Raw genomic sequence first — 72,089 nt, 5'->3', positions numbered from 1 at the left:
AAACAGAAACGGAAATACCTGGAAAAACTCAGCAGGTCTGGCAGTATCGGTGGAGAAGAGCACAGTTGACGTTTCGAGTCCTCATGACCCTTCAACAGAACTATGTAAAAATAGGAAAGGGGTGAAATATAAGCTGGTTTGGGGTGGCGGGGAGGCGGGGGGTGGGGGGGGGGGGTGCGGGTGGTCGTTGGGACAAGAATCCGGTGATAGGTGGAATAACCAAAAGATGTCACAGACAAAAGAACAAGAGGTGTTGAAGGTGGTGATATTATCTGAAGGAATGTGCTAATTTAAGGTAGAAAGCAGGACAAACAAGGTACAGATAGCCCTAGTCGGGGTGGGGTGGTCTCTCTGAGACGGAAATACTGCAGACTTCTAGTCTGGAGAATGGTGCAGGTTTCTGAAGTCAGGAATTTTTCGGATTCGTGTTTTACAAACCGAACACAAGAACACACTGCTCCCCTACCTGGCAACCAACGCACACACCCCCACCTCCCGGCATGTCTGTGTGTCCCAGTTCCTGATTGTAAATGCATTATTTTGGTGTATATTGCATTTTATCCTTTTTATATCAACATGTTTTATTTCACTTTTCTCTGCATCTTTCATGTGTCTATTCATTTCTCCAGTGACACTCGGTCTTCCTGAATCATTTTACTGTCCTTCTCATTGTCTATTAACATTTCTCACTTTCTAAACATCTGAAATATTTCCAAGTACTTGTGTTTGATTAAGCCAAAGGCAGTAAAACATCTAAGAAGAGCAGTGGGGCCAACACCGAGCCTTGGATCCCTCTTGGACACTTCTTCATCACCTGAAAAAAAAACAACCATTCGCCACTGCTCTCTGTTTTCTGTCGTGAAACCAATTTCAATGCCTGGCTGTTATCAGCCTTTAATCCCATGTGTTTCATTTCTGGTTACAAGTCTGTTCTGTGGCGGATTTTGCAAGGCCAGGAAAATTGGCAATGTCTGTCAGGTGTAAGCTTGCATCATCAAATGTAACCAAACTTAATGATTTAATTCAGCCTACACAGTCTGTATTGGTTCTCTTGAAGGTCCAAAATCGTCCCATTCTCTGGCTCCCTCCCGATCCCTGTATCTTTCTCCCTTCAAAGATTTGTCAATTTTACGTTAAATTGGTTCAGAATCAATATCCACAATCCTATCAGCCAGTGGATTCCAAATCCAACGTACTCCCTAAGGTAAAACGATTTCCCTCCCAATAACTTTTTATATCAATCACCTTGAATCTGTGCCCTTTGGTAATCGAACTCTCAGCGACTGAAACTTAATGTCTCCATTTAAATTATTTCACCACTCATAATTCTAAATAGCTCCGTCCAATTTCCTACTAATATCCTGTGCTCTATGGAGAACAATCCCAGCTTCTCCACATTATCCACGCACCGATAAAACCATTCATATTGGGGATAATTCTAGTAAAACTCATCTGTGCTCCCTCAAGATTTCCAAATCCTTCCTGAAATGTGTAACCCAGCATTGCACACAAAACGCCAGTCGGAATCAAATTGGGCCTTGATTCAGGTTTCCATGACTTCCTGTATTTGGTACTCTGTGTCTCACTTATAAAGCCCAGAATTCCACATACTTCACTAGCACAATTATTATCCAGCCTGTCAACTTCCGAGTTTTGTTCACTATTACCGCAGGTCTCTCTGTTCTTGCACCCTCCATTGATATTCACAATTTAACTTGTTTTGTATCTCCATGTTCATCCGCCTAACATGACATATCTAAAACATCGTTCATTCAAATTAAATATTGGGTAGGCTGGATATTTGTTTTAAATCCGCACCCCAAACCCTGTCCCCCAACTCCATCCCTCTCCTGGTAACTGTTTCAGGCTGAACCAGACTATTCCAAAATTGGTGCCATACATTCACACTATCACTAAAATGGCCTATTTCCACTTCTGTAACATCGCCCGACTGTTTTTCATTAAATAAATACAGCACTGAAGTGGTTAAAGCATTCCTCCTCAGGAAACTTCAATAGAGAACAGGATCTAAGGAGAAATTATTCCCAATGTCTCCTCTATCCGTAACACATCTATCACGCCTGGCTCCTGTCCACCCATGTTCCCCCATCACTACTCACTTCACCTATCACCACGGTTTACCCCGATACCCCATCACTGCTGGTTAGCACCATCACCTCTGTCGCGCCTGTCATTTCTGCCTCGCCTCTCTGCGACAAGTGCTTGTTATTTACTCTTTGTTTCATGCCAATGTATCAAAGAAATATCTCATTAGTTCTTTCATGTCAATTTATCACAATACATCACAGGGTTCTGGAGCACCTCTCAATAATTTTTGATCAAGCTGGTAACGTTGGCCCCAGCCTGATGTAAAATGCCATTGTGTATTTCCCTTCCTGACAGTTAACACATTCACGATTGTGATCCACAAGTGCAAAAGTTGTTGTCTCTCCAAATGTCTCACTTGTTAACTAATGGTCATGTCAGTGGCTGATCTACTGGTCGTTATATTCGGCCTGATATTGAGACATTCCGACTGTTTATTGAGAACAGTTTTATTTCCTGAAGTCCATCCCCCTGTGTAACATCCATTCCATCCCGTTTTCTGCAGCCGCTGACTGTTCTGTTTTAACCTTCACCTTTGACCAATTTGTGGCCGTTTGTTGCAAGAAGCTGAAAGGTAAATATGCCAATTAGAAAACAACAGCTTTAATGCTGGGAACTGTGGCTGTGATGAAATATTTAAAGAACTAATTCTGGTCTATTCTGTTAACGGGTGGGTATCAGCTATTGAACACCCCTTAGTTTTGTGGGGTAACAATTTAAGTTCTGGAATCTCCACGTTGGACCACAGTCGAATGCCTCCACAACATTCAAACCCCGGGTGTGCCATTGACCTGATACTGCTGCTCAAGGTTTTCACTGTCAGACACATTTTAGTAACCAAGACAGCCCACATGACACGGCGGGCTCACAGCAGTGGCGAGAGTTGCAGAGATGGAGAGTCTAAGGAAGTCAATAAATTTTACTGTTTCTTATGTTGGGAAATTTCTTCCTGTTATGGGCAATGTTAATTGTTTATTCTAAATGGGGGAGGATGAAAATTTTGGAGTATTATTCTGTGCTTCTGCATTCTTTTTGTTCAGGATATGGCCTTCATGCAGAACCTGCTACGTTCCTGCACAGGCACTGCAGTGTATGCAATGACCCCCTACTAAGGTTAGAGACCAAGAATGTGCTGAAATATGCGTTTACTATAATTCTTCAATTCATTAAGTGATATGAAGAACTTAATTACAGACTTCCCAGGCTTCTCTCGTTTTAACTGATATTTGCAGCTGGCGTACAGACTTTCACTTGGGGAACTGAGTCAGTCAGAATTTCCTGACAATTCTCATTTAATTTCATATTTCCAGCGGGATTAGCGGGTGGGTGTGAAGGGAAAGAAAGCCACCACCGACACCTTTCCCGTCCAGTTGACTGGTTCCATCCGACCACCACCATGTAACATTATGACAGCATCAACCTTGTTCACCGTGAAAAAAAAAGCACATGACAAGATGGAGAGAGACAGAGGGAAGAGGCAGACAAGGAGAGACAGAAACACAGGCGGAGAGAGAGTCAGCGAGAACAAGAGACAGAGGGAGAGAGGCAGGTATAGACGTACATTTATTAAGAGAGTCAAGTAGAGGTAGAGAGATTGAAAGAAAGAAGGGAACGAAAGAAAGAGAGAGAGGAATTGGCATAAGAGGAAACACATGGGGGAATGGAGAGATCATGAATTGGAATTGTGATAGACACAGACACAGGCAGAGAGAGACAGAGCGAGAGAGGGAGGGGGAGAGAGAGACAGGGGTGAAGGGAGAGAGAGAGAGAGATACAAAGACAGAGGGATTGTCAGAGAGAGGGAGAGGCAGAGAAAGAGAGATAAAGAGTTGCCGAGAAAGTTAAAAAGATGGGAAGAGTGAGAGAGAGGGACTCCGAATGACAGAGAGAGAGGTAAAGAGGCAGAGGGAAAATAGACAGAATGAGTTAGATGGAGAGAGGGAGAGAGAGACAGAGAGAGGGGGGAAACAATGGAGGGAGAGAGAAAGGGAGAGAAAGAATAAAGTGACATAATGATATGGAGTGAGAGAGAGATGGGAGGGAGACAGAGAGAGAGAAAGGGAGAGATACAGAGAGAGATGGGGAAACAGACACAGAGAAGCGAGGCACATACATAGAGATAGAGCAGAGAGGGGAGGAGAGACAGAGAGAGAGAGAGAGAGAGAGAGAGAGAGAGAGAGAGAGACAGCGAGAGAGAGTGAGAGAGAGAGGGAGAGAGAGATACAAATAGTCACAGGGCAGAGTTTTCCGTGCCCGTTGCTGTCGGGTGTGACATTAGGCCTGAGGTGACAAAATGGCAGGAAGGTCAAAAATCACTTTCACGCCGCTATGAAAACAAGTTTCAATCACTCGCTGCGTGAGTCAATGCCAGGCCGCCTTTCCCACTGCCAGGTGCCTGGGAATTCATTTTAATGTCCCTGCAAATCATTATAAACCATGCTCATCAGATTCATCCCAGAACGCGCGACCATCCAGGCAATCGCACCGACGTGTTTCACAACTGAACATAAGTGACGAGCCCCTGAGATCTCAACTGTGCTGGAGAATTTGAGTTTTGGTCGTCTACCTTATTTGGAGTAGAACTTGAGGCCATCAGCGCCAGACTTAGTAGGCAGCACCATCTCACTTTTAGCGGGGTGGGGCAGGGGGAGGGGGGGGGGGGTGGGGGGGGAGTGGGGGGGGGGCGGTGGGGGTGGGGGGCGGGGTGTGGGGAGGTGTTGTGGGGGTGCGCTTACAGGCTGGTCACTGCCTACAATACAAGTGTAAAGAAGGAAGTCATTTCAACGGCTGCAGCGCTAGGGCTTGCTTGGCGAAGGGGGAGAAGTGACCTCAGGCAAGGGAAGAGGCTGCAGGGCGAGGTCAGTGCTGGGGGAGGAGCCTATCAAAAGTGATGTATGAAGGAAAATGCTGGTTCTTGTACGTGGACTTAAGATGGTCAGGGCTGAGCAGGCATTCTCCAGATTAGTTAATGCCTGATGGAGATTTGAGGGTGTGTGGATCATTGTGAGTGGTGATGTCAACTCAATGGCTATGAGTGAGGTGCCAGTGAATGTGAAATGGCCTTGCGAGTGTTTAAAAATAAAATAATAAGATGGCTGCCTTACTCTAGCGGCACGGATGAGATTGCACGCCCTCCTTCTGCAGTGGGTGGCCAAAGGCTCCCGTGAATCATTCGCACTGACCAGCACCGTCACCCCTCACATGCTGGAGATGAGATTTCTGCTCCTCCTGAGGCCAGAGTGGGTTGGAGGGCATCAGGTTGGGCCACCGAAAGGCATTCCAGTAACGGCCCACTGAACTCTTCTTGGTTTTCAGGACCATGTCTTCAGTGGTGGGATCCTGGTCTGCAGGCACTGAGAACAGGATGCGCAGCTGCATTTTATGTATGGCACCCGGAGGGAGCAAGCGGTGTGCTAACTGCACGGCGGAACATTCAGAGGCCACCCAGAGGCGAGAGGGCATGATCCCTCTGTCTGAGGACCATATGGTGTGAAAAGCTGCCACTATGGCCGCGGGGGGATGGGGGGTGGATAAAGCTTCTTTCTTCCCACACAGTACTGCACTTAGCGCAATCCTGTGCTGATTCTGCTCACAGGGGAGAAGTGGGAGAGCGAAATTGGTAGCGACACAGAGAGAGAGAGACAGAGGGGGGAGCGTGAGAGCAAACGAGAGAGGGAGATCGAAACAGAGAGAGATAGAGAGAGACAGATTGAAAGTGAAAAAAAGAAACACAGCGATATTGAGAGAGACAGGCTGGGATAAGAGTCAGACTAAGGAACTTGCAAAGAGAGCATTAGGCAGAGGGAGGGCCATATATTGCGGGAAATAGAGAATGAGTGAAGCTGCCGCACACACATGCACACATATCCACAGATGCAAACACATACACAAAGGAAGTGAGAGAGAGACCATAGGAAACGGGAGCAGAAATTAGACCATTCAGACAATCGAGTCTGCTCCGCCATTCAATCATGGCTGATAAGTTTCTCAATCCCATTCTCCCGCCTTCTCCCCGTAACGTTTGATCCCCTTACCAATCAAGAACTTATCTATTTCGGTCTTAAATACACTCCTGGCCTCCACAGCCTTCTGTGGCAATGAATTCCATAGATTCACCACTTTCTGGCTAAAGAAGTTTATCCTCATCTCTGTTCTGAAAGGTCTTCCCTTTACTCTGAGGCTGTGCCATCGGGTCCTAGCCTCTACTACTAATGGAAACATCTTCCCCACGTCCACTCTATCCTGGCCTTTCAGTAATCTGTAAGTTTCAATCAGATCCCCCCTCATCCTTCCAAACTCCATCGAGTACACACCCTGAGTCCTCAAACGTTCCTCATATGTTAAGCCTTTCATTCCTGGGATGATTCATGTGAACATCCTCTGGACCCTCTCCAGGGCCAGAATACCCTTCCTGAGAAACGGGGCCCAACATTGCTCACAAAATTCTAAATGTGGTCTGACCAGAGTCTTATAAATCCTCAGCAGCACATCCCTGCTTGTATATTCTAATCCTCTCGAAATAAATGCCAACATTGTATTTACCTTCCTATCTACCGACTCAACCTGCAAGTTACCCTTAAGAGAATCATGACTAGGGCTCCCAGGCCCATTTGCACTCCAGATTTCTGAATTCTCTACCCATTTAGAAAATAGTCTATGCCTCCATTCTTCCTACCAAAATGCATGCCCTCACACTTCCCCACGTTGTATTCCATCTGCTACTTCGTTGCCCATTCTCCAAACCTGGCCAAATCCTTCTGCAGCCTCCTCGCCTCCTCAATACTACCTGTCCCTCCACCTATCTTTGAATCATCTGTAAACTTAGCCAGAATGCCCTCAGTTCCTTCATCTAGATCATTAATGTATTACCTGATAAGTTGTGGTCTCATCACTGACCCTTGCGGAACTCCATTAGTTACCGTCCGCCATTTTGAAAAGGACGCCCTTACCCCCAGTCTCTGCCTCCTGCTAGACAGCCAATATTCTTTCCATGCTAGTACCTTGCCTCTAACACCATGGGATCTTATCTTACTGAGCAGCCTCCTGTGTGGCACTTTGTCAAAGGCCTTCTGGATGTCCTAGTAGATAACATCCATTGGCTCTCCTTTGTCTAACCTGCTCGTTACCTCCTCAACGATTTCTAACAGATTTGTCAGGCATGAACTCTCCTTGATGAAACCATGCTGACTTTGCCCTTTTTAACATGCACTTCCATGCACTTACCGAAGTCAGGCTAATAGGCCTGTAATTTCCCGTTTTTTTGCCTCAATCCCTTCTTAAACAGGGGTGGGGGGGAGTTTACATTAACGATTTTCCAGTCCTCTGGGACCCTCCCAGACTCCAGTTATTCCTGAAAGAAGACCAGTAACGCCTCCACTATCTCTTCTGCTGTCTCCTTTGAACTCAGGTTGTAATCTATCAGGTCCAGTTGATTTATCCAACTTCAGACCTTTCAGTTTTCCTAGCTCCTTCTCCTTGGTAATTTTCACCATACTCACCTCTGCCCTCCGACTCTATTAAATTTTGGGGATGTTATTCGTGTCTTCCACCGTGAAGACTCACATAAAGTACCTATTCAGTTCCTCCGCCATTTCTTTGTTCCCCATTACTACTTCTCCAGTGTCATTTTCCAGCGGCCCTATGACCACTTTTGCCTTTCTCTTACCCTTTATACACCTAAAAAAAACTCTTGCAATCTTCTTTTATATTACTGGCTAGTTTACGATCATATTTAATCTTATCTCTCGTTATTTCTTTTTTAGTTGTCCTCTGTTGATCTTTGTAGGCTTCTCAATGCACTGGCTTCCCAATGCTCTTCGCCGCATTGAATGCTGTCTCTTTAGCTTTTATGCTGTCCCTGAGTTCCCTTGTCAGCTGTGGTTGCCTCGTCCTCCCTTTAGTATGCTTCTTCTTCCTGGGGATGAATTTTTGCTGTGTCTCCAAAATTACTCCCAGAAACTCCTGCCATTGCTGTTCCACTGTCTTTCCTGCTAGGCTCATGTCCCAATTAATTCTGGGCCCCACCACAAGCTGCTCCAAAAAAGCCATCTCGTAAACATTCCACACTTTCTTTTCTTCGGATCCTCTACGAACCTCATTTTCCCAGTCTACCAGCATATTGAAATCCTCCAAGAACAATGTAACCTTGCCTTTCTAACGTGCCTTTTCTATCTCCTCGTGTATCTTTTGCCCCACATCCTGACTACTGTTTGGAGGCCTGTACATAACTCCCATTATGTTTTTTTTTTAACTTTCCGGTTCCTCAACTCTACCCACACAGATTCTGCATCCTCTGACCCTACGTCGTTTCTTGCTATCAATTTAATTTCATTTCTTAATCACAAAGCAACCCCTCCTCCTCTGCAAACCTGCCTATCTTTTGAATAGGATGTATATCCTTGGATATTTAGCTCCCAGTGCTGATCCCCTTGCAGCCATGTCTCCGTGATGCCCACCACATCATACCTGCCAATTACAATCTGCGCCAAAAGCTCATTTACCTTATTTCATATACTGCGTGCATTCAGATACAACAGATTCAGATACAACACCTTCAGTCCTGCATTTTCCTTCCCCCTTCTCATTGTCATCCCTTTATCTGATGCGCTTGAATTTCGATTCCTAGCCCTTTCCAAACTTAAGATAGAGAGAAAGAGAAGGGCAGATAGCCAAAGAGATAGCGGGAGAAAGTCAATAATAGAGAGAGATTAAAATACAGTGGGTGGGTTAGAGAGAGTAAGAGATAGTGATAGAATGGCAGAGAGGGGGAGAGACAGGGAGAGACAGAAGGCGTGTAAAGCGTGAAACAGAGAGGGAGGTGGAAAGAAAGGAGAGGAATAGAGAGATTGCAAAAAGAGTGAGAGGGAGGGAGATACGTAGAGAAAGTGCGAGACGTCGACACACACACACACACAAACACACATACACAAGCAGAGAAAGAGAGGGGAGAGAATGAGACAAAGAAAGGGAGAGGCAGACATATAGGTAGATTGTGAATGAGGCGGGGAGAAAGAGAGACACAAACAGAAAGATAGAAAGAGGGTGACAGAGAGTGAGAGGCAGAGGAAGGCGACAGTGAGATGGGGAGAGACAGGGAGAGAAACAGAGAAAGCGATAGTGATGCGGATGCAGAGAAATCTAGACACACACACAGAGAGAGAGAGAGAGATAGAGGTAGAAAGAGAGCCAGAGAGAAAGAGCGAAAGTGAGATGTGGAGACAGAGATGCAGAAAGACAGAGAGAGAGGGAGGGAGAAACACATACACACACATAAACATACAGAAAGAGTGAGAATGGGAGGGAGAGAGAAACCAAGAGAGGCAGAGGGAGACAGACTGAGGGAGAAACGATCACACAAAGAGAGAATGAGAGAAAATGAGGGAGAGGGTGGGGGGAGGGAGTGATGGGCAAAGACAGAAAGGGACATATAGTTAGAGGGTGGGCAGAGGCATTGGCACACAGAGGCGGAGAAAGAGAGAGACAGATATAGAATGATAGATAAATGTAGAGAGTGAGGGAGAGATGGGCAGAAATGCAGACAGAGGAATAGGCAGAGGGAAAATAAGCAGAGAGAAAGAGATTGCGAGAGAGAGAGGGAGAAGGAGAGGGACAGGGTTGTGGAGCGAGGCAGTGAATAAGGAGGTGGAAAGGGACTGAGAGAGGGATGCAGAGTCATAAGGAGTAACTTAGACTAAGAGTCACAGCGAGAGAGACACCCAGACAGGGAGGAAGAGAGAGAAAGGGAGAGATAAAAAGAAAGGCAGGCAGAGAGAATGAAAGAGCGATAGAGGGAGAAGAAGATAGAGAATGTGGGTGTGACAAAGAGATATAAATAGAGAGTAAGAGATATTGAAAAAGAGAAGGGGGGGAAAAGAGAGAGAGAGAGGAGGAGAGAGAGAGTTTGACACAAAGAGTGAGAGAGAGACAGGGAAAGAGAGAGAGAGAGAGAATGAGGAAGAATAACAGAGAGACAGAGTGAGAGATAAAAGGAGAGAGAGAGGGAGAGAAACAGAGAGGGACAGAGATAAACAGAGAGAAAGATACAAAGGGAATTTTAGATTGTGAGAGGCAGAGTCAGGGAGAGAGAAACACGTAAACAAAGCGATAACCACACAAAGAACGAGAGAGGGATGAAGTGAGAGAACGGTCGAAAGGGAGAAAAAGAGTGAATTGCTGGGAAGTAAAGAGAGGGTGAGGCAGAGAGAGAAAGAGAGCGAAAGAGAGAGAGAGTGACAGAGGGACAGGCAGAGAGAATGGGAAAGTGAAAGAGGGAGAAGAAGGGAAACTGAGTGTATGACATCGGGTGAGAGAGAGAGAGAGAGAGAAAGAAAGAGAGAAAGATAAAAAAGAGAGAGGGGCAAAGATAGAAACAGAGTTAGGCACACAATGTGAAACAGAGGCCGAGAGAGAAAGAGACAGAGGAAAAGTGAGAGGTCGACGCAGAGAGAGAGAGTTGGAGAGTGAAGAGGTGGAGAGAAAATGAGGGAGAGAGTGAGAGAGAGAAAGAAAGGGAAGGAGATATTGAGAGATAACACACAGGGAGAGGCAAAGAAGAAGGGACAAAGAGAGAGAGAGAGAGAAAAGAGAGAGAGGCAAAGAGACAGAGACAGAGTTAGGCACACAGTGCGAGACAGAGGCTGGGAGAGAATGAGACAGAGAGACAACGTGAGAGATAGGCGCAGAGAGAGATTTGGAGAGTGGGATAGATAGAGAATAGTGAGAAATAGCGAGAGAGAGAAAGAAAGGGAAGGAGAGAACGAAATAAAATTCGACAGGGATGGGCAGAGAAGAACACGCACAAAGAGAGAGAGAGATAGACTGAATTAGACAAATGGAAGGTTATCAAACCAAAAGAGAAAGAAAACGAGTGTGAAAGAGGGAAACAGAATAGAGGGACAAAGAGAGAGATAGACTGAGAAGGAGGGTGAGAGAGTAATGCGGAGAGAGGCAGGGTTTAGATACGCAGAGGGAGATGTAGAGAGAAAGAAAGGGAGAGGGAGGCATAGAGATAGAAACGAGGAAGGGAAAGAGATAGCGAGAGCAATAGAGCAAGAAGGAACGAATGTGAGCTAGAGACACAGAGAGAGGCACAGAGAGATAGAGATAGAGCCAGGCAGACTTACAAACAGAGAGAGTGCGCGAGAATAAGGGAGAGACACAGAGAGACGGAGTGCCACAGAGAAAGAGGGAGAGAGGGAGATGGCAGAGGTACAAACAGATAGAGATCGTTACATAAGTCGGTAGACAGGCGGAGAGGCAGACAGATGGATAGATAGACAGATGGATAGATAGATAGATGGATACTTAGGTAGATGGATAGATAGAAAGATGGATAGGTAGACAGATGGATAGACAGATAGATAGACAGACAGATAGATAGATAGACCGGAAGGCAGACAGACAGACGCACACACACACACACAGATAGACAGACATATAGGTAGATAGACAGACAGGCAGGTAGAGGGAGAATGACGGAGAAGGAGAGCAAGAGACGCGGAAAGGCAGGCAGATACAAAAACACAGATTGAAAGAAAGAGAGGAACTTGAGAGAGAGATAGAGACCCACAGACACACAAACACACACTCACAGAGAGAGAGAGAGAGAGAGAGAGAGAGGTGTAGACATATTGAAAAAGGACATTTTAGATGGTGAGAGGCAGGGGCGCAGAGAGAGAAACATTTACACACACAAACGTAGACACCCACACAGAAAGAGAGAGAGAGAAAGATAGTGCGATCAAAATGGAGAAAACGAGAGAGAGTTGCTGGGAGAGAAAGAGAGGGTGAGGCAGATAGAGAGAGAGAGCGAGAGACAGGCAGAGAGAATGAGAGATTGAAAGAGGCAGAAGGAGAAAGACAGAGTGTGTGACATAGGCCGAGAGAGAAAGAGCTAGATAGAGGGAGAGAGAGAGAGAGAGTGAGAGAAAGAGAATAGATAAAGAGGGGGAAACGCCAGAGTGAGGGAGACACAGGGAGAAGTAGGGGGTGCGATTGAGAGACACAGTGATGGGGACACAGAGAGAGAGAGAAAGAGTGAGAAAGAGAGAGAGAGATAAAGAGAGAGAGATTGAAAAAGAGGGAGGGGAATAGAAAAGAGAGAAAGACAAAGAGAGAGGCACAGTTAGAGATAAAGCAAGAGAGAGAGGCAGACAGAGAGAGGCAGAGAGAAAATGAGACAGACAGACAGAGTGAGAGATAGATGCAGAGAGAGAGAAAGAGAGAGAGCGATATAGCAGGAGAGTGATGCAGAAATAAGCATGCAGAGGGAGAGATAGAGAGAAGGAGAGGGAGGTAGAGAAGGTAAGAGAGTAAAGTGGAAGAGAAAGTGACAGCGAGCGCCACAAAGCGACAAGGAAAGAGTGAAAGATAGAGACACAGAGCGTGTGACAGAGAGGGAGAGCGAGCGAGAGAGAGACAGACAGGCAGACAAAAGTGTGTGAGAGGTGGAGAGAAATAGAGAGGGCGAGAGAAATAGAGAGGGCGAGGGGTGGAGACAGAAATACAAAAAGACATAGAAAGACAGGTAGGCAGGCAGACAGACAGACAGATAGATAGCTAAATGGATAGAGAATGAGAGATAGATCGATAGACAGATAGATAGACAGATGGATGGATGGATGGATAGATAGACAGACAGACAGACAGATAGACAGAAAGAAAGTTAGATAGACAGATAGATAGATACACAGACAGACAGGCAGACAGAAAGGCAGATGGAGGGAGAGGGACTGATAAGGGAAGCAGGAGAAGCGGAAAAACACACAGAGATACACACACAGATTGAGAGACAGAAAAACGTGAGGGAGAGTGATAGAGACCCACTGACACAAACACACACACCACACACACATACAGACACACACACACATAAAGACACACGCGCACACAGACACACACATATACTCACACACAGAACAAGTGGAGAGATGGGGAGAAAGAGATAAAGGAAAGTATAGTGTGAGAGGTAGAGGACAGAAAGAGAGAGGCACGTACAAATAAACATGTCGGCACACACACCATAAAAGTGGGAGAGGGCAGAGAGAGAGAGGGCGATCGAAAGGGAGCAACAGAGAGCGTTGCTCAGAGAGAGAGAGTGAAACAGAGAGAATGAGAGAGTGAAAGACGGAGAAGGAGAGAGGCAGAGTGCATGACATAGGGCGAGAAAGTGAAAAAGAGAGAAAGTGAGTGAGAGTGAGAGAATAGAGAGAGTGGAAGAAGCGCACTGAGAGAGGGGGACAGAGGGAGGAGGAGAGATTGAAAGTTGGTGACACAGCAACAGAGGGCGAGAGATGGAGAGAGAGAGAGAGAGAGAGAGAGAGATAGATAGAGGGAGAGATAGAGAGAGAGAGGCAGATATAGCACAGTGAGAGAGAGAGACTGAGAAAGAATGAGGCAGAGAGGCAACATGAGCGCCAGCCGCAGAGAGAGAGTTGGAGTGAGAGAGAGAGATAGCGAGAGAAAGTGAGAAAGAAAGTGAGAGAGAGAAAGAAAGGGAATGAGAGAGCGAGAGACAAACAGGCAGAGGCAGAGAAGAAGAGGTGGGCAGAGAGAGAGAGACACTGAATTAGACAAAGGAAAGTGTAGCAATAGAGAAAGAGCAATGATGCAAAAGTGGAAGAGGGGAAGAGAACAGAGAGACACAGAGTGAGGTAGACTGAGAAGGAGCACGAGAGAGTGAGGCAGATAGAGACAGAAAGATATAAGCACCGAGAGAAAGAGCAGGAGAGAGAGAGAAAAGAGGAACAGAAAGAGATAGCGACATAGAATGGGAGGGAAAGAGTGAGAGAGAAACACAGTGAAAGTGAGTCGGGCACAGACAGAGAGAGGGGGGTAGAGTCAAGCAAACTGAGAGAGTGTGCTAGAGGGGGAGAGAGACAGAGAACGATAGAGTGGCAGAAAGAGAGAGAGGGAGAGAGTGAGAGAGAGAGAAGGCAGTGATACAAATGGACAGAGATGGGTAGATAAATAGATAGACAGACGAACAAATAGACAGACAGACAGATAGACAGACAGACAGATAGACAGACAGACAGACAGACAGACAGACAGACAGACAGACAGACAGACAGACAGACAGACAGACAGACAGACAGACAGACAGACAGACAGACAGATAGATAGATAGATAGATAGATAGATAGATAGATAGATAGATAGATAGATAGATAGATAGATAGATAGATAGATAGATAGATAGATAGATAGATAGATAGATAGATAGATAGACAGGCAGGTAATGGGAGAAGGACTGGCAAGGATAGCAAGAGAGGTGGAAAGACAGACAGAGATACATGCACAGTTTGAAAGAGACAGATAAAAGTGAGGAAGAGAGATAGATATCCACGGACACACATACACACACTCAGAGAGAGAGAGAGTGAAAGAGAGGGAGAAAGAGATGGATAGAAAGGGAAAAATATAAATTTCAATTGTGAGATGGAGAAGATACAGATGGAGAAGCCCGTGCACATACAATCGTTGATAACCACACAGAAAGAGAGATAGAGAGGGTTGAGAGAGAGTGGGCGATCAAAGGGGAGAAAAAAAGAGAATTGCTTGGAGCGAAAGAGAGAGTGAGGCAGAGAGAGAGAGAGAGAGAGAGAGAGAGGCAGACAGATTGTCAGAATGAATGAGTGATTGAAAGAGGGAAAAGGAGGGAAGCAGATTATGTGTCATAGGGCGAGAGAGAGAGAGAGAGAGAGAGAGAGAAAGGGGGGGAATAGAGATAGTGGAAGAAAGAGAATTGAGAGACAAGCGGGAATGAACCATGTGAGGGGGACAGAGGGAGACGGAGGGAGTGAGATTTAGTGACGCAGCCAGAGAGAGAAAGAGAGAGGGGGGGAGAGAGTGAGGGATAGAGAGAGAGAGAGAGCGAGAGAGAGGAGAAACATTGAAAGAGAGAGAGGGAGAGAGAAAGGAGAGAGAGAGAGACAAAGAGAGACACGGAGTTAGAAATAAAGTGTGAGAGTGAGACAGAGAGAGAGAGACAGAGAGAGAATGAGACAGAGGGACATAGTGAGAGATAGGCACAGAGAGAGAGAAGAGAGAGAGAGAGAGAGAGGGGTGGAGGGGAAAATACTAATGGTATTTTAGTGGGTGAGAGACAGAGGCAGAGAGAGAGAGAAACACGTACACATACACACACAAAGACATTGACACAGAAAGAGAGAGAGGGCTGAGAGAGAGAGGGCAACCGAAAGGGAGAAAAATAGAGTTTTTCTGGGAGAGAAAGACAGGGTGAGGCGGAGAGAGGGAGAGATAGATAGAGGCAGGTAGAGCAAATCAGAGAATAAAAGAGGAAGAAGGAGGAAGGCAGACTGTTTGACAGTGTGCGAGTGAAAGAGAAAGAGAGAGAGAGAGGAAGAGAATAGAGAGAGAGGCGGAAACGTACCGAGGAAAGGAGACAGAGAGAGAAGGACAGCTGAGATTTTGAGACACAGTCAAAGAGAAACGGAGAGAAAGAGAGAGAGAGACATTGAAAAAGAGAGAGTGCGACAGAATAAGAGAAAGGCAAAGAGAGAGAGAGTTAGAGACTGTGTGGTGAGGAGGTAGAGAGAGACAGAGAGAATCAGACCAAGCGATAGAGTGAGAGACAGGCGGAGTGAAAGAGAGAGAGAGAGAGATGAGAGAGAGGAAGAGAGTTGGAGAGAAAAAGAGAAAACAAATTTTAGAGTGCGAAAAGCAGAGACAGAGGCAGAGAAACACGTGCACACACAGACACTCACAGACTGACACAGAAAAGAGAGCGAGGGCTGAGAGAGGGAAGGCGATCGAATGGGAGAAAAAAAGAGAATTTCTGGGAAAGAGAGGGTGAGGCAGAGAGAGAGAGAGAGAGAGACATTGAAAAAGGGAGAGGGGGACAGAAAAGAGAGAGAGAGGCAAAGAGAGATACAGAGTAAGATGTTAAGTGTGAGGGTGAGGTAGGGAGAGAGAGGGAGAGGGAGAATGAGACAGAGAGATAGAGTGAGAGATAGATGGAGGCAGAGAGAGATAGGTAGATGAGGGAGAGGGTTGGAGAGAAAGAGATGAAGGGAATTTTACAGTCTGTGTTGCAGAGACAGAGGCAGAGAAACACGCGCACACACAGACACACGTGGACAGTGACACAGAAAAGAGTGAGAGGGCTGAGAGAGGAAGATCGAATGGGAGAGAAAGAGTGAATTTCCGGGAGAGAAAGAGAGTGTGAGGCAGAGAGAGAGAGACAGGTAGAGATAGTGAGAGAAAGATAATTGAGGGAGAGGCAGGAATGCAGCGAGTGAGGGAGACAGAGGGAGATGGAGGGAGTGAGATTTAGAGACACCGCGAGAGAGATGGAGAGAGTGTGTGTGTGTGTGTGTGTGTTGTGGGGGTGGGGGGGGGAGGTGGTTGGAGTAGAGAGTGAGAGAGAGAGGCAAAGAGAGAGACAGTGCTAGACACAAAGTGTGAGGGGGAGAGGGAGACAGAGACAGAATGAAACAGAGAGACAGAGTGAGAGAAAGGCTGAGAGAGAGAGGAGAGAAAGAGAGATAAATGGAGAGAAAGAGAAAAAGGGAATTTTACGGTGTGAGAGGCAGAGACAAAGAGACGGAAACAACTACACACACACACGTAGATACTGGCACAGAAAGAGAGCGAGGGCTGATAGAGAGGGCGATGGAAAGGAAGAAAAAGAGAGTTTCTGGGAGAGAAAGGGAGGGTTAGGCATAGATAGAGAGAGAGAGAGAGAGAGGCAGATAAAATGAGAGAATGAAAGAGGAAGAAGGAGGGAGGCAGACTGTTTGACACTGTGCGAGAGAAAGAGAAAGAGAGAGAATTGAGAAAAAGGCGGAAATGCACCTAGAGAGGGAGACAAAGGGAGGAAGAGATATGAGATATTGAGACACAGCGAGAGAATCAGAGAGAGAGATGGACGGAAAGAATGAGAAAGAGGGCGAGAGAAAGAGATAGAGAGACATTGAAAAAGAAAGTGGGGGACAGATTAGAGAGAGAGAGGCAAAGAGAGAGACAGAGTTAGACAGAAAGGGTGAGACAAAGGTAGGGAAAGGGAGAGAGAGACAGAGAATGAGAAAGAGAGATAAAGTGAGAGACAGATGGAGGGAAAGAGAAACAGAGAGCGATAGAGGAGAGACAGGGAGAGAGGTGAAGAGAAATAGATAAAGGGAATTTTACAGTTTCAGAGACAGAGACAGAGAAACACTCACACACACACATGTCGTCACCCACACAGAAAGAGAGAGAGAGAGGGCTGAGAGAGACGGGGCGATCGAAACGGAGAAAAGAAGGAGAGTTCCTAGGAGAGAAAGAGGTTTAGGCAGAGAGAGAGAGAGAGGGAGAGATGCAGAAAAAGTAATAGAGTGAAATAGGGAAGTGAAAGAGAGTGTCTTAAATCGGGCGAGAGAGAAAGAGAAAGGGCGGGGTGATAGGGAGGAGGATAGAGTGAGAATTAGATAAACAGCGAGAGTGACACAGGGAGAGAGCGAAGGAGAGAGACAGATAGGCACTGAAAAAAGAGAAGGGGAAAGAAAAGACAGAGAGAAGCAAAGAGAGTGGCAGAGTGAGACACGGTGTTAGAAAGAGACAGGGATAGATAGAGAGAGGGAGAGAGGGAGCGAAAGTGAGAGAGAGAAAGAAAGGGAAATAGAGAGGGGCAGATAAGCAGAGGCAGAGTAGGAGAGGCAGAGAGATAGAGACAGGCAATGAAACAGACAAATGGAAGTTTAGCAAGCGATAAAGAGAGAGAAACAGAAAGTGAAAGTAACAAAGAGAACAGAGAGACAAAGGGAGAGAGACTGAGAAGGAGGGCGAGGGAGGGTGGCGAAGAGAGATTGGAACGCAGAGGGAGAGATGGAGAGAAAGATGGGGATAGAAAGACAGATAGCAGAAAGAGGAAGAGGAAGAGACAGCAGCAGCGATACAACGAGAAGGGAAGTGTGAGAGATAGAGACAGAGCGAGAGAGGCATAGAGAGATAGAGTTAGATAAACCGAGAAAATATGCGAGAGAGAGGTGGAGGGAGGCAGAGAGTGATAGAGTGTCAGAGAGCGACAAAAACACAGAGATAGATAGATAGATAAATAGATACATAGATAGATACATACATAGAAAGAAAGAAAGATAGATAGATATATAGACAGACTGACAGACAGGCAGATCGGAGAGGGACAGAGAAGGAGATCGAGAGAGGAAGAAATACAGACATACATACACTTATACAGATTGAAAGAGCATGAGAAACGCGAGAGAGAGAGAGACACCCACCAACACACACACATACATATGCGCACCAACGGACACACACACATTCACAAAAAGAGAGAGAGAGGGAAGAGAAAGATGAAGAGAGAGGAAGAGAATCAGGGAGGGAGACCGAGAAAGATGGAGAGAGAAGCAAAGAGAGTCAGAGAGAGAAGGAAAGAGGCAGAGAGAGTGAGAGATGGAAACAGATGGATTGAGAGAGAAAGAGAGAGAGAGAGTGAATGGGAGAGAAAGTGAGAGTGGGAAAGTGAGAGGGAGAGAAACAGACAAAGGGAGAGCGAGAGCCAGATGGAGATAAACAGAGCGGAAGAACAAGAGAATGGGGGAGACAGTGAGCGAAAAAAAAGCAGAGAGAGAGAGAGATAAAGAGTGCAAGAGTGACATAGGGGAAAAGAGAGAAACACAGAAGGAGTGAGAGAGAGAAACGGGCAGAGAAAAAGAGACACAAATAGATGGGAAGAGAGAGAGAGATCGTGAGATAGATACGCATTTGATTGAGGTGTGGACTGAATTTTTGGGAGATTTTAAATATTTCCTGATAATTTAATTGTTTGAATTTAGTCGTAAATTGACACCCTAAACCCACTGTAATCGCATAACTGAATGTCAATTGTAAAACAGGGCGGCTAAATCCCAGGGTGTAATAGAACAGCGTGGAAAGAGGAACTCTAACATTTTTTTATTTAATCAAAAAATGGTAACAGTCAAGTGACGGATATCACTGAAACAATAGGGAATCTAGAAATTGGACTGATGGTGTTTGAGTAGACAGCATATTATCCGGGTGAATACAGCTCCTGTTTGTTTAATGGTTAATTAATTTGATAAGTAAAGTCCAGTCTTTGGAACCTCGCAGCTCCATTTAAAAACAAACATATTGTTTCACTCAGCTCAATGTCATAATCTCTTTGTTCATTTTGTAAAACATGATTTGAACGATGTTGCAATTTCAACGTCCCTGAGGTGATCCCACAGGGTATTAATTAAAGGCTTTGGTAGTGTGTCACCTCAGCGTTTAAGACACAGAGATTACCAGCAGCACAAAGGGGCGCATCACTTCTCACTGAATCGACGGAACCAATTTTTGTGGCTGAGAAAATATTCTACCCAATCCTTGCTGTTATAGGTGTTCCTGGTGAGTGACCATAACCACTGAACTTGTGCAGATCTGTTTGTGAGCTTCTCTCTCATTTTAAACTGTGACTGAAAATATTACATGCTGATCTGGTGGTCACTGTTAAGATACTCCAAATCAGCGATATAATTTGCTGAATACAAATGTCTGGAAATGTCTCTGCGGCTTTATTTAATTTTGTCAAATGATAATAAGCCTTTGTTTGTAACTCACAGGCACCCTGATTAATTAAGTCTTAATATTCTTTGGAAACGTTAAATTAGACCTCAGTGAAGGGAAAGTCTCTGAAGGAAGGTTTAGTGGTAGTCAGAGGAAAATCACCAAGAGTGTGGGTCAGTAAACAGAGTGGAATACATGGCCCCAGTGACCATGTATTACTGTGTCTATCTGCCAGTGTAGAATTGTACTTAGTGTGCATCAGTAACCAAATTGGAATACATGACACCAGTGACCATGTATTACAGGGTCTATCTGTCAATGTAGATTTGCATTGAGTGTGGGTCATTAATCAGGGTGGAATATCTGGCCACAGTCAACACTCATTCACTGACTGCATCTGTTAGTGTCAAATTGTCCTAAGTTTGGGTTAGTAACCAGAGTGGAATATATGACTCCAGTCACCACTCTTTCACTGACATTATCTGTTATTGTCAAATTGTCCCAAGTGTGCATTAGTATCCAGAGAGGAATACTTGGCTCCAGTGACCATATATTTCTGGGTCTAACTGATAATTTCAAATTGTACTAAGTGTGGATGAGTTACCAAAGTGGAATACCTGGCCTCAGTGATCATGTATTATTGGGTCGATCTGTCAGTGTAGAATTGTACTGTGTCTGGGTCATTAATCAGAGTTGAATGCCTGGCCCCAGTCACCACTCTTTCACTGACTTTATCTGAAGGTGTCAAATTGTACTAAATGTTGTTTAGTAACCAGAGTGTAATAGCTGACCCCAGTCAGCATGTATTATTGGGTCTATCTCTCAGTGTAGAATTGTACTGTGTCTGGGTCATTAATCAGAGTGGAATACCTGGCCCCATTCACCACTCTTTCACTGACTGTATCTGATGGTTTCAAAATTTACTAAGTGTTTTTTAGTTACCAGAGTGGAATAGCTGACCTCAGTCAACATTTATTATTGGTTATATCTGGCAGTGCAGAATTGCATTGAGCGTAGATCAGTGTCCAGAGTGGAATACCTGCTTCAAGTTATAATGTATGACTGGGAGCTTTTGTCGGTGTAGAATTGAACTGAGTGCGGGTCAGTAACTGGAATGAAAGAAATCGGTTTGATTTGGAATTCATGTTTTTTTTGATTAGTGATCTTTCCATTCCATGGAGATGTCTCTGTCTTTTGCCATGTGAATAATTTCACAACAGGAAGCGATTTGATGTTGGTTGAAAATATTTGGTAATGAGTGTGTGAAGTTACATGTCTGGATATAGCTCCAGTTTCTATTGAACTGCTCCAGCAGAAATAGATGTCAACCTGTTCCTGATATTGAAGCAATCCGGCAGCACTCTTACAGTGTTCCAATATTCTTGTCGATTGTTTTATAATTCCATAAGACATCGGAGCAGAAGAATGTCATTCCGCCCATAGAGACTCCTCCGCCATTCAGTGAGATCATTGCTGATCTGATAATCATCAACTCCACAATTTTGCCTTTTCCCCAGAACCTTTGATTCTCTGACTGACAAAAATCATTCGAGCTCAGCCATAAATATACTTAACGACCCATCAACTACATCCCTTTACGGGAACTAATTCCACACATACACTACTCTCTGAGAGAATAAATTCCTCCTCATCTCTGTATTAAATTGGTGAACCCTTTCTCTGAAATGATGCCGGCTCGGACTAAACCCTCCCACAAAGGGAACCAACTACTCAGCATCTACCGTCTCAAGGCCCCCAGGAATCCAATATGTTTCAATAAGGTCTCCTCTCATTCTATTAAGCTCCAATACAGTCGCAATCTAATCAATCTGCCCACAGGAAATCGTCCCTCCACATCCGGCATCAGCCTATTGAAACTTCTGTGGGCTGCCTCCACTTCCAGCATATCTTCCGCCAAATAAGGAGACCAAAATTGTTGACAATATTTTAAGTGAGTGCCTTGTACAGTTCTAGCATGACTTCCCCATTTTTATAATCCATTCCCTTTGAAATTAAAGCCATCATTTTATTTCCTTTCCCTATCACCTGCTGAAATTAACATTTTAATATTAATTCACGCGGGCTCCCAAATCCCTCTCTGCTGCAGCTTTCTGCAGTCTTTCTCCATTTACGTAATATTGAGCTCCTCTATTCTTCCTGCCAACGTGCATAGACCCACAGTTTCTGATAATATATGCCATCTGCCAAGTTTTGCCAACTCATTTAACATTTCTATATTCCCCTGTAGGACCTTTGAGTCTTCCTCACCACTTGCCTTCGCACCAATGTCTCTGATAACTGGAAATTTGGCGATAGTACATTCACTTCCATCAAATCACCCATTTATATATATTGCAAATAACTGTCGTCCCAGCACTGATCCCTGTGGCGCTCCACTACTTACAGTATATTATTCTGAAAATACCCCCCTTATCTCAGCTCTCTGTCTTCTATTAGTTAGCAAATCCTCTATCCATGCTAGTGTACTACCCCCAAGATCATGAACTCTTATCTTATTAAGCAGCCGTGTGTCTGGTACCTTATTGAACGCCTTTTTGGAAATACAAGAATATTGCATATCCTGGTCGCCCTTCACCCATTCTGCTTTTTACTTCCTCAAATAATTCTAATAAATTTACCAGGCACGATTTCCCCATCATCACGCCATGCTACCTCTGCTGGATTATATTATGTATTTTAAATGCTCTGCTCTCACAGTCCTTGTAATAGACTTTAACCTTTTCCCAATTGCTCATGTTAAGCTATTTGGCCTGTAGATGCATGAGCTTTTTTCTCCCTCCCTTTTTGAATATGCTTGTAACTTTGGCAGATTTCCAATCTTCTGAGTCTTTTCCAGAACCAAACGATTCTTGGAAGATGACTGTCAGTGCATCCATTATTTCTGCAGACACTTCCTTTAATATCCTAGGATGCAACCCATCAGGGATTTATCGGATTTTAGCTCCATTAGTTTCTTGATCACTTTTTCTCTAGTGATAGTTATTTCTTTATTCCCTTCCCCCGTTTTCCCCCTGATTATTTAGTATTTTAGGAATGGGATTAGTGTTGTCTACCATGAAGGCTGATGCAAAGCATTAATTCCACTCCTCTGCCATTTCCTGTTTCCCCATTCTCATTTTTACAGACTCATTCTCTAAGAGGCATTAGTTCACTTAAGCCTCTCTCTTCATTTTTTTTAATATTTAAAGCAGCTGCTACGTAAAGTTTTTATAAGACCTGTCAGTTATCGCTCAATGTTTATTTTCCCAATCTTTAACGTATTTTTTGTCATCTTTTCTTGGTTTAAAAAAAATCCTAATCCTCTGGCTTACCAAAAAGCTTTGCCACATTGTATGTATTTTTATTTCAACTTGACTCTATCCTCAACTTCTTGGGCAAACTATGGTTGATTATGTCCATCCTACAATCCTAGTTCCTCAAAGGGATATATTGCTGATATGAGTCATGAACTATTTTCTTAAACGTCTGCCATTGTTCATCAACCGTCTTTTCTGTTGAACTCCTTTCCCAGTCTACTCCAGCCAACTCTGCCTTCATTCCTTTGTAATTTTCCGTTGGTAAGTTTAGCACAGTTGTTTCGGACCCATTTTCACTCTCAAACTGAATGCTAAATTATACCATGTTATGGTCATTTTTTTCCTAGGGGACCTTTTACACTTTACCTTTTACATTTATTAAGCTGCCTCATTCCACATTAACAGATCCAAAGTAGACTGATCCCTGATTGGATCCACAGCAAATTGTTCTAGGAAACTCTCTCGGATACACTCTATGATGTGATTTTCCCAAACAACATGGAGTTTCAAGTCGCCCATGATTAATGTACTGCCATGTTTTCATGTCATAACTATCTCCTGACTTATTCTCTTTCCTACGGTATAGCTACTGTTAGGCACCCTGTAGACTACTCCCAGCACCGTCTTCATCCCCTTGTTATTTCTTACCTCTACCCATGTGAATTCTACATCTGCAGATCCAAAATAATTTCTTGCTGTCCAACGTATTCATTCTCGTCGAGAAAAGCTATCCCACCACCATTTTCATCCTGCCTGTCCTTTCGAAAATCACATGTCCCTGAATAATTAGTTATCAGCTTTGATCTCTTGGTAACCACGACTCCGTAATGGCTATAAGATCATTCCCATTAACCTCTATTTTTGCCTTTAATTTATTTATTTGGTTCTTAATACGGCCAGCAATTAAGTAATGAGGCATCAATTTTCACTTTATTGCCATTTCCCCATTTGACTCAATTTGCTGTTGTGTTTTTTTATATTTCTACATTCTGTCCGTTTCTGTCACATTCTGGATATCAATGCCTAAATAGCTGCCCTGCAAAGTTCCCAAAACTTTTTGCTTCTTAAACCTACAAATCCCCTCTCCAGAACTCCCGCTCACCTATTTATCATAAAACACTCGCTAAAGCCCCAGTTATTCAGTTCCCCACGACGCTGGAATCTGCATTTTTAAAGTGAAGCCCTTCCCACGGGAATAGCTCCCTCCTATCCCAGCACTGGCGCCGGTGCCCCTTAAACTGAAACACATTTTTCCCACACCAAACTTTGAGCACAAATTTAAATCCGTGATTTTATTTCTCCTATGGCAGTTTGCCCGTTGTTCAGGTAGTAATCCCAAGATATTTATCTCGGATGTTTTGCTTTTTAATTTAGCTGCGAACTGTTCGAGTTCATTCAGCAGAATTTCGTTTCTAGTTCTGTCAATGTCGCTGGCATCAACGTGGATGGTGACAAGTTGATTTATCCCCTCCACTCCCAGTTCCTCTCCAACCCTGAGGAGATGTTTTGGCACCGGGCAGGCAAGAGACCCTTCGGAACTCATGCAATGAACAATACCATTCGCCCATTATACTGCCCCCTACCACTACTGAATTTCTTAATTCCACCCCAAGCTTGAATGGCTGCCTGTATCACGGTGCTGTGGACAGTTTGCTCATCCTCCCTGCAGTCCCCGCTCTCGTCCACACATCTTCCAAGAACCTAGCCACTGTTGAACAGTTGCAGGGGCCAAGGCCCCTTTAATGCGAACCCCATGGTCCCCATACCTACGTCACCTGCGGTCAGACCCTCCTGTCCCTGAACCCAGAACAAATTTTAATTTCCTGATCTGAGGGGTGAGACCACCTCCTGGAGCAAACTGTCCAGGTAACTTTCCCCTCCCTGATGTGGCGCAATGTCTGCAGCTCGGACACCAGCTCCGTTGCTTGGATCCAAATGTTCTCGAGCTGCAAACTCTTGCTACTGATGTGCTCACACTGGATCATCTTGGTGTCCAACAGGTCAACATGCTGCTGCAGCAACACATTAGCTGTCCTGCCTTCGGTAATGTATATTAATTAATTAATTAACCAAATACATTAGCACTTAAAGAATCTCCCCCTAGAAGCACTTGATTGTTATTATTTTTTTGCACAACAGGACCGAATGTATACTGAAGAATCTATTTTCAGAGGAAAAACACCCGACAGAGTACAAAGCAAACTAAAGACTTCACTTTTATTTTACCGACTACACATACCCACCAAACAGCTGTTCTCGGGCTCTTTTCCCACTCTGCTCTTTCAAGGTATATCGCCTCTCTCTGAAATCTTTAATGATCTCCTTTTAATGGGTGATATAAAAGTAGGTGGGAAGGCAAGTGGTGAAGATGACACAAAGTTTCCACAGAGGGGTAGACATAATTTAAGTGAGTGGGCATGCACTTGGCAGCTGGAAAAGAACGTGGGAAAATGTGAGGTTATGCACGGTGGCACGAAGAATAAAGGAGCTGAATATTTTTTAAATGGGGAAAGACTGCAGGAAGCAGCAACACAGAGGGATTTGGGAGTCTGCCTGCATGAATACCCCAAAAAAACAAACATATAATTTCCGCAGGTAATAGGGAAGGCGACAGGATTGTAGGCATTTATTCAAAGGGAATGGAGCAAACAATTGGGAGTTCTTGCTAAGGCTTTGCACAGCATAAGTTAGGCCATGCCTAGAATACTGTAAACAGTTTTGGCCCGTTATCTAAGGAAGTATATACTGACAATAGTGGCAGCCCAGAGAAGTATCACTAGATTGAGCCCGGATATGGAGGGATTTTCTTCTGTGGAGAGGTTGAGTAGGTTTGACCTGTACTCACTGGAGTCTGGAAGATAAGATGCAGCTTTATTGAAACAAATATGATTATTGGGGAGATTGGTAGGGTAGATGCTGAGAAGTTGATTCCACTTGCGGAGGGTCGGGGAACAGAGGGCATTTTCACAGAGTGTCACCTTTTTAACACAGAGACGAGGAGGAATTTCTTCAATCAGATCGTAGTGAATCGTTGGTTTATTTACTGCTGATGGCGTTGAAGGCTGGGTCATTAGTAATATTCAAGGCAGATTTTTAATCAAAAAGGCAACACAAGGTTCTGGGAAATGTAAGGAAATTCTAGTTGAAGATTATCAGGTCAGCAATGACCTCATTAAATGGCGAACAGATTCGTTGTCCGTATAGCCTACTTCAGCTAATAGGTTTAATGATCTCTTGGTTTTATGCTCTCTACTCTCCCCCTGCTCAGTAATGCTCTGTGGCCACTCTCTCCGTGTGCTCCAATGGTCACTCACTCAACTCACACTGTATCACTGTTAATGTTCCCGCTGTTCCTTTTGCTCTCTCACTGTTATTGGCACCGCTGTTGCTCCCACTATCCCACTTTCAATGCCTGCTCTTTTCCTCTCTCACTCATTGAGTGAGAGGGTCACAGAGTATCCGAGTTATACAGCATAGAAACAGGTCCTAAGGCCCATCATGACCGTGCCAGGCGTCAAGTACCTATCTATTCTAATCCCATTTACCAGCTCTTGGTCCCTAACCCTTTATGCGATGCCGTTTCAAGTCCTCATCTAAATACTTATTAAATGTTGTGAGGGTTCCTGCCTCTACCACCCCCTCAGGCAGGTGTGTTGCAGTTTCCAACATCATTCTGGGTGATTTCTCACCCGCCTCTCAAATCCTGCTAACAGCCTCGCTGCTTCTCTCACAGTTTCTCTCACACTCTCTCGCTCCTAATGGCCCACTGCTCTCTCACTCTCTCAGTGCTAATGGCCCCTTTGCTCCTCTCTCACTCTCTCACTGTTATTGGCTCCGCTATTACTCTCTCACTGCTAACGGCCCCGCTTCTCCTATCTCACTCTTCGCCAGTACAATGGCACCCCTCGAATGGCCAGACTCCCTTAATTTCTGCAGCTACATCGTCCTTCTCCACAGTCATCACAGATGAAAAGTAAGCGTTTATAACCTCAGCTATGTCCTTCGGTTGCAGCACAAACTTCCACTTTGTTCCCTAATGGGTCCTACTTTTTCCCTCGTTATCCTCATGCCCTGAAAATAATTATAAAATGCCTTGGGGTTTTCCACTACCTTTCCCTCCAGTGTTTGGTAATGTCACCTGTTCGCTCGCCTAACTACTTGATAACTATCAAACGCACTTCTTATACTTCTCCAGGGCTTCCCCGCTGTTTTAAACCCCTGTATCTACCATCAGTCACTTTTCTTTTTCCTTATCCAATCCTCTATATCCCTTGGCTACCAGTATCCCCTGGAATAATATGTCCTGCCCCTCACCTCTACTGGAACATGTTGGCCCTGAACTCTCACTATTTCCTTTCTGAATGACTCCCACAGGCCTGTTGTAGACTTTTCTACAATTAGCTGCTGCCAGTCCACTTTGGCCACATCCTGTCATAAAATATTGAAGTCGGCCTTCCCCAATTTCAGCACTTTTTGTTACAAGCCATCTTTGTCATTTTCAATAACTACATTAAAACCGCAAGAACTATGGTGTCTCTCTACGAAATGCTTTCCCCCACTGACATAGATACCACTTTTCTGGCTTCATTCCCTAAGATTAGGTCCAGTGCCGCCCCTTCTCTCGTAGGGCTTTAGCGTTGGCTCAAAAACCTCTCTTTCAAGCACTTTAAGAATTCCACCACATCGAAGCCTCTCACACTAAGACTCTCCAAGTTTACATTGGTGAATTTAAATTCCCTACTCTTGATACCCTTGTACACATCTCTGAGATTTTCCTACATATCCGCTCCTCAAGCCCCCCTGACTCTTTGGAGGCATTTAGTGCACCCCCAGTAAAGTGATTGCCTCCTCTAATTAAGTTCTCTACAAATGGCCTCATTTGAGGCACCTTCTATAATACCATTACTCCTTAAGGCTTTAATTTACTTCTTTGTCAAGCGTGCAATGCCAGCATCCCTTTTAACCCCCCACCACCAAGTCGCCATCAGCCCCCTGTCATGCCTGAACATTCTATACCCTGGAACATTGAGCTGCCAGTCCTGCCCTGCCATCAACCATGTCTCTGTGATACCAACAATATCATATTCCCATGTGTTAATCAGCATCCTCAATTCATCTGCCCTACTTTTAAGATTCCTTTCATTACAATGGCAGCGAACCAGCCTTGCATTATTCCCCTGTGCCTTAAAAGGTCTACGTTTGCTCTACCTTCCAGACTCACTTAGTTCCACTTCTATATTAGGCTGTGCAACACCCGGTACTCCACCTTCACTCATTATTACATAAAAATACTGAATTAGTTTTACCCTCCCCCCACAACCCCACCCCAACATAACTAGCAAACCTCCCCACAAAGATGTTGCTCCTGTGCCAGTTAACGTGCAACCTGTCTGACGTGTACAGGTGCCAACTTCGCCAGAAACATACCCTGATCAAGGAACCAGAAGGCCTCCCCATAGCAACATTTCTTGAGCCACGCATTCATCTTCTCTATCCCCATATTCCTATACTCACTTTCACGTGACAAGCGGGCCAGCCAGAGGTTGCAACCTTTGAGGTCCTGCTTTTTAATCTGCTGCTAAGGTCCCTACGTTCATTTTGCAGGACCTCATCACTCTTTCTACCTAAGTCGTTTGAACCAATGTGAACTATGACCTCTGAGTTTTCCGTCCCTCTTCAGAATGCCCTGCAACTGTTCTGTGATATCCTTGACCCTGCTACCAGGGAAGCAACACACCATTCTGGAGTCATGCTTATAGCTGCAGAAGCTCCTGTCTGCATCCCTCACTATTTAGTCTCCTTCCACTATTGCTCTTGCACTCTTACTCCTCCCCACTTGTGCATCCAATACACCCACAGTGCCTGGAATGTGGCTCTGGTTGCACTCTCCAGAGGAACATTCACCCTTACCCTTTTCCAACACAAAAAAATAGGATCTCCTCATTACCTGCCTGGTGCTTTCAACATTACATACCTGTGGCTTTCCTCATTACATTCCTGCCTCCCTTCTTCTGACTGGTGGTCACCCATTCCCGCACTTCCTCATGCTGCTGAGTGACCACATCTAAAAATGTTCTGTCCACGTAACTCTCAGCTTCGCGGATGCAGCACTGTGTCTCCAGCTGACGCTAACGCTCTGAAACCCATTGCTCAAGCTGATGAATCCAGTGGCACTTCCTGCACATGTGGTCATTCACATTGCAATGCGTGTCGAAGAACACCCATGCAAATCACGTGACTGAGTCCCTTTGCCATACGTTTTGTTTGATTTTTATTTAGAAAAGCGCTGTTTGCAAGTTAGTCGTTCAACATGGGACACATTTAAGCTACAGGAAATAATTATGGGGACAGCAGCAAGGGGATCCGAAAGGAATCCTTCCTTTTGTATGAATTTCATAATTTTCAATGGGGTTTTACGGCATTTTGAAAGTAATCTTTTTTACACCTGCACAAATACATGAACTCATTCTGACTAGTAAATCTGTAACGACAGAGATAAGAATGTCTTTCGCATATTAGAATGAAAAGTCCATATTTGTAGTATAACATGCCAGTTTCAACTGATTCTGTCCAATTACCGCCCTCCCAGCCACCGATTGCCCGTCCCACACGCTTGAAAGTATGAAATCGCGCCGGTCCGGAACATTCACGGACCAACTTTTCAGGACTAAACAGGATGGAGGCCTGAAAGAGCTCATGGACATGGGGAACGATTGAGAACTTTGGAGATGGTCGTTTCCTGAGCACCATATGCTGCCGATTATATCAGTCATCGCTCCAATGGACCCTCCAGCAGTTGTCGCATCGATCGTTTGGTCTCCCCAGCAACAGTCACATCGCTCGGATGGACTCTCCAGCAACAGTCACATCGCTCGGATGGACTCTCCAGCAGCAGTCACATCGGTCGGGTGGTCTCTGCAGCAGCAGTCACATCGGTCGGGTGGTCTCTGCAGCAGCAGTCACAACGCTCAGGTGAACTCTCCAGCAACAGTCACAACGCTGAGGTGAGCTCTCCAGGGATATACAGCTAAAGTGGACCCGGGGGATGCCGTTTGGCTAAATCAAACTTTGCAATCGGGGCGTGTGTGAAGGGCAAATGACAAGCATCCAGAGAAGGCTACTCACACGAGGCTCACAAGCACTCGGGCAAAGACTGATTTGTCGCTGTGTGCACAAGCTTCTGGCTAGTATAGACCCAGCCTGGGCTGTCCCCCTGAATATAGGGAGTGTGCTCATGAAACAAAATAGGAAAAGGAATGAGAACACACAAGCCCAGAGTGGAAAATCCCGGATTCTCTCTCAAACCCACAAGCACACACATACGCAAAAACATATTCACTCAATTACACACACAAACACACTCACACACAGATACACAAACACGCACGCAATAACACACAGCCATAGATGTTCACTCGATCTCACACTATTAAATTGTCAAACACACTTCCTCAAACATATGCACTCTCTCGCCTGCACTCAGTCACAGTAAGATGCACTCACCCTGACCCTCATACACTCACCCTCACACACACCCACTCACAGACACATTTTCACTCACGCATTCAAATTCCAAGCTTACTCAATCTGGCACTGTGAAAATATCAAGCATTCTCTGTCTCACAAAAACACACACACACACAATCATATACTGACGTACACTCACACTTATTCCCACACACTCACACACACATTCTCTCTCACACATTTTCATGAAATCTCATGCTCACACAACCCACACTGCCCACATCTCTCTCTATATAGCTTTCTCTCTCTCTCACTCACACACACAACATGCACACACTCACACAGGCAGACAATCACAGACACTCTGTATTCCACATTTTTTTCTCTCACAGACACAGGCATTCACTCACTTCATCACACACATTCACAGAAGCACTCACACATTAATCTCAAGAACACACTTACTCTGTCACATACGCCACTCCCAGAATCAAATAATGATTCAATATCACACTGTCACAATGCCACACATTCTCTTTCACCCTCGCACACACTTTCACTCACACAGTCTCAGACACACATGCACGCAGGCACAACCAACTTGCACACACACACAGATTCTGTCACACAGTCACAATATCATAAAGTCAATGTCTCACACACATTGACAATCTCACTCTCTATCTCTCACAAGCAGGCAGACACACAGATTCAAATACTTACTCACAAACCCTCACAAAACCGCTCAGCTCTCACACTTGTACGCATTCACATATCACACTCACTCACCAACTCTTGCAGAGAAGCAGTCATGTGCATTAACAGGCAATTGCAAACACATTCAGAAACACTCTCCCTCTTAAACACTCTCACTAACACGCACATTCAAACATTCTCTCAACACTCTAAATGTCAGACACCCTGCTGCCCCACCATACACAGTAAGGCATCCACACAATCACGCACTCTTTCACATTACAAACTCAATTTTGCAATCTCAAAATGACACACTCTTACGCAGACAGTATTAACGCACTCATACAGACACATACTTCCTGAATGACAAATACACAGAGTCATATTCATACTGACTCACAAGCTCTCCCTCGCACGCTCTCCATCACACACACACACTCACACACTCATAGGCTCTCAGATACAAAGTAATATATTTGCACCGCACTCTCACACACACACAGATACACATTTGCTCAATCTTATCCAGTGTTTGTCTATACGTGTGTGTGTGTTTGTGTGTGTGGGTTTGTATGTTTTATGTGGATGTGTTTTTTGTTTGTGTGTGTTTTATGCACGTTAATATCCCGAGCGTGTGGGAGTGACTCTGTTTGTGTGTGTGGATGTGTGTGAAGATGTGTGTTTTCAGGCAGAAAATCAACCATGATCTTATTCAATGCCGGACTGACTCCATTGCCCGAATGGCCACTTCATTGTTCCAATTACTTAATTCATTACTCACCTTAAGGATTTCTATTTGTCCCATTTGGTGATAGTGCAATGTCCAGCGGTGCTCCCACAGTCGCCCGCAGATGGGAAAGCCCTCTATCATTGAGCAGGGCCGCACTGCACTCTGGGAGAGTGAACAGACTGCACATGCGCAACAATATTGCCTGCTTAACAGGAAGCTGATACTCATTTTTCATTTAATTATTATCACTATTATTATTATTTAGCTACTCGAAGGGTCAGAGTTCCATTTCCTTCTCCATTCTGAAGAGTCGATTCTTCCTTTCTCTTTGTCGTTTTAAAATAAATGCCTGCAATAAAACTCTGAAGCCAGGAGGCCATGGACAGAGATACACACGCAGAGGGAGAGATAGCCAGAGAGAGAGGGGGAGAAAGACATTGAGAGAGCAAAGATGAAAGGAAAGAGACAGCAAGAGCCAAAGAGTGACAAAGAAAGAGTGAGACATAGAGACACAGAGAAAGAGGCACAGATAAAGAGGGAGAGAGAAAGAGAGAGAGAGATAAAAAAGAGCGAGTGTGCAAGAGGGGGAGAGAGTGAGAGAGAAATACAAAAAGACAGAGATAAATATCTAGATAGATGGACACATAAACAGATAGATAGGTAAACAAACAGAGAAACAGATAGAGAGACAGACAGACATTAATGCAGAAAGGCATTAGAGGGAAGTGACAGCGAAGGAAAGCAAGAGAGGTGAACCGAAACACAGAGATATGCACACAGATTGAGAGGGAAAGAGAAATGTGAGAGTGAGTGATAGAGACCCTCCGACACACACACGGACAAACACACATATTCACAGACAAAAGAGAGAGACAGAAATGGAGAGAAAGAGAGAAAGGAAATTTTAAAGTGTGAGAGGCAGAGGACAGAAAAGGAGAAGCACGTACACACAGACACGTGGTCACAAACACAGAAAAAGAGATAGAGAGCTGGAAGAGGGAGGACGATCGATAGCGAGAAATAGATAGATTTTCTGGGAGAGAAAGAAAGGATGAGGCAGAGAGAGAGTTAGAGAGACGGGAAGAGAGAATGAGAGAGTGAAAGAGGGAGAAGGAGGGAGGCAGAGTGCATTACAGAGGGCGAGAGCGAAAGTGAAAGAGAGAGAGAGAGATGACAATGTTTGGCCGGGTGTTTAAAAGTGAGGTTGAGTGTCTAGGTCTACAGTAAAAAATAGATGTGATGGCTAAATGAGCAGATAATTGGCAGATGGATTTAACCCTGAAATGTCTGAGGTGATACGCTTTGGAAGGAGTAATATTACAAGGAAGCATTCAATGAACGGCATGGCACTAGGAATTTCTGAGGAACAAGGGGACCTTGACGTGCGTGTCCATTGATTTCTGAAGGCAGAGGGGCATGTTAGTTGGATTGTGAAAAAGGCATTTGGGACATTTGCCTTCATCAATCGAGGCGTAGATTACAAAATTAGGGAGGTCATGTTGGAGTTGCATAGAACCTTGGTGAGGCGACAGCTGGAGTACTGTGTGCAGTTCTGGTCGCCACATTATAGGAAGGATGTCATTGCACTGGAGGGGGTGCAGAGGGGATTCACGAGGATGTTGCCTGGGATGAAACATTTAAGTTATGAAGAGAGGTTGGATGCGCTTGGGTTGTTTTCATTGGAGCAGAGAAGACTGAGGGGCCACCTGATCGACGTTTACCCGATGATGCGTGGCATGGGCAGGGTGCATAGAGAGCAGCTGTTACCCATAGTTGAAGGGTCAGTCAAAAGTGGGCATAGGTTTAATGTGAGGGGCAAAAGATTTAGAGGGGATGTGAGGAAAAACTTTTTTTTTCCCAGAGTGTTGCGACGGTCTGGAATGCATTGCCTGGGAGGGTGGTGGAGGCGGGTTGTCTCACATCCTTTAAAAAGTACATGGATGAACACTTGGCACGTCATAACATTCAACACTATGGGCCAAGTGCTGGTAAATGGGATTAGGTAGGTAGTTCACGTGTTTCTCACGTTTCGGTGCTGACTCGATGGGCCGAAGGGCGTTTTCTGCACTGAGAGGGTGGGGCAGGAAGGGAGAAAGACAGAGTGAATGAGAGACTGAAAGATGGAGAAGTAGAGAGGCAGAGTGTGTGACATGGATCGAGAGAGATTGAGAGAGAGAGAGAGAGAGAGATTGAGAGAGAGGGATAGAGATAGTGAGAGAAAGAGAATAGAGAGAGATACGTAAATGTATTGAGTTGAGGAGACAAAGTGAGATGGAGGGAGTGAGATTTAGAGACACAGCGAGAGGGATTGAGAGAGAGGGAGAGAGAGGGGTGGAGAGATGCAGAGAGAGACGTTGAAAAGGAGGTGCAGAGAAAAGAGCGAGAGAGGCATAGAGAGATACAGGGATAGACAGAAAGTGTGAGAGCGAGACAGAGAGAGAGACAGAGAGAGAGAGACTGAGAGATAGACTGATAGAAGGAGAGAGAGAGATAGAAGGAGAGAAAGAGACAAAGGGAAGGTTCGGGCGTGAGAGACAGAGAAACACACACACACAAACACACAGACACTGACAGGGAAAGAGACAGAGAGGGCTGAGAGAGACAGGTCGGTCGAAAGGAGAAAAGGAGAGAGTTGATGGAAGAGGAAGAGTGGGTGAGGCAGAGAGATAGAGAGAGGGCGAGAGGCAGATAAATTAAGAGAGTGAGAGGCGGAGAGAGACAGATGTGTTACATAGGGCGAGAGGGAAGGAGAAAGGGAGGGAGTCATAGGGAGGAGGAGAGAGGGAGAGTTAGGTAAATAGGGAGAGAGACACAGAGAGACAGAAAGAGAGAGATAGACATGCAAAAGAGAGAAGGGGAGAGAAAAGACAGAGAGGCAAAGAGAGAGAGAGAGTGAGACACGATGTGAGAGAGAGAGAGGGAGGAAGAGAGCGAGACAAGGAGAGAGAGGGAGAGAGAAAGTGACAGAAAAAGAAAGAAAGGGAAAGAGAGAGGAATAGACTAGCAGACAAGCAGAGGCAACAAAGAGGCAGAAATAGGGAGACAGGCAATGAAACAGACAAAGGGAAGTTTATCAAGCGAGGAAGAGAGAGAAGGCGAAAGTGGAAGAGGCAAAGAGAACAGAGAGACAAAGAGAGAGTGACTGAGAAGGAGGACGAGAGGGTGAGGTACAGCAAGAGACAGGGATTGACACGCAGAGGGAGAGATAGAGAGAAAGTGTGGGTCAGAGAGACAGAAAGAGTAAAGAGGAAGAGAAAGAGGCAGCGAGAGTGATACAGCGTGAAGGGAAGTGTGAGAGATGGAGACACAGTGAGAGAGGTACAGATAGAGAGAGAATCAGAAAAGTATAGAAAGTTAGCGAGAGAGGTGGAGAGAGATACATTGACAGAGAGAGAGAGAGAAGGAAAGAGAGAAACAAAAATTCAGAGAGAGAGAGATAGACAGACAGACAGACAGACAGAGTGAGGGAGATGGAAACAAAAGGATAGAGAGACAGATAGAGAGAGAGAGAGAGTGGGACAGAAAGAGAGAATGGGGAATTGAGAGGGAAGAAAAACAGACAGGATGAGCGAGAGGCAGAGAGAGAGAAAGAGAGAGGAAGAACGAGGTAGAGAGAAAGTGAGAGTAAAAAACAGAGAGACAGAGAACGAGTTCAAAAGAGACAGAGGAGGAAAGGGAGAGGCACAGCAAAAGGGAGGGATTGTGATGTGCACGGAGAAAAAAAGAGACAGGTAGCTGGGGAGAGACAGAGAGAGAGAGAGAAAGATAGATTAATAGTGAGATAGATTCACATTTGACTGTGGTGTGGAATCAGTTTTAAAGGGATTTTGAATATTTCCAGATATTTTATTAGTTGAATTTAGTAATAAATTGTTACCATTAACCCACTCTAATCGCACAACTGAATGTCCACAGTTAAGGAGGACAGTTACACCACAGGGTGTAATAGAACAGCGTGGAGAGAAGCACTCTAACATGGTAACAGTCAAGTGACGGATATCACTGAAACAATAGGTGATCTTGATGAGGGACTGATGGTGATTGAGTGGACAGCATATTATCCGGGCGAATACAGCTCTTGTTTTTTTTATTAGTTAATTAATTTGATAAGTAGAGTCCAGTCCTTGGATCCTGGGATCTCCATTTAAAAATAAACATTTTGTATCACTAAACACAAAGTCATCATCTGTTTGTTCATATATTTTTAAAAACAATTTGAACAATGTTGCAATTTCAACTTCCCTGAGGTGATCCCACAGGGTATAAAATAAAGGCATTGTGAGTGTATCCCCTCAGCGTTTAAGGCAGAGAGATTACCAGCAGCATAAAGGGGAACATCACTTCGCACTGAAACGATGGAACAAATTGATGAGGCTGAGAAAATATTCTACACAATCCTTGCTGTTATAGGTGTTCCTGGTGAATGACCATACATATTGAAGTTGTCTAAATCTGTATGTGAGCTGCTCTCTCATTTGAAACTGTGACTGAAAATATTACATGCTGATCTGGTGCTCACTGTCATAGACACACTGAATCAGCGATATAATTTGCTGAATTAAAATGTATTGAATGTCTCTGCGGCTTTATTCAATTTTGTCAAATGAAAATAAAGCTTTGCTTGAACCTCTTAGGCTCTCTGATGAATTAATCCTAGTATTCAGTGGAAAATTGTGCAATGTTAAAATAGACCTTAGGGAAGGCAAAATCTCTGAAGGAACATTTAGTGGGAGTCAGAGAAAATCACCCTGAGTGTGGGTTATTAGTCAGAGTGGAATACTTGGCCCCAGTTACCACTCCTTCACGGACTGTGACGGTTCATGCCAAATTGTCCTAAGTAAACTCCGCTATCGCTCCTTAAACAGCCGCTCTGCTCCCTCACAGGTAAACTCCTGCTCTATATGCACCTGCTCCACTCTCATTCGTTAAACAGCCGCTCGGCTCCCTCACAGGTAAACTCCTGCTCTTTAAACACCCACTCACGTATGGCTCTTTATTGTTGTTTCGCCTTTATTGTATGTTTAATTTCCCCCTATCCTTAAATTACTAAATTTAATAATAATCAACAAGTAATTGTAACTCAACTGATAATTTCAATCTAAGAACAAAGCTAAAAGCTGAAATACTCACCAGCCAGTCGCCTGCCTGTCCTCCTGTGAACAAACTCTGTTTTGGTGCTTAAATCCTGACCTCACTTTCAGGATCAGACACAGAGAATGTTTAATCATTAATTTCCAGGCCCTTCTCCCCTCTCTCTGACAGTTAATTTAGTGGGAATTGTGATCCTGTCGCGAGGAAGCTGCGGCCTCTCCACCTGCACCACTCGCTACCTGGTGGCCATGGCAACGGCGGATCTACTGGGCATTATAACAAACGTCATACTGAACAAGATCATGTATTATTATTTCCCACTGAGTTTCCTGGAGCTCACTCCTGTGTGCCGTGTTCGCGCTGTTCTGCAGGTTGCAGCCATGGACTGTTCTGTCTGGTTCACCGTCACTTTCTCTTTTGATCGATTTGTGGCCATTCGTTGCCAGAAGCTGAAAACAGAATATTGCACCGGGAAAACAGCGGCTGTGGTGCTAGCGACAACTGGCATCCTCCTCGGTTTAAAAAACATACCCCAATTCTTCACACTTGGACCTGGACAGATAATTAACAATGTACCATGGGGCTGTGTGGCAAAGCCCAGCGTTTTTACTAATCCTGGATGGGTTGGATTTAACTGGTTTCAGTCGGTTTTAACCCCTTTGCTCCCATTCGGATTAATTGTGTTGATCAACGATCTGACTGTCAGACACATTTTAGTTACCAGTCGAGTCCGGAAGGGACTGAGGGCTCAGAGTAAGGGAGAGAATCGCAGTGACCCAGAGATGGAGAGCAGGAGGAAGTCTATCATTTTACTCTTCACCATAACCGTCACCTTCATCCTCCTGTGGTCAGTGTATGTTATAAAATTCTTCTATATTGATGTGAGAGAGTTAATTTACCTCACCGAACCTGAATATATCTTACAAAAGGTCGGGTTTATGCTGCTGAAATTAAGTTGCTGCGCAAACACATTCATTTACGCTGTGACTCAGTCCAAGTTCCGAGAGCAGATGAAGAAAGCGGTGAATTATCCGGTTACATCAATGATTCAATTAATGACGAAAAAAACCTGACTGACAGACACCTCAGCAAATCAGAGATTTCCGGCCACTGACGGACAGGCGCTACCGCCAATGAGGAAGCTCCACATGCTGACTGACAGTCGCCCCACCAATCAGGGATCGCCGTCGCTAACTTACAGCTGCTTGTGCCAATCAGGGCAATCAGCCCCATAACTGACAGGCGCGGCATCCAATGGAGCAGCATCAGATGTTCATGCACAGCCACCTCATCCAATCAGGGAGAACCGCTCGCTGAATGACAGCTACCTGAGCCAAAGTGACTTACCGGCTGACTGACAGTCGCTTCATCCATTCAGGGAGCTGCAGCCATTTTGCTCAGAGTCACGTGGGACAGTCAGGGTATTCTTCCTGTCCGCCGACATTCATCTCAACCAATCAGGGAGCGGCAACTGCTGACTGATAGACAGTTCAGCCAAACATAATGATAAACACACAAAACTGCGGATGCTGGAAATCCAAAACAAAAGGTTCTGTTGAAGGGTCATGAGGACTCGAAACGTCAACTCTTTTCTTCTCCGCCGATGCTGCCAGACCTGGTGATTTTTTCCAGGTAATTCTGTTTTAGTTCAGCCAAACAGTTCATTCCAACAGCTGACTGGCATGAGCTTCATCCAATCACTTTGCTGCAACCAGTGACTCAAAGATAGTTCAGCCAATCAGCGATCTTCACCAATGACCACAGACGTATCAGCCCATCAGGGAGCTGAACACCATCACGGACAGCTGCATCAGCCAATCAGTAAGCTCCGACTGCTTCGGTCAGCACTTTAATTAATCAGACACCTCAAAGCAATTCCCACCATCGAGCGCAGAGTTCCCTTCAATAATAACGTTCAATATTTGACTGATAGCTCCTCAAACAAATGGAGAGTTCCGAAGGTGTGAGGGACCAATGCCCTGCCCGATTGGAGCGTTTCAGCATGAGAGTGACAGCTCTAATATCCAATCGGAGAGATGCAACAGCCCTGGATTTTCCTGGAGTAATGAAAATCCCGCTTCAAAATCCGACCAATAGCCTTGCTCTCCTCAGCAAAACCTATCCCTGCCCACTTGGCGATTGACAGCAGCCTAAGCTAATGGCTGAGTACCTTGCTGATCATTGGCCAATCGAAATTCGGCCCAATTGCTTCGATTCACAAAAGGTCACTAACAACCCACCGTCATGACGTCATTACGCGTGATCCTGGCTGGAGGTTGGTCAACGATCCTTAAAGCGGGGGGGGCACTGGGAATTACGGCAGTGCAACTATATTTCAATAGTTCTAATTAAAGTTGGAACCGAAAGGCAGAAATTCAGAGATTGCAATAGGGGGAACACAGGGAAGAGGAAGGAAAAAGTTAAATAACAGAATCACAGAACTGTTAGCAAGTTGAAGGCGGCCATTTGGATCATCGTATATGCACCGACTCTCTCAATGAGGAACTCACCAAGTTCTATTCTCCAGCCTTCTCCCCATAACCAGCACTTTCTTCATTTACAGATAACAGTCAAATTCCCGAACGAATGCTTCATTTCAAACTGCCTCCACCAGCTCTCAGTCACTGTTTTACAGATCCAAAACACTTGCTGTGTGAAAACATAATAGTTAATGTTATCAGTGTTTCTTTTCCTGATGACCTTAATACTTAGCTTCCTCACCCTGAGTGCTTTCAAGAAAATGAACCCTTTCCCCTTGTTTAATAAGTGTCACTCATGATTCTAAATAGCCATATCAAATCTCCTCTCATCCTTCTCTTCTTCAAGGAAAACAATCCTAACTCAGATTCAAAGAGTCAAAGGGGTCTACAGCACAGAAAAATGCCCTTTTTCGGCCCATCGAATCTGCGCCGGACGGACAAGTACTCATCTATTCTAAACACATTGTCCAGCACCAGGCCCATAGAATTGTGCGCCACGGCATCGCAAGTGCACATCCAAACATATCTTACATGTTATGAGGGTTTCTGATTTAACCACACTTTCAGGCAGTGAGTTCCAGATGCCCAACACCCTCTGGGTGAAAGAAATATTCCTCACATCCCCAGTAAACCTCCTGCCCCTTACCTTAAATCTATGCCCACTGGTTATGGATCCCTCCACCAAGGGGATGAGCTCCTTCCTGACTACCCCATCTATGCACCTCATGATTCTATACACTCAGTCATGTCCCCCTTCAATCTGCTCTCCTCCAGGGAAACAAAACCCAGTCTATTTAATCTCGCTCATAACTAAAGCTCTCCCGTCCAGGCAACATCCTGGTAAATCTCCTCTGTTCTCTCTGTAGTGGAATGACATCCTTCCCATAATACGGATTCCAGAACTGCACCTAATAGTCTAGCTGTGGCCTAACCAGAGTTTTATATAGTTCAAGAATAACCTCCCTGCTCTTATACTCTATGCATCATCTAATATCGGCAATTACCCCTTATGTCTTCTTAACCTGCATATCTACATGTTCCGCTACCTTAAGGGACCTGGGGATATGCACACCCAGGACCTTTTGATCCTCGGTTCTTCCCAGGTACAATTCATCGTGTACTCCGGTGCCTTGCTTGTCCTGCACAAGTGAAACACCTCACACTTATCCGGGTTAAATTACAGTTGCCAATGATAAGCCCATCTGACCAGCGTATCTATATCCTCCTTTAATCTGGGGCTTTCCTATGCACTATCTTCCACACCACCAAAATTCGTGTCATTCGTGAACTTAATGATCAACCATCCTACATTCAATTCTAAATCGTTTATATATACCATAAACAGCAAAGGACCCAACACCAATTCCTGTAATTGTCCACCTCAAACCTGGAAACATTCTCGTGAAGCTTATCTGTCCTCTATACAGGAACTTCACATTCCTTGCCCAGAGCTCGACATATTACTTCAACTAGAGTCCAAACTAGTGATTTATACAAGTTGAACTAAATTCCTTGCACTTATACTATATTTTACGATAAATACAGCCTTGCTTTAGTTACTGATTTCTCAAAATATACTGCCACCTTCAATGACTTGTCCCTCTGCTCATACCCCCTTCAGAGATGTATCCTCCATTTTGTGCTGTCTCTCCTCATGTTCTCGCTACTAAAATAAATCATTTCGCATCTATTTGTGTTGAACTTCATCTACCACCTGCCTATCCATTCCACTAACTTGTCGATGCCCGTTGTAAATGCTATTCTATCCTCCTCACAGTTCAGCAATCTTCTGATTTAGTTGCTTATCAGCTGAAATACCGTTATACCTTTCTTTTCTCCCCATGGAATGTTTTCAATACCAATAGAACAATTAGCTTTACTTTATATCCTTAATATTAGTTATCATGATCAATTCACGATTTACACTCAATTTACCCGTCTGTGTGTTGGCTAACAAGTTACCTTTTACAAGTCAGATCGAACTTTATAACCTGTGGATCTGTTATTATGCCCAATAAAAGCAATACGTACAATTGTATTCCTCTGCATAGGATCTGAAGCCCAACTTAGCAATCAAATGTCAATTTATGCTAGAGTGTATAATTTATCTTAATTATTTAGCATCTATTTGTTTGTGTCTGTGTGTGTGTGTGTGTGTGGTTGTGCGTGTGTGTGTGTGTGTGTGTGTGTGTTTGTGTGTGTGTGTGTTTGGGTGTGTGTGTGTGTGTGTGTGTGTGTGTGCTTGTGTGGCCGCGGCTATGATAAACCCTAGCCGCGGGAGATTGCGGAAGGTGAGTTTGTGTGTGCGTGTGTGTATTTGAGTGTGTGAGTAAATATGTCTATTTACGTTTTTTTTTAAGTGTGTGCGAATGTTTGTGACAATGTGTATGTGTGTGTGTTTGTGTTTGTGCGTATGTCTGTGGCTGTGTGCGTCTGTGTCTGTCTGAGTGTCTGTCCGTCTGTATGTACGTGCGTGCGTATATGTGCGTAGGTGCACATTTGAATATATATCCACCTGTGTGTGTGGCTGTCTGCATGCATGATTTTTGTGTTCGTGTGTGTATGTGTTTGTGTATGTTTGTGCGTGCCTATCGGAGTGCACGCATCTATTTATGTATCTGTCCGCCTGTCCGTTTGTGTCCCTTTATATGTGTGTGTGTGAGTGAGATAGAGAGTGCACATCTCTCTGTCTGTCGATCTGTGTATGTGTGTGCGTGTACGCAATGTGTTTCTGTGCCATGTGAACATGACAGCATCCTACAGTGGGAGAGCGCTGAGGGTGAGTCTGTTTTGTGTAGCTGTCTGTGTCTGTCAGCCTGTTTGTTTCCTGTATGTGTGGGGGAGAGAGAGAGAGAGAGAGTGAAAGAGAGAGAGAGAGAGAGAGAGAGAGAGAGAGAGAGATTGTTGTTCCAGTACACATTGTATTTTTGTTTATTTAGGAAAAACCTTATTAATGTTCTGCCATCAATTTGATCAATATGCAAAAAAATGTACAAGGCAGTGCTTGTTGTGAAATCAGAATTATAAGCCTAACCAGTTTGTATGTGTGTTTAAAATTATCAGAGTGACGCATGCTGCATCAAAAGAGATTGAACGTTAATACATTAGTAGTCAAAGTGGAACAGTCATGTACAAAAAACAAAAAAAAAGCTGGAAAAACTCAACAAGTCTGACAGAATGTGTGAAGAGAAAGACTGAGTTACAGTTTCGAGTCCGTATGACTCTACTTCATAGCTCCCAAGAGTAGTCATGCGGAGTCGATACACTAATATTATCTTTCTCTCCAAAGATGCTGTCAGACCTGTTGAGTTTCCAAGAATATTTTTTTTTGCTTCAGATTTTCAGCATCCGCATTATTTTGCCATTATGGAACAGTCATGTACTGCACCTTAACATGTTTGATGAATAAAGTATATCATTTTTTGGAAAACTAAAGTTTTACAGTTTCCATTCTCCTTTCTACAATTTATCACAGACATTCATTGTGTCCATTTCATCCCGTCTTCGCCCTGTCTTAAGCCTCTTCATTGCATAACGTTTTCCAGCTCTGAAATAAGCTCAATGCCATGAAATATAAAGTCAGTAAGTTTTGAATAGAAAAACAAGGAAATAGTCAGGACTAAACAGGATGGAGGCCTGGAAGAGCTCATGCACATTGGGAACGATTGAGAACTTTTGGGGATGGTGGTTTCCTGAGCACCATATGCTGCTGATTATATCAGCCATCGCACAAATGGACGCTCCAGCAGTTGTCGCATCGATCGTTTGGTCTCCCCAGCAGCAGTCACATCACTCGGGTGGTCTCTCCAGCAGTTGTTACATCACTTGGGTGGTCTATCCAGCAGTAGTTACATGGCTCGGGTGGTCTCTCCAGCAGTAGTTACATCGCTTGGGTGTTCTCTCCAGCAATATTAACATAGCTCGGGTGTTCTCTCCAGCAACAGTCACATCGCTCGGATGAACACGCCAGCAGCAGTCACATCGCTGAAGTTAACTCTCCAGCGATATATAGCTGAAGGGGACGCCCAACATGTCGTTTGGCGAAAGCAAAACTTTGCAATCGGGGTGTGTGTGAATGGAAAAAGAGAAGCATCCAGGGAATAATCTCACACGAGGCTCACAAGCACTCGGGAAAAGACTGATTACTCCCTGTGTGCACAAGCTTCATGGTCATATAGACCCAGCCTGGGCCGTCCCCCTGAATATAGGGAGTGTGCTCATGAACAAAAAATAGGTAAATGAATGAGAACACTCAATCACGGCGTGGACAATCCCGGCTTCTCTCCAAACCCACACACACACAGATACACAAACATATACTCACTCAATTACACACACAGACACACGCACATACACAAACACACACACAATAACACGCAGCCATAGATGTTCACTGGATCTCACACTAGTAAATTGTCAAACAAACTTTCTCAAACATATGCACTCTCTCGCCTGCACTCAGTTATAGTATCATATACCCACACTGGCCCTCCTACATTCACCCTCACACACACCCACTCACAGACACATTTTCTCTCACGCATTCAAATGTCAAGCTCACTCAATCTGACACTGTGAACATAGCACGCATTCTCTGTCTCACAAAAACACATACACACACACAATCATATACTGACATACACTCAAACTTTTCCCCACACACTCACACACACATTCTCTCTCACACATTTTCATGAAATCTCATGCTCACGCAACCCACACTGTCCACATTTCTCTCTATATATCTTTCTCTCTCTCTCACTCACACACAGAACATGCACACACTCACACAGGCAGACAATCACAGACACTCTGTATTCCACATTTTTTCTCTCACAGACACAGGCATTCACTCACTTCATCACACACATTCACAGAAGCATGCACACATTAATCTCAAGCACACACTCACTCTGTCACACACGCACACTCCCAGAATCAAATACTCATTCAATATCACACTGTCACAATGCCACACATTCGCTTTCACCCTCACACACACTTTCACTCACACAGATGCAGACACACATGCACGCAGACACAAACCAACATGCACACACACAGATTCTGTCACACAGTTACAATATCATATTGTCAATGTCTCACACACATTGATACTCTCAATCTCTATCTCTCAGAAGCAGGCAGACACACAGATTCACATACTTACTTACAAACCCTCACAAAAACCTCTCAGCTCTCACACTTGTACGCATTCACATATCACACTCACTCACCAACTCTTGCAGAGAAGCACTCATGTGCATCAACAGGCAATCGCAAACACATTCAGAAACACTCTCCCTCTCTAATACTGTCACTTACACGCACATTCACACATTCTCTCAACACTCTAAATGCCACACACCCTGCTGCCCAACAATACACAGTAACGCATTCACACAATCACGCACTCTTTCACGTTACAAACTCAATTTCGCAATCTCAAAATGACGCACTCTTATGCAGACACTATTAACGCACTCATACAGACACATAAACACATTCTTCCTGAATGACAAATACACCAAGTCAGAGTCATACTGACTCACAAGCTCTCCCTCGCACGCTCTCCATCACATACACACACACACTCTCAGGCTCTCAGATACAAAGTTATATATTTGCCCCGCACTCTCACACACACAGATACACATTTGCTCAATCTTATCCTGTGTTTGTCTATGTGTGTGTGTGTGTTTGTGTGTGTGGGTTTGTATGTTTTATGTGGATATATTTTTTGTTTGTGTGTGTTTTATGCACGTTAATATCCCGAGCGTCTGGGAGTGACTCTGTTTGTGTGTGTGGATGTGTGTGAAGATGAGTGTTTTCAGGCAGAAATGCAACCATGATCTTATTGGATGCTGGACTGACTCCAAAGCCCGAATGGCCACCTAATTGTCCCAATTACTTAATTCATTACTCACCTTAAGGATTTCTATTTGTCCTAATTGATGATAGTGCAATGGCGGGCGCTGCTCCCACAGTCGCCCGCGGATGGGAAAGCCCTCTGTCAGTGTGCAGGGCCGCACTGCACTCTGGGAGAGTGGACCGACTGCACATGCGCAACAATAATGCCTGCCTAACAGGAAGCTGATACTCATTTTTAATTTAATTATTATCACTATTTTTAATACTTAGCTCCTCGACGGGTCAGAGTTCCAATTCCTTCTCCATTCTGAAGAGTCGATTCTTCCTTTCTCTTTGTCGATTTAAAATAAATGCCTGCAATAAAGCAGTGAAGCCAGGAGGCCATGGACAGAGATAGACACGCAGAGGGAGAGATAGCCAGAGAGAGAGGGGGAGAACGACATTGAGAGAGCAAGGATGAAAGGCAAGAGCCAAAGAGTGACAAAGAAAGAGTGAGAGACAGAGACACAGAGAAAGAGGCACAGATAAAGAGGGAGAGAGAAAGAGAGAGAGAGATAAAAAAGAGCGAGTGTGCAAGAGGGGGAGAGAGAAAGAGGGAAATAGAGAGGGAGAGAATGAGAGAGAAATACAATAAGGCAGTTATAAATATCTAGAGAGATGGACACATAGACAGATAGATAAGTAAACAGACAGAGAAACAGATAGAGAGACAGACAGACATTAATGCATAAAGGCAGATAGAGGGAGAGTGACAGCGAAGGAAAGCAAGAGAGGTGAAGAGAAACACAGAGATACTCACACATATTGAAAGGGACAGAGAAAGGTGAGAGTGAGTGATAGAGACCCTCCGACACACACACAAACACAGATACACACACGGACAAACACACATACTCACAGACAAAAGAGAGACAGAGAAATGGAGAGAAAGAGGGAAACGAAAATTTAAAGTGTGAGAGGCACAGGACAGAAAAGGAGAAGCACGTACACACAGACACATGGTCAGAGACACAGAAAGAGAGAGAGAGAGCTGAAAGGCGGAGGGCAATCGAAAGGGTGAAATAGAGAGATTTTCTGGGAGAGAAAGAGAGGATGAGGCAGAGAGAGAGACAGAGAGACGGGCAGAGAGAATGAGAGAGTGAAAGAGCGAGAAGGAGGGAGGCAGAGTGCATGACATAGGGCGAGAGCGAAAGTGAAAGAGAGAGAGCGAGATGACAATGTTTGGCCGGGTGTTTAAAAGTGAGATTGAGTGTCTAGGTCTACAGTAAAAAATAGATGGGATGGTCAAATGAGCAGATAATTGGCAGATGGATTTAACCCTGAAATATTTGAGGTGATACGCTTTGGAAGGAGTAATTTTACAAGGAAGCATTCAATGAACGGCATGACACTAGGAATTTCTGAGGAACAAAGGGACCTAGGCGTGCGTGTTCATTGATAACTGAAGGCGGAGGGGCATGTTATTGGGGTGGTGAACAAGGCATTTGGGACACTTGCCTTTATCAATCGAGGCGTAGATTAGAAAATTAGGGAGGCCATGTTGGAGTTGTATAGAACATTGGTGAGGCGACAGCTGGAGTACTGTGTGCAGTTCTGGTCGCCACATTATAGGAAGGATGTCATTGCACTGGAGGGGGTGAAGAGGGGATTCACTAGGATTTTGCCTGGGTTGAAAAATTTAAGTTATGAAGAGAGGTTGGATGCGCTTGGGCTGTTTTCATTGGAGCAGAGAAGATTGAGGGGCCACCTGATCGACGTGTACGCGATGATGCGTGGCATGGACAGGGTACATAAGGAGCTGCTGTTAACCTTAGTTGAAGGGTCAGTCACAAGCGGGCATAGGTTCAATGTGAGGGGCAAAACATTTAGAGGGGATGTGAGGAAAAACTTTTTTTTTTCCCAGAGGGTTGTGACGGTCTGGAATGCATTGCCTGGGAGGGTGGTGGAGGCAGGTTGTCTCACATCCTTTGAAAAGTACATGGATGAACAATTGGCACGTCATAACATTCAACACTATGTGCCAAGTGCTGGTAAATGGGATTAGGTAGGTAGTTCACGTGTTTTTCACGTTTCGGTGCTGCCTCGATGGGCCGAAGGGACTCTTCTGCACTGTGGTTCTATGCTTCTGTGATTCTGAGAGAGTGCGTGAGAGGGAGAGATCATAGAGTGAGAGAGGGGAAAGCGCACTGGAGAGAGGGTGATAGAGGGATGAGGAGAGATTGAGAGTTGGAGACAGAGCAACACAGGTCGAGAAATGGAGAGAGAGAGCGAGAGGGACAGAGACATATAAAGAGACAGAGCAAGGCAGACATTATGAGAGAGAGGCTGAGAGAGAATTAGACAGAGCGACAACGTGAGGGATAGAGACAGAGAGAGAGTTGGCGAGAAAGAGATCGAGAGAAAGTGTAATAGATAAAGAAAGGGAAGGGGAGAGCAAGAGACAAACAGACAGGCAGAGGCAGAGTAGGAGAGGCAGAGATAGACACGGAAATAGTGAAAGGAATGTTTAGCAAGTGAGAAAGAGAAAGAAAGCGAGGTTGGCAGAGGGAAAGAGAACAGAAAGACAAAGAGAGAGATCGACTGAGAAGGAGGGCGAGAGACTGAGGCAGGAAGAGAGAGATAGATGCGCAGAAGGGAGATAGAGAGAAAGAGAGGGAGGGAGAGACTTAGATAGAATGAAGAGGAAGAGCAAGAGACAGCGTGAGCCATAGAGTGAGAGGGAAAGAGTGAGAGATAGAGACAAGGTGAGAGAGACACACAGAGAGAGAAAGTGAGAGATAAATTGGGAGAGGCAGACAGACAAACACAGTGTTCGAGAGGGTAGTTAGACAGAGTGACAGAGTGGCAGAGAGAGAGAGGGCGAGAGAGAGGGATGGAGAGACATAGAGAGAGTAACGAGGAAGAGCAAGAGACAGCGTGAGCCATAGAGCGAGAGGGAAAGAGTGAGAGAGAGAGGCAGGGTGAGAGAGACACACAGAGAGAGAGAGAGAGATAAATTGGGAGAGGCAGACAGACAAACAGAGTGTGTGAGAAGGGAGAGAGACAGAGTGACAGAGTGGCAGAGAGAGAGAGGGCGAGAGAGATAGAGGGAGAAGGCAGTGAAACATAAAGATAACGATAGATAGATAAATTAATAGATTGGATGACAGGTAGGCAGGCAGGAAGGCAGATGGACAGGCAGACAGACAGGTAGGCAGATATACGAATAGACAGAGAGATAGATAGATAAACAGATAGATAGATAGATAGATAGATAGATAGATAGATAGATAGACAGATAGATAGATAGACAGTTAGATAGATAGACAGATAGATAGATAGATAGACAGACAGACAGACAGACAGACAGACAGACAGACAGACAGACAGACAGACAGACAGACAGACAGACAGACAGACAGATAGATAGATAGATAGATAGATAGATAGATAGATAGATAGATAGATAGATAGATAGATAGATAGATAGATAGATAGATAGATAGATAGATAGATAGATAGATAGATAGATAGATAGATAGATAGATAGATAGATAGATAGATAGATAGATAGATAGATAGATAGATAGATAGATAGATAGATAGATAGATAAATAACAGGCAGAAAGACCGAATGTCAGTTTGAGGGAATGGAACTGAGACGGAGTGCAAGAGAGGCGGAAAGAGAAACAGGGGTACACACAGAGATTGAAAGAGATGGGGAAACGTGGAGAGAGACGCAATGACACAAGCACACACACATGGACACACATGCACACTCAGTGTGTGTGAGTAAGAGAGAGAGATAAATGGTGAGAACGAGACAAATTGAATTTTAGGTTGTGAGAGGCTGAGGAATCAGAGAGAGAAACACCTACACACACAAACGGAGAGAGCCACACAAAAAGAGAGAGAGAGGTCTAAGAGAGAGAAGGAGATCGAAAGGGAGAAAAATATAGAGTTGCTGAGAGAGAAAGAGAGGGTGGGGCAGGGAGGGAGGAAGCCATCGTGAATGAGAGACTGAAAGATGGAGAAGTAGAGAGGAAGAATGTGTGACATGGATCGAGAGAGATTGAGAGGGAGAGAGATTGAGAGAGGGATATAGATAGTGAGAGAAAGAGAATAGAGAGAGATGCGTAAATGTATTGAGTTGAGGAAACAGAGTGAAATGGAGAGAGTGAGATTTAGAGACACAGCGAGATGGATTGAGTGAGAGAGAGAGGGAGTGACGGGGGGGGTGTGGGGCGGGGGGGCGGGGGGAGAGAAAGACAGAGAAAGAGAGACAGAGAGAGACGTTGAAATGGAGGTGCAGAGAAAAGAGCGAGAGAGGTGTAGAGAGAGACAGGGTTAGAGACAAAGTGTGAGAGCGAGACAGAGAGAGTGAGAGAGACAGAGGGTGAAAGAGACAGAGAGAGAGAGTGAGAGATAGACTGATGGAAGGAGAGAGAGAGATAGAAGGAGAAAAAGAGACAAAGGTAAGGTTCGGGCGCACACACACACACACACACACACACACACACATACACAAACATGCACACAATAACACGCAGCCATAGATATTCACTCGATCTCACTCTATTAAATTGTCAAACACAATTTCTCAAATATATGCACTATCTCGCCTGCACTCAGTCACATTACCATACACTCACACTGGCATTCATACACTCATCCTCAAACGGACCCATTCACAGACACATTTTTACTCACGCACTCTAATCCCAAGCTCATTCAATCTGACATTGTGAAAATGTCACGCATTCTCTGTCTCACAAAAACACACACGCTCACACACACACACAGAATATCATAGACTGACCTACACTCACACTTTTCCCCACAATCACACTCACACACACATTCTCTCTCACACATTTTCAGGAAATCTCATTCTCACACAATCCCACACTGTCCACATCTCTCTCTCTCTCTCTCTCTCTTTCTCTCTCTCTCACACACACAGAACATGCACACACTCACACAGGCAGACACACACAGACACTCTGTATTCCACATTTATTTCACTCACAGACACAGACATTCACTCACTCCCTAACACACATTCACAGAAGCAGTCACACATTAATTTGAAGCACACACTCACTCTGTCTCATTCAATATCACACTGTCACAATGCCACACATTCTATTTCACCCTCACACACACATTCACTCACACAGACTCAGACTCACATGCACGCAACCACACACCAACATGCACACCCACACAGATTCTGTCACGCAGTCACAATATCACACACTCAATGTCTCACACACATTGACACTCTCACTCTCTATCTCTCACAAGCAGGCACACACACAAATTCACATACTTACTCAAAAACCCTCACAAAAACCTCACAGCTCTCACACTTGTACGCACTCACATATCATACTCACTCACAAACTCTTGCAGAGAAGCACTCATGTGCAACAACAGGCAATAGCAAACACACATTCAGATACACTCTCCCTCTCTAATACTCTCACTCACCGCACATTGACACATTCTCTCAAGCACTCTAGATTTCACACACCCTGCTGTCCCACCATACACAGGCACGCAGTCGCACAATCACGCACTCTTTGGCACAATAACAAAGTCACTTTCGCAAACTCAAAATGACACACTCTTACGCACACACTATTAACGCACTCATAAACACACATGAACACATACATCCTGAATCACAAATACACAAAGTCATAGTCATACTGACTCACAAGCTCTCCCTCGCATGCTCTCCATCACACACACACACACTCACAGGCTATCAGATACAAAGTAATATATTCGCACCGCACTATCACACACAGAAAGTTACACACTTGCTCAATCTTACCCTGTTTTTGTCTATGTGTGTGTGTGCGTGTGTGTGTGTGTGTGTGAGTTTGTGTGTTTTAAGTGGATGTGTGTTTTGTTTGTGTTTGTGTTTTATGCACGTTAATATCCCAAGCGTGCGGGAGAGAGTCTGTTTTTGTCTGTGTGTGTGAGTGAGGGTGAGTATTTTCATTCAGAAATTCAACCATGATCTTATTGGATGCCGGATAGACTCCAATGCCGGAATGGCCTCCTCATTGACCCAATTGCTTAACTCATTACTCACCTGAAGGATTTCTATTTGTCCTAATTAGTGATAGTGCATTGGTGTGCGCTGTCCCCACAATCTCCCGCGGATGGGAAAGCCCTCTATCAGAAAGCAGGGTCGCACTGCCGTCTGGGAGAGGGGACCGACTGCACATGCGCAACAATATTGCCTGCTTTAAAGGAAGCTGATCTCATTTTTCATTTAATTATTATCACTATTATTATTATTTAGATTCTCGACGGGTCAGAGTTCCAGTTCATTCTCCATTTTGAAGAGTCGAATCTTCCTTTCTCTTTGTCAGTTTAATATAAATGCCGGCAACAAGACACAGAAGCCAGGAGGCCATTGCTGCCGACCTGTGGCCGGGGTTCGAGAAGAGCAGCGGTCGGTGAAGCGGGAGGTCAAGAGTAAACACGAGGAGGACCAGAGAGACACAGGAGGGCCAGGCGAAGTTTAGAGCGGCAAGTAGCGGTTAGGAGGTGAAATGACAGCAAGCGCATTCTCCCACTTCCCAAAGCCCAGTTCAGTTGGCAGAGGCAGGAGGAAATGTCTTCAAACATGAACTTCAGCTTCTAAACTCCACAACAAAAAGAACCATTCACGCTGCACTACAGATTTACTCTCCATTCCAAACATTTTATCCGCCCCTATGGCATCAACTGTGGTGGGAGATAGTTTTAGTCCTTTCTTGTTGAAAGATTTCAGATATCAAGAGCGATTAAGGGCTTTAGAAATAGGATCAGCGGAAGGATACGAGGGCCCTCGAGCCTACTCCGCCATTTAATAAGGTCATCGCTGATCAGATTGTGCCTTTATCTACAAACTTTTGCACCATTTCCATAAACCTCCTCCATTGCCCCCCGTTCCTTTTTCGATGAAATCTCCGCCGAACCCAGCATTGAATATAGTCAATGACCCGGATTCCACTGCTCACTGGGGAAGGAAATTAATGAATCTGTGAAACAAGGAATTCCTCATCATATCCGTCTTAAATGCCTGATTCATATTCTTAAATTGTGCTACTTGTTCTGATTCCGGCTCAAGGGGAAACATCCACTCAGCAGACACACGTTCAAAGCCTCTAGAAATTATACCTGTTCCAAGGCGACTCTGAACTCCAATATGCACCAGTTCAAAGGGCTGAAAATTTGTCCATGAGACAGCGCCTTCATCACTGGAGTCAGCATCTCTGAACTGCCTGCAGTGCAAGCATTAACCTCGTTATGACAGGAGACCAAAGTGAGTAGAGAAGATTAGACGAGAATGGATTCAGCGATGAGGGACCTCCGTTAAGTGAATAGATTGGAGGAGCTGGCGTTGTTCTTGGAGAAGAGAAGCTTGCGAGACTAGGTAGATGTGACCTGAATTATGATTGATCGAGACAGAGTATATAGTTTTTCTTCACGTTGGCAAAAGGGACGAAAATCAGATGGCATTAAGTTAATTTATTTGCCAAAGAATGAAAGATGACATGGGGAAAACCCCTTTAACACCGTGAGGAAATGTGGTCTCGAATGTTCTGTCCGAGAATGGGATGGAGCAAAGTTTAATCATGGTTTCTGAGAGGAAATGGGATGGGAAGCTGAAAGGAAAATATTTGCTGCGTTTCGGGGAAAGGGTGGACAAGTGGCAGTAGTGAGATTGCTCCTGCAGCGTACTTTCACTGTCTGAATGTGCTGAATGCCCTCCCTCTGTCCTGAAACCGTTCTATGATTCACACATAGAGCTGGGTATCAGTTATGCTGACTTTTCCGTTGCATCCCCTGTTTAAATCTGATTTCTGCTCCAACACATCCATGCTCACTTTTAGGGCAAATGATTGAAGACGGAATTTGAACCGCCCAAAGGGTGTGTTGAATGATCTCAGGAGTGAAGATTCCGCATCAAGCTTCACGTTCTAGTCGCCATATCTGGTATCAAGCTGCTGAAACCTTTGACACCTGCCAGTTCTGGCATGGTCCCTTGCACTGCTGGAATAACATCGTCATTGCTCTTTATTGTTTGAGTTCGGTCTTTGGGATCCATGCAAATACTTACTCTCCCATTTTACTTCCCTCTCACGGCATTTCAATTTAGCAATCCCTAGGAGTTCAGCAAATATTTCCTGTTTTTAGCCTGAACGTTTTTACATTTCATTGTTCTCTGGCATTAAGCTTTGGATTAATGTTTGTGAGAGTACTTCCCATCTCATCCAGGTCTGAGTAGTTTTGTATGTATCCTCAACGTCATCATCATTTCGTAGGGAATGGAGCTTTTGATTTCTTCTCTTACACATTCGCCCTGTTCCTCTGCCTCTGATAATTTGTTGACCGTGCTCTTTCTTTGCTCCCGTGCATCTGTTCCCATTGATTGTGTTGTCCACAACCTCTGCCCCAAAGTGTATGTGGATTCTGTTTGCCACCTGCTTCTGCAGGCAGGTACTACTGTGGGTCAACATTGTATCCCCGCACTGTCAGTCATGATCATGACGACATTGGTCATTTACATTTGGAGACATGGAAGGTTGCGGAAAACAAAAATATCCATCCACACTTCCCCGACGGTTTATGGTTGGCAAAGTTGGTGCTCAATAAAGAGGAATCAGGTGGAAATCTGGTCCAATATGCCAACAATGCAAAAGCCTCAATTGCCGTGGTGGCTCGGCATGTAGCCTTTGAGTTTGGGAAGATGGAAGTTCATACCATCAGGTGCAGGAAACATGTTATTGTATCTGGATCTGAAGTTGGAGTTGGAGAGAAGATGAAAAACATGCTCCAGGGAAACGGATTGTGGGAGTGGAGCCGAGTGACATAGTCACGGTTCCATTGACAAGTTAAACAGGTCATTGTGACTTTTCAAGTGGTGGGTTGTGGTCCTATGGGATGGCGACACCATCGGAGATACAAGTCATAAGATAATAGAGGCCTTAAGAGCAGAAACAAGTCCTTCGGAACATCGAGTTTGCACCGGTCAAACAAATAGCTGGTAATTCTAATCCCATTTTCCAGCACTAGGCACATAGCCTTTTATGCCAGGGCATGACAAGTGCACATCCAAATACATCATAGATATTAATAGTGTTTCTGCCTCTACAACCCTTTCAGGCACTGAATTCCAGACTCCCACCGCCCTCTGGGTGAAAAAAAAAACATGCTTCCTCACATCACCTACAAACCTCCTGCCCCTAATATTATATCTATACCCGCTGGTAATTGATCCCTCCATCAAGTGGAAAAGTCCCTTCCTGTCTACCCTATCTATGCTCCTCAAAATTCTATACACATCAGTCATGCCCCCCCTCAATCGCCTCTGCTGCAGGGAAATTAACCTCAGTCTATCCAATCTCTCTTCAAAACTGAAGCTCTCAGCCCCAGGCACACCCTTTTAAATCTCCACTGCACTCTCTCCAGTACAACCACATCTTTCCTACAATGCGATCTCCAGAAATGCATGCAATACTCAAGCTGTGTCCTAACCAGTGTTTTATACAGTTCCAGCATAACCTCCCTGCTCTTATATTGTATTTGGCTAACTTGGCTAATAAATGCAACAATCCCATATGCCCCTTCAACCAACTTATCTACCTGCCCCACTAACTTAAAGGACGGGTGGACATGCACACCAAGCTCGCTCTGATCCTCTGTTCATCCCAGGGTCCTTGCATTCATCGTGCATTCCCGTGCATTGTTTGTCCTGCTGAAGTGCATCACCTTATACTTATCCAGATTAAAGTCCATATGCCACTGATCAGCCCATGTAACCAGCCCGTCTATATCCTATTGTAATCTAAGGCTTTCCTTCTCACTATTTACCAACCCACCAATTTTCATGTCAGCTGCAACCGGCCAGCTGGATGGGCTCAATGGTTTCTCAAAGACTTTGTGACATGGGAGACACGATGGTAATCTCTCCAAAGGTCTGGGTGCCCCCCGATTCGAGAATAAATCTACAGTGAGTTTGAAACAATTCCAGGCGAGGCCTCCTCCATGCTCCGCAACAGCAAACCAGGGAAATGATTCTTATCGTGACCATAGACAGTCTATACATGGCCCAGCCAGAACTGGACACATTTTTGCGCATTTTTGTTGAATTCGGCAAGATCGGCAACAGTGCAGGGTTACTCCAGCGATAGGCATTGCAGGAGATCTTGCATAGCCTGTGGCTCAGTTCCACATTCACAAGTTGTTAGGCTGGTTGTATGTCCCCATTTGCTTAGTGACACCTTTGAAAGACCTAACTCTGTTAACGCACTTCCAGGTTGCTCAGTTGCAATTAGCTCCTGGGGGAAGGCTTTCATCCAGTAGAAATTCCATCGCTGGGTTTTGTTCGCGACTGGCGAGCCGGTCTTTCCACAAGGCGATGCTGGCTTCAGATGGGGTTGATTGTAATGGAACAACACTGTTCATGAAGCTCCTCGGTTACTTTAGGCGGCTGGGTGTAGGTTTATGACAATGTAGAGGGTGCCTCTCATCTGATGTTTGACAGAGTGGCTCGTTCTTGCTGGCTACCGTTCTTCTTATATCAGAAGGAGTGATACCCTCCAGGATATACAGGCTGTTGGTGTTTGAAGGTTTAAAACAACCTGTGATAAGTCAGCAGCTTGCATTCAGAACTGCATCCATCTTCTTAGCTTGAGTAGATTTTTCCCATGCAGGGCAGGCGTATTCGGCAGTGGAATAATAAAGAGCAAGTGCACTGGTTCACAATGTTTTCCAGCTTGCTCCCCATTTTGTGTTAGTGAGCTTATTCAGGATGTTGTTTCGTGCCCTCACATTTTCCTTTGTCTTTTCAATGTGGTTCTTGAAGGTGAGGCATCTAACAAGTATGGGTAAGTAGACAGGGTGCTCGCAATGCGTCAGTGTTGCTCCACACCAGGTTACTTTACTCTGGCGTTTGGCTTCACGGTTTTTGAGGTGGAATGCACAAACTAGTGTCTTTGATGGGTTTGTGCGAAGGTGGTTTTCTTCATAGTACGATCTGAGTCCCTCCAATGCCTCAGAAAGCGTTTTCTCCACGGTTTTAAAATCAGTGCCTTTGCCAGTTGCACATAAGTCATCAGCAGATATAAAACGGCGTGTGACACCGTCTATAGGTTGGTCATTCGTGTGATGTTGTACAGCAGCGGTGCAAGCATGCTTCCCTGAGGAAGACCATTCTTCTGAAGACGCCGCGTGCTGCACTACCCACCTAGTTCAACATCGACCCGGCGATTCTGAAGCATGCTTTTTAACAGCTCTGTTAAGTGAATATCTTTTGTCATCTCTAGGATCTTGCAGAGGAGACGTATATGGTTCACTCTATCGGATGCTGCTGACAGGTCTACAAAAACAACACATGTTACCATCCCTTCCTCAAAACCATCTTCGAGGTTGAGCAGTTGGCTTGTTGTTGATTTGCCGGGTCGGAAACCTGCTTGCTCTGGAATGATTTTCCTATCTACAGATGGTGGTATCCTATTAAGTATCAGGGATTCAAACAGCTTATTGGTGCGGCAAAGCAGTGAAATCGGCCGAAAACTCTTAGGATATTAGGGATCTTTTCTGGGCTTTGATAGTGCTATTACTTGTGCCTCCTGCCAAATTTTATGTTTCTTGAGTGTTGCCACACAGTGGTTGAACAATTGTAGGAGCCATTTCTTTGCTTGTTGTCCAAAATGCTTTATCTGCTCCGTTGCTCTGTGTTCAAGACCAGGGAAATCAAGGATGAGAACACACTGGTCACTGGCACCTAGGCACTAAAGGAAAACAACAAATTCCCAACTCAAAATGGTAACAGGGGACACCTCCGCCCCGTCCTCCCCCACGCAGCCCGACCCTCACACTGCCGCCCCCCATCGGCCATTGCTCAGTAACAGCGAGAGGGAAACTCAGCAGCACTGCTTTAGTTGTCCTAGCTGAATGGAAACCCGTTGGCATCCATTACCCCATTGACCCACCATAGATAGGATTATAACATATTCCATTCACCGACCACATGCTAATAGGCAAGCTGCCTTCCAGGTGGACTCGGGAGATTTTCAGTGTCTCAGTCAGAGACGGAAACGTGCCCAACAATCAGGGCACCTCCTGGTGCTGGAGTAAAGGAACACAGAAATGCCGCCCCAGGTTGTGTCGCAAATGTTGATAGAGTTGAGGCCGATTGTTTTGTGCTAATGGGATGGAGGCTGCTGTCAGGCTGAGAACAGTTAAAGACAGGCATCAAAATTCAGATGGTTTGGAGGAAGAAAGTCCTCCCATAGATGACTGGGACTTGCCGTGGAGACTCGCGACATCTCCACCTCTGGAGAAGTGGGGTGGGGTGAGGTAGAGCAGCTTTATGAGGTGGGCAAGGCTGATCCACAGCAAGATGGTTTCTCAAGCACTGGTGGGGTAGGGGGTGGTTGAATCTCCTGTTGGAGGTCTGCATGTGTTTGTCACCATCGTGACTGTCAAATATCAGGTAGAGGAAATGGCTCCATGTGATGGTGCTAGTGAGTTAGCGCTTCCTGCGAGTGTGGTCTCGTCCATTCCACCGACTGAAATGCAGGTCAAATGGAGGAAGATGATTCACTGCTCAGCAACACCGAGGCACCCACGGCACATAGTGAGTTCCCAACTGGAACCCGTGAAGAAAAATCCCTGCAGGAAAAGTGATGGAAATGCTGAAAATGATAGAAGTCGAAAACCCCCTCCTTTGGACAGAGAGACAAAGTATTGCATCAACACTACTTTAACACCTGTTTTGTCAACATGGAGATTGAGTATCCACTGAAATTCATTTCCCCAGCTCAATGGAAACGTGAGAAATCCCAATCACCCACTGCACTCTCAAACACACGTTGCTTTCCAGATGTCTTCGCAGGATTGTCAGTGCCTGTGAGATATAGCAGATGAAGCAGAAATGTACCCGAAGGCCAGGGCTCATCCTGGCGTGGGAGTGAAGTGTCAAGAGAGCGGAATGTGTGGCACACGTAAAGCCAGATTCGACCGTTTTTGTTGGTGCTGGTGGGTGGCTGGGTTTGGGTGTGTTGTGGAATAAGGATCTGGATGAAGCCAATCTGGGAGCATCCAATGCCGGTCTTCGACATTCGACTGCCCCCTAGTTTGGCGTCTACAGCCCAGGACCGGACTGGCTGCTCCGTTTACATCATTGAAGAAACGCTTGGAGTTGCACTGTGGCACCGAAACGCACACAGGGACGAGCTATTAGTTGGCCGTATTCAGCTGGATACCCCAGCTTTGTGGGACGGCCATTCTTAAGAAAGTATTCGAACTCCCCAAGTCTTCCTGTGCAGCCACAGTGCTTGTAAATGCAAATCAGCTTTTAACAACGAAGCAGTGAACTACAGAACCAGGTCTCAGACATACTTGGTAAACTGAGGGTTCAGTTGGAGTCTGTTCCAGGTTATGAAACACTGGGTTTTACAATGTGTGACGATTTTGACCTCTGACACCAGAGCAGCAGTTGTGTCCTGTTCCTTTCCCCATCCATTCAGACAAGTTCATCAAGCACGTATGAAAATCAGTGGGAAAGGGGCTGAGACTGTGCAGTGAGTGCTTTTAAGCAGCTGTTTAGAAAATAACTAATCCATCCGCGAAAAATCTTATCCCTGGCAATGAGCTGCATGAGCTTCTCATTAAACACGAATTGCCAGGATCGTTCAACACATTCATCCCCCTAATATTCATCACACAACTTATTTATCTAAGTAACTTTCTTAATCATTCTCTGCTTAATGATTTTGCTGCTGATACTGAATCGCGGAAACGGAGTTTGAAACTCTGTCATGTGGGGCTTCAAGTGAGAACTTCTAAAAAACAGTGATGCTGCTGTTGAATCAGCCAACTGTCATGACTATTGGACGTTATAAGTTAGTTATGATCGAAGCTTTCTCTTACAATTAGAAGCAAGAAAATAATGTCCTGGAATGGAGGACGGCGTGAAGTTGAATTGAACTCTTCCAGGAGACAGGGCATTGTGATCTGGTTGACATGGATATCAGGGGCTGAGGTTCAATCCTACTGAAAGTCAGTGCTGAGCTTTAACACCTTCACACAAAGGAAGAAGTAACATGTGATTTGATGAGTACTGACTTAAAATCTCAGAATCATTCGGACCTAAGTGTCAGGGGAAAGAAGGCCCACAGCAGGTGCTGCTATGCCATGCAAAAGAAAAGGAGTGCTTTTCAGATAATGACCAAGCAGATAGCTCGTTAGAACCACAGATTGGTAAGAGTTAAAGATATTGGAACCACCAGAGGGAATCTTCAATGGGGATATCAGTCGATAATGTTCAAAGCCTTGAATGGTGGAAACTTTGTTTCACCTCAGTGAAGAAGGGAAAAGGGTTCCTGTTAGAGCCGGAATGCGCCAGACGTTAAGGTTAGTGCTAAAAACAAAAAGCTACTGCGGATGCTGGAAATCCAAAACAAAAGCAGAATTACCTGGAAAAGCTCAGCAGGTCTCGCAGCAGGTCTGGTTAGGGCTACATGACTACAGATAGTCTATAATGTATAAACTCGGAGTGACTTTTTCTTTTCAGTTATGAAGTTAAAGCGGGAATTATTCCCTGTAATTTAATGTATTTGTTGCCTGCTCATCAATGTTTAGTCTTGGTTGATTTCAGTGAACTTTGCAGAGCAAAAGTCTTAAGACGAGAAAACTCGTTTTGCCTAATTTTGCAAGGTCAATTGGACTTCAGATCTCTTTTCAAACGTTAGCGGACTTTGTGCATCGAAACACACAGACGTATGGTTCAACAAATGAAGAGAAATTGAGGATATATTAATTCCCCAATTGATCTGTTCTGCTGGTCAGGGCAATGACGGAACATGCAGCCGACAGTCAGCTGCGAAATTTTCACAAAGTTGTTTCTCAGATCCTTAGAGCTCAAGACGATCAGGCAGTTACTATGGTCTCCTTCTTTACTGGACTGGACGCAGCGATAAGAATGTATTGGAGAATTAAAGTCACGTTGATTGTCCAACTGGACAATGATCAGAACTCAGAAATAATAACACTTGTGTTATTGTCCTGCCTGCATATCACGACAGTCAGGTTTGGATTCCCGGACACGTTGAGTTCCTACGCAATGGGTGGCGAGTTATTGAATAATGAGCTACAGCAGCTCCGAGATCGCGCAGCGGAATTTTCAACCTTACTCCTGGAACGTCCAAAATGTTTCCAAGTCTCCCGATGTGCCACCTCTTTGCATAATTGCAGCGTCACCTGCTGCTGTCCAGACCCTGAATGAACACGAAATCCCCAGGATACGAACCTCCTGCACCTCCTCCTCCTTTTTAAGCCAATTCATTATTCTCCCAAAATGAGGTATAAATAAAGCCTTGGTTTATATAACAGTTGTTCTACTGCAAATAACTATTTTGTGCACTGTAAGTAAATATATTTCCTTGTTATGTCAATACTGGAGGAACAGAGCCTGGGAGAGCCACAGGATCTGACACATGCAGATCCAGGGAATCAGACACTGGCAGAGCCAAGGGATCTGACACTCTCTGAACCAGAGTATATAATACTGTCTCTAGCAGAGGGTCTGACGTTGGCCGAATCAGGGGGTCTGACAATGATTGAATCAGGGGATCAGCCATCAGCGAAATCATGGAATCAGTCACTCGCTGAACCAGGGGATCAGTCACTCGCTGAACGAGGGGTTCAGACACTCGCTGAGCCAGGGGATCTCATAGTTCCTGAATAAGTGCCATAGAGTCACGAAGTCATAGTTGTAGACTTGTACAGCGCAGGAACAGGCCCTTCAGCTCATCGTGTCTCGGCACCAATCTACTCTAATCGCATTTTCCATGACTGGGCACATAGCCATGAATGCTATGACGTTTCAAGTGCTCACCTAAATACTCCTCAAACGTTGTGAAGTTTCCGTCCTCTACCATCACCTCTGGCAGGGTGTTCTATATTCCAAACCCCTCTGGGTGTAAAAAAAAAAATCTCAAATCTCCTTACCTTAAATCTATGTCCCCTGGTTATTGACATATGATTTCAGGGCAAACGATTCTTACCACCTCCACAATCTATTTCTCTCATAGTTTTGCCTATCTCTGTCAGGTCCTCCCCAGCATTCTCTGCTGTAAGGATAACAGCCCTAGCCTTTCCAGCCTTTCTTCACAGCTGAAATTCTCATCCCAGGCAACATCCTGCTGTATCTCCTCTGCATCCTCTCCAGTGCAATCACAGTCTTCCAATAGTTTGGCGACCAGAACTGTACACAGTACTCCAGCTGTGACCCAAACATCGTTTTATAAAGCTCCAACACAATCTTCCCGATTCTAAATTCTATGCCTCTGCTAATAAAGGCACATATCCCATAAGCCTTCCTAACCACATTATCTTCCTCCGCTGCTGCTTTCAGGGATCAATGGACATCTACACCAAGGTCCCTCTGATCCCCTGTTCTTCCGAGGGTCCTACTATTCACTGTGTATTCCTTTGCCGTGTTTGGCCTCCCAAAATGCATCAGCTCACATTTCTCAGGATTGAGTTCCATTTACCACCGCTCTGCCCATCTTACCAGCCCACCTATATCGTCCAGGACTCTAAGGCTTTCCTCCTCTTTAATTACGTCACCACCAATCTGTAAAGCTACTGATCATAGCTTCTATATTCACGTCCAAATCATTAATGTGCACTAAAAACAGCTGGGCTCCCAGCACAGATTCCTGTGGTACACCACTGGACAGAGGCTTTCAATCGCTAAAGAAACCTTCGATCATCACCCTCTGCCATTGCCACAAAGTAAATTTTGGCTCCAATCTGCCAAATTGCCCTGGATCCCGTGGGCACTTAACTTATTGACCTGGATCCCATGTGGGACCTTGTCAAAAGCCTTGCTGAAGTACATGTTCACTACATCAACAGCACTACCCTCATCTACACAACCAGCCACCCCCTCGAAAAATTCAGTCAAATGTGTTAGATATGACCTCCTGTTGAGAAAGCCATGCTGACTATCTCTGATTAACCCCTACCTCTCCAAGTGGAGATTAATCCTGTCCCTCAGATGTGTTTTTTTCAATAGTTTTCCTACCACTGAGGTAAGACTCACATGGACATTAATTACCAGGTTTATCACTGCAAGACTTCTTGAATAATGTTATTACATTCCCTGTCCTCCAGTCCACTGGCACCTCTCCTGTGGCCAAAGGGTTTTGAAAATTATTGTCAGGGCCCTTGCGATCTCCTCCCTTGTCTCACTTAGCAGCCCGGATACACCTCATCTGGGCCTGGGGATTTACCAATGTTCATTCCCGTTTAAATCAGTAACACCTCCTCGCTTCCAATGACAATTTGTTCAAATATATATCACAGTTCCTCTACCCGATCACTACACCTACGTCCGACCCCTCCCTTTTGCGAACAGAAATGAAAATTAATAATTCAAAACATCACTTACGTCCTTCACCTCCACGCACACATTGCCACTTTTGTTCATTATGCACCCTATTCTTTCCCTGGTAATCCTCTTGCCGTTAATATATTTATAAGATGCCTTGTGATTTCCTTAATCTTGCCCCTTATTCGCCCTCCTAATTACTTTTTCAGTACCCCTACGCTTTCCACACTACTCTAGGGCTTACATTTTTTTCAGCCCTCTGTATCTGACACGAGCTTTCTTTATTTTGCTTATATCCCTTGACATCCAGAGTGCACTGACCTTGTTGGTCCTGCCCTTCACCTCTACGGAAATATGTTGGCCCTGAAGTCTTACTATTTCCTCTTTGTATGCCTCCCACTGGTTTGATGTAGACTTTCCAACAAGTAGCAGCTCCAAATACACTTTAGCCAGATCCTGTCTTGTCAATTTAAAATCGGCCTTCTCCAATTCATTACCTTTATTTCCGGTCTATCTTTGTCCTTTCCTATAATTACCTTAAATCTTACAAGGTTATGGTCACTATTTTGGAACTGCTCCCACATTGAGACTTTTACAACTTGCCTGGCGTCATTCCCTAAGACTCGATCCTGTACCGCCCCCTCTCTTGTAGGAATTTATGCGTGCAGGCTCAAAGAAGCTCTCCTGCATGCACTTTGAGATTTCCGTCACCGTCCACCACCCCCACCATCTGCTCCCTCTAACCATTCCACACAAACACTATCTCCACTAATATTGGGGAAGTTGAAATCCCCTACTAGTTTTGCCCTATTACATTTAATATTCTCTGAGATTTGCCTACATATCTGACCCTCTTCCCAACAAATCCCCTCCTCCCACACTCCCCCACCACCCCACACACACCAACACCCACCCAGCACTGTTTCGGGGATGAGGCATTCGCTTAAACAAAGGATCAAATACTGGCTGAACATGAGGATGAGACACTGACTGAATCAGAGCACAAGGCACTGCATGCACCATTGGATCTCACCCTGTCAGGATCAGGGAATATGATGCTCTCCCATCCAGAGGATCTGACTTGAACCAGAGCATCTGACGCAGTCTGCAACAATGGATCCCATTCTGTCTGAATCACAGCGCCTGGCACTGACCGTAGCACTGGATCTCACTCTGTCTGGGCCATAGGATCTGACATTTTCTGACATTTCTGATCCAATGGATCAGATAGTGCGGTTCCACTGGATCTGACACTGAAGCAGAGGATGAGGCACTGGGTGAAACAGAACACAAGACACTGTCTGTAACTGTGAATCTCATTCTGTCCGAACCACATTACCTGACACTATCTGAACTGGAAAACCTGACACTAAATGAAAAAGAGGATCTGGCCCTGTCATAAACGGAACATCTGACATTCTCTGAGCCTGAAAAAATGACACTGCCTGCTGTAGGGTATCTGACACTTTCTGAACCAAAGCACCTAACACTGCCTGTAGCACTGCCTGAACCAAAGGTTCTAACACTGCCTGATACAGGAGATCTATCAGTAATCGTTTCAATGTTTCGGCACTATCTGGAGCAGCGGACCACACTCTGTGTGAACCTGAAGGTCTGAAACTGCCTACTCCAGTTGACATGACACAATCTGAACCATGGAATCTGACTCTGTCCGATCTATTGGACCTGGTACGATCTGGACCAGAGAATATTACTCTGTCTGAGCCAGATGATCTGACACTGTCTGTTCCAGAGGATCTTACACTGTCTGATCCAGTGGACCTGACACTATCAGAAACGTTAGGCCTGACGTAATTGGACCCAATGGATCCCACTCGCTCTGCTCCAATGGATCTGACATTTCCTGAAACAGTGGATCTGGCACTATGTTATCCAATGGATCTCATTCTGTCTGATCCGCTGGATCTGTGTCTCTATAAACTGTTTAATATAATATTTTCCACAATGGTTGAATCTATGGACAACCTTGTGCCTCCCATGACATCCTTGCACAGTTCCTAGGAAAGCATATTCAGGATGCCGGAAACAGTACAGTGAGTGAGTGAATTGAGAGCCCGGATTAAACTTCATGCTGGGAATACCTTAGGCTTCTTAAACAAAAAATAAAAATACCTGGAAAAACTCAGCTGGTCTGACAGCATCTGTGGAGATGAACACAGTTAACGCTTCAAGTCCGTATGACTGTTCAACAGAACTAAGGATAAATAGAAAGGAGGTGAAACAGAAGCTGGTTTAGGGGGGTGGGGGTGGGGGGGGGGAGGGAGTAGAGCTGGATAGAGAGCCAGTGATTGGTGAAGATAGCCAAAAGATGTCATAGGCAAAAAGGCAAAGAGATGTTGACGGTGGTGATATTTTCTAAGAAATATGCTAATAGGTGACATTAAGGGTTGAAAGCAGACCGAGCAAGGTACAGATAGCCCTAGTTGGGGTGGGGTGGGTGGAAGGGATCGAAATAGGCTAAAAGGTAGAGATAAAACATTGGATGGAAATACATTTAAAAACAATGGAAGATGGTGGGAAAAGAAAAATCCATATAAATTATTGGGAAAAAGGGGGGATCGGAAAGGCGGTGGGATGGAGGAGTGAGTTCATATTGTAAAGTTGTTGTTTTTCTATTTTTCCTTAGTTCTTTGAAGAGTCATACGGACTTGAAGCGTTAACATAGGCTTTCAGTACTGCTGAGTTTTTCCAGGATTGTTTATTTTTGTTTTGAATTTCCAGCATTCGCATTTTTTTCCTCTCACCTGAGGATTCATGTACCAGAGTGGAGAGCGCATGCGCGGACGGAGGTTTGAGGGTTGGGGGGAGTGTTGGTGCCAATGGCAACGTATGCGCAGATCCGGAAATGTTAAGTTGCAAGCGTGTGCAAAACCGCTGGGAAAGGCGGAACGCGGCACACATTTATGATGGGGGGGGCGTCCTTGCCGCATGCGCGGAACAGGAAGGGCTGGGAAGGGCGGCGCGGTGCGGCGCGGTGCGCGTAGCGAGGGGAATGCGGCGCGAAAAATAGGCGATTGCGCTGCACGGACGCGGACCGTGGTCGGGCTGTGTGGGAGGGGAGGAGCAGCGGGATAATGAGGGTGAAGGGCGGGATTGGAGACAGCGAACCGGTGAGCTCGAGGAAGGCCTTTCCGTGCCGGAGGGTGTTGGAAGGAAGACAATGCGCATGTGCGGTGGTTGAGGAGGCGGGACTGTGTCAACATCGTGGAGAAATACAGCCGGACTGCGCGTGCGTGACCGGTATCAGTGGGACTGCGCATGCCCGCATGTGGGTGACAGGAAGAGCAGCGCGAGATTGTCGATTCAAAAATGAACGGTCGGGCAGCGACCGCGCCTGCGCAAGATCGGGAGATCCAACCCTTCCACAGAGATCAACTGGAGAGGGATTCCACACTGGGGCTGTGTCAGAGATCAACTAGAGAGGGATCTCAAAATCGGGCTGTGTCAGACATCAACTACAGAAGGATTCCACACTGGGACTGTATCAGAGATCAACTAGAGAGGGATTCCACGCTGGGGCTGTGTCAAAGATCAACTAAAGAGGGATCTCACCCTGAAGCTCTGTCAGGGATCAACTAGAGAGGGATTCCACACTGTGGCTATGTCAGAGATCAACCAGAGAGGGATCTCACCCTGAAGCTGTGTCAGGGATCAACTAGAGAGGGATTCCACTGTACACTGCCTCCTTGGCCTGCCTGTACACTAAGCCACTTTCATCCTTAGTCGCACTTACCCGCGCGCAGATTACTCTGTGCTAATCTCCATCACTCTAAGCCCGGATAACTCATTCTTTGCCTTGTCCCCTTCATCATTCACGGCCTCACGCTCCCTGTACGCTCTACATCATGGATCTGCATCTCTCTCACTCTGACCCTCAACACTTACTTCTAGGATTGGAAGGCTTAGGAGCAGGAGTAGGCCATTCGGCCCTTCAAGTCTGATCATCCAATCGATAAGATCATGCATGATCTTACAGTGGCCTCAACCCCACCTTCCTGTCCGCCACTCCCCGCAACACATGACTGACTTCTCCATCAAGAATCCATCTTCAATAAATTCAATGATGCAGCCTCCAATGCTTTCCGAGAAAGAGTTTTGGTGTCCATAGCTATTCTGAGGCCCCATGCCCTTCCTCATTCCTCCTCATTATTCCGAATCACACTGCACCTTCACTCATTCCGATACCTCATCATTCGAAACTCCAAGCAATCTTTGCCCCGTTGCCCTCAACATTCAGTTCCATATTTAAATTATTCAAGGGATGTAGGCATCGCTGACTAGGCCAGCATTTGTTGCCCATCCCTAAGTGCCTTTTGTGAAGGTGGTGGTGTGTTGTCTTCATGAACCGCTGCAGATCATGTGGTGTAGGTACACCCACAGTGCTGTCAGGGTGGGAGTTCCAGGATTTTGACCCAGTGAAAGTGAAGGCACGACCGATATACAAAGAAAGGTACAGCACAGGAACAAATAAGCCCTTCGGCCCTCCAAGCCTGCGCCGATCAAATTGCCCGTCAACTAAAAATATATGTCCAAGTCAGGATTGTGTGTGCCTTGGAGAGGACCTTCCAGGTGGTGTTGTTCCCCTATGTCTGCTTCCCTTGTCCTTCTATGTGCTAGATGTCACAGGTTTGGGCGGTGCTGCCGAAGCAGCCTTGCCGAGTTCTGCAGCGCATCTTGTAGATGGAAAGCACTGCTGCCACATTCCATCGCTGGTGGATGGAGTGAATGTTTGTTGATGGCGTGCAAATCAATCAGGCTGCTTTGTCCCGCACGGTGTCAAGCTTCTTGAATTACGGTGGAGCTGCATTCATCCAGGTGAGTGGAGAGTATTCCATCGCACTACTGACTTGTGCCTTGTAGATGCTATTTAGACATTGGGGGGCCAGGAAGTGGGTTACTCTGCAGAATTCCCAGCCTCTGACCTGCTCTTGTAGTCACAGTAGTTATATGGCTGGTGCAGTTCAGTTTCTGGTCAATTGTAACCCCTGGGATGGTGATAGTGGGGAAGTTGTGCTCTATTCTGTCTACTACACTTTCGGAAGGATGTGAAGGTTGCAGAGAGAGAAAGATTAGAAAAGAGTCACGAGAATGATTCCAGGGATGAGCAGCTTCATTTATGTCGCTAGGTTGGAGAAATTGGGATTGGACTCCTTGGAGAAGAGAAGGCTGAGAGGGGATTTGATCGAGGTGTTCAAAATCATGTGGGGTTTAGACAGGGTAAGTTGGGAAAAGCTTTTCCGATTGGCGGAAGGATCGAGAACCAGAGGGACACATATTTAAGGCGATTGCAAAAGAACCAATGGAGATGTGAGGAGAAGCTTTTTCATGCAGCGACTGGTTAGGATCTGGACCGAGCTGCCTGCGTGTGTGGTGGAGGTAGGATAGACCCAGGCTTTAAAGAAGGAATTGGATTTTTACCTGAAGAGAAGAAAGTGGCAGAGCTAGAGGAAATGGGGCGGGAGAGCGGGGCTAGCTGAGTTGTTCTTGTAGAAATCCAGCATGGGCATGACAGGCAGAATGGCCTCCTTCAGTTTTTCTTTGTGTACATTCTGGATCATTTATTCAGGGCACTGGATAACTATTGCAGTAACATTACCGCATGCGTCTGTACATCAAAAATGTGACACTTTTTTTCCACTCCTTTCACGTCCTCTCATATTTACTGCCTCAGTCGCACCAGCTGCCCTTTCTCCTCGTTCCATCCCACCCAGTCTATTTTGGACTCTCCTGGGCTGTGAGGCATGCGGCACTGAAGGAGGGAGGGAACAAGTGATGAGGCGCAAGCGCATTGCCAGCAACTGGTACTGCAAACAGGCGTGCTGTTTGAAACCCGGCAGTGATTGGAGAGTCAAACAGGCAGACAAGGCACGCCCGCGCAGTGGACACCCACCATCTTGCTGAACTGCTCTTGTTGCTTATGGAGAAATCGTCGCCCTCACTCCTCAAGTGGGACAGGCACCCTTGGCCACGCCCACTCTTACAGCACGGCTTCCTATTTGTCGCTGGCGATAATCCCCACCGTCAGCTCGACTCTTATTGGCTGCTGAGCTAATGAGGGGCAACAAATGCAGCAATCAGTCACTGTTGTATCCAAGCAACCAGAGTTATAATCAAATATAACGCAACGCATACGGAAATAGGAATTAGGAGCAGGAGTATCTCCTTCGTGCCTGCTCCTGTCATTCAACAGTATCTGATTGTGGCTCAACTCCACATTCCCGCCTCCTTCCGACACCGTTTGACTTCCTTGTTATGAAGAGTCTATCAACCTCTAACATAAACATGTTCAATGAGCCAGACTCCACTGCTCGCTGTGGAAAAGAATTCCACAGACTAACCACCCTCTGAAAGAAAAAAATATCTCCTCAACTCCGTCTTAAATCTCAGATCCCTGACTTATTTACTCTGTCCCCTAGTTGTATTCTCTCCCACAAGGGGTAACATCCTTTCAACAATCACTCTGAAAAAACCCTGTAAATCTTCCATTTTCAATAAGTCCAACTCTAAACGCCAATGGATAAAGGCTCAACCTGTCCAAACTTACCTCACAAAGTAACCCGTCGTGCCAGCAATCAGTCGCTTCAGAGCACTTCACTAGACTGCTGCTAATGCAATTATACCCTTTCCAAATAAGGAGACCAAAACTCTCCACAGTGCTACAGATATGGTCTCACCAACGCCATGTACAATTTTATCAAATTATCCCAGCTCTTAAATTCCATTGCCTTTGTATTAAACGCCGACATGCTGTGTGCCCCTAATCACTTGCTGTAAACCCATCACATCCCATCATTGACACTCCTACACCCATCACATCACATCCAATCAGTGACATGCCTACACCCATACCATCCCAACAGGGACACTCTTACACACATCACATTTCATCAGTGGCACTCCAACACCCATCACTAACCCTCAGTGATACTCCGACACCCATCACTTCCCCTTTGTGACACTCCTGCACTCATCACAACCCATCAGTGACACTCCCACATCCGTCACATTCTCTCAGTGACTTGACCACATCCATCTCATGCCATCAGATACATTCCTTCACTCATGACATCCCATCTGTAACACGCCCAAATTAGCCACATCCTTTCAGTGACATCACTACACCCATCACATCCCATCAGTGACATTCCTAAACTCATCAAATTCCGTCAGAAACATGGCTACACTCATCACGTTTTTGACGCTGCAACACTCATCGCATCTGTGACAATCCTTACACCCATCACGTACCGTCAGTTATATCCAAATCTAATCACATCCCATCAGTGACACTCCGATGCTCATCACATCAAATCAGTGACAATCCTAACCAAACACAGCCCATCAATGACACTCCGACACTCATATCACATCCCAACAGTGACACTCCTAGACCCAACACATCCCATCAGTGACACTCCTACACCCATCACATTCCCTCAGTGACACTCCAACATCCATCACTTCCCCTTAGTGACACTCTTGCACTCATCACATCCCCTCAGTGACACACCTGCACTCATCCCATCCCATCAGTGACAATCCTGCACTCATGACATTCCATCAGTGACACTCCCACACCTGTCACATTCTCTGTGACATTAATACACAAATCTCATGCCATCAGTGACATCCTACGCGCATCACATCCCATCAGTGACACTCCTACGCCCACCTCATTCCCTCAGTTTTACTCCAACATCCGTCACATCCCATCAGTGACACTCCTGCAGTCATCACATCCCATCAGTGTCACTCCCACACCCGTCACATCCTTTCAGTAACATCACTACACTCAACACACCCCATCAGTAACACTCCCACACACGTCACATCATTTCAGTGACATCACTACACCCAACACACCCCATTAGTGACACTCCTACACCGATCACATCCCATCAGTGACACTCCTACACCCAACACATCCCATCAGTGACACTCCTTCGCCCACCACATCACATCAGTGACAATCCTACACCCAATAGATCCCATCAGTGACACTCGTACAGCCAACACACCCCATCAGTGACATTCCTGCACCCATCACATCCCATCAGTGACACTCCTACACCCGACATATCCAATCAGTGACACTCGTACACCCATCACACCCCATCAGTGACATTCCTACACCCATCAAATCCCATCAGTGACAATCCTACACCCATCACGTCCCATCAGTGACACTCCTACACCCAACACATCCCATCAGTGACACTCGTACAGCCAACACACCTCATCAGTGACACTCCTACGCCCATCACATCGCATCAGTGACACTCCTACACCCAACATATCCCATCAGTGACACTCGTTCTCCAAACATACCCATTCAGTGACACTCCTACACCCATCACATCCCATCAGTGACAATCCTACACCCATCACGTCCCATCAGTGACACACCTACACCCAACCGATCCCATCAGTGACAATCGTACAGCCAACACAACTCATCAGTGACACTCCTACACCCATCACATCCCATCAGTGACACTCCTACACACAACATATCCCATCAGTGACACTCGTTCACCAATTACACCCCATCAGTGACACTCCTACGCCCATCACATTCCCTCAGTGACACTCCAACATCCATCACTTCCCCTTAGTGACATTCCTGCACTCATCACATCCCATCAGTGACAATCCTGCACTCACCAAATCCCATCAGTGACACTCCTACACCCAACACATCCCATCAGTAACAGCCCTACACCCATCACATCCCATCAGTGACAGTCCTACACCCAACACATCCCATCAGTGACATTCCTAAACCCAACACTTGCCATCAGTGACACTCGTACACCCATCACGTCCCATCAGTGACACTCCTCCACCCAACACATCCCATCAGTGACACTCGTGCAGCCAAGACACCCCATCAGTAACATTCCTACACCCATCACATCCCATCAGTGACTTTCCTACACCCAACATATCCAAGCAGTGACACTCGTACACCCAACACACCCCATCAGTGACACTCCTACACCCATCACAACCCATCAGTGACACTCCTACACACATCGCGTCCCATCAGTGACACTCCTACACCCAACACATCCCATCAGTGACACTCGTACAGCCAACACACCCCATCAGTGACACTCCTACACCCATCACATCCCATCAGTGACACTCCTATACCCAACATTTCCCTTCAGTGACACTCGTTCACCCAAAACACTCCATCAGTGACACACCTACACCCATCACATCCCATCAGTGACACTCCAACACCCATCACATCCCATCAGTAACACTCCTACACCCAACACATCCCATCACTAACATTCCTATATATATCACATCCCCATCAGTGACACTGCTGCACCCATCACATTCCATCAGAGACATTCCTATACCCATCACATCCCACCATT

This window comes from Cetorhinus maximus, chromosome 37 (assembly GCF_964194155.1).
Source record: "Cetorhinus maximus chromosome 37, sCetMax3.hap1.1, whole genome shotgun sequence".
NCBI lineage: Eukaryota > Metazoa > Chordata > Chondrichthyes > Lamniformes > Cetorhinidae > Cetorhinus > Cetorhinus maximus.
The sequence above is the reverse complement of the archived record's forward strand: the minus strand, read 5'-3'. Positions refer to the sequence as shown.